At 36.9% G+C, this 71,398-nt stretch overlaps 5 protein-coding genes and 2 pseudogenes across 7 annotated transcripts; 5 read left to right on the plus strand and 2 right to left on the minus strand.

Annotated features, from left to right (window-relative positions):
- Positions 1 to 470: 470 nt before the first annotated feature.
- Positions 471 to 2,809, minus strand: LOC114735831 (paladin-like). Its single transcript, XM_028923588.1, has 7 exons — positions 2,639 to 2,809; positions 2,173 to 2,244; positions 2,000 to 2,070; positions 1,790 to 1,889; positions 1,605 to 1,703; positions 1,161 to 1,286; positions 471 to 577 (listed from the first exon to the last, which is right to left on the minus strand). Exons 1-6 carry the CDS (start codon positions 2,807 to 2,809, stop codon positions 1,188 to 1,190), a joined length of 612 nt encoding a protein of 203 aa, XP_028779421.1. The 3' UTR covers positions 471 to 577; positions 1,161 to 1,187.
- Positions 2,810 to 5,598: 2,789 nt separating this feature from the next.
- Positions 5,599 to 10,381, minus strand: LOC114735815 (cathepsin B-like protease 3; annotated as a pseudogene).
- A 5,591-nt stretch (positions 10,382 to 15,972) lies between these two features.
- On the plus strand, positions 15,973 to 28,070 carry LOC114735823 (uncharacterized). The gene is made up of 21 exons (XM_028923581.1): positions 15,973 to 16,491; positions 16,589 to 16,673; positions 17,026 to 17,065; positions 17,146 to 17,394; positions 17,959 to 18,058; positions 18,152 to 18,226; positions 18,992 to 19,090; positions 19,740 to 19,856; positions 19,972 to 20,087; positions 20,269 to 20,368; positions 20,796 to 21,154; positions 21,378 to 21,705; positions 23,211 to 23,425; positions 24,363 to 24,581; positions 24,986 to 25,172; positions 25,558 to 25,799; positions 26,020 to 26,112; positions 26,195 to 26,296; positions 26,468 to 26,825; positions 26,957 to 27,094; positions 27,173 to 28,070. The coding sequence occupies exons 1-21, from the start codon at positions 16,360 to 16,362 to the stop codon at positions 27,824 to 27,826; spliced, it is 4,008 nt and encodes a 1,335-aa protein (XP_028779414.1). The 5' UTR covers positions 15,973 to 16,359; the 3' UTR covers positions 27,827 to 28,070.
- Positions 28,071 to 33,006: 4,936 nt separating this feature from the next.
- On the plus strand, positions 33,007 to 57,901 carry LOC114735826 (uncharacterized). 2 transcript variants are annotated; one of them, XM_028923585.1, is made up of 3 exons: positions 33,007 to 33,019; positions 33,911 to 33,915; positions 57,157 to 57,901. In XM_028923585.1, exon 3 carries the CDS (start codon positions 57,320 to 57,322, stop codon positions 57,680 to 57,682), a length of 363 nt encoding a protein of 120 aa, XP_028779418.1. In that variant the 5' UTR covers positions 33,007 to 33,019; positions 33,911 to 33,915; positions 57,157 to 57,319; the 3' UTR covers positions 57,683 to 57,901. The 2 variants fall into 2 exon arrangements, with proteins under 2 accessions (XP_028779418.1, XP_028779417.1); XM_028923584.1 differs by lacking the exon at positions 33,911 to 33,915 and adding an exon at positions 49,338 to 49,346.
- Positions 39,096 to 41,643, plus strand: LOC114735816 (uncharacterized). Its single transcript, XM_028923569.1, has 4 exons — positions 39,096 to 40,860; positions 40,945 to 41,149; positions 41,231 to 41,415; positions 41,507 to 41,643. Exons 1-4 carry the CDS (start codon positions 39,096 to 39,098, stop codon positions 41,641 to 41,643), a joined length of 2,292 nt encoding a protein of 763 aa, XP_028779402.1.
- On the plus strand, positions 51,063 to 54,879 carry LOC114735827 (transmembrane protein 184A-like; annotated as a pseudogene).
- Positions 57,902 to 65,399: 7,498 nt separating the features above from the next.
- Positions 65,400 to 70,467, plus strand: LOC114735832 (translation initiation factor IF-2). 2 transcript variants are annotated; one of them, XM_028923589.1, is made up of 8 exons: positions 65,400 to 65,665; positions 66,020 to 66,063; positions 66,267 to 66,387; positions 66,472 to 66,544; positions 67,239 to 67,566; positions 67,725 to 68,762; positions 69,483 to 69,632; positions 69,732 to 70,467. In XM_028923589.1, the coding sequence occupies exons 2-8, from the start codon at positions 66,037 to 66,039 to the stop codon at positions 70,164 to 70,166; spliced, it is 2,172 nt and encodes a 723-aa protein (XP_028779422.1). In that variant the 5' UTR covers positions 65,400 to 65,665; positions 66,020 to 66,036; the 3' UTR covers positions 70,167 to 70,467. The 2 variants fall into 2 exon arrangements, with proteins under 2 accessions (XP_028779422.1, XP_028779423.1); XM_028923590.1 differs by having other exon boundaries at positions 67,242 to 67,566.
- The last annotated feature ends 931 nt before the right edge of the window (positions 70,468 to 71,398 follow it).

The following is a 71,398-nucleotide window of genomic DNA, read 5'->3' on the forward strand; positions in this document are numbered from 1 at the left end:
TGCAGCCCTTTCTGAATGAATGCTATAAAGCAAACCCTATTCAGAAGTAGTATCTCTCCATTTTACTCCACGAAAAAAAGAAAGCGATGACTCCTCTTCTTTTCATCTGGTTGTCGCAGAATGCTGTTGCGATAGGTGGCAATTGCTTCACGCAAATTCTGAAGTAGAATTAGGTCAAATATAAAGTGAGGCATTTTATGCTGAAATGTGAAATCAACACTACAAAATCATAGAAAAGGAAATCGTAGCATCAAAGTACACATAACCAGCTTAGTAACACAGGATTAGAGTCATTGAATATTAGGTACCTGCATTGAGGCACACTTATCGATAACTTTGTCCACTTGTCTTTCCCTCAACACCACCCTAAAAAGCACATGCTCTCATTAGGCCTAATAAAACTTATGCTACATCTTCTTAAAGAAACACAAAGTTGATACCATACCTCTAATACACGAATCACGTCTTATGACTGCATATTCTCCCCCGCGAACTGTGTCCTCTGAGTCAGGTAAATGATCAGCCACATTAGTGGCATACTGAGAAATCTGACCGACAGAATCGCTCCTCGGAATACCTAAAAATCATGTATTATGATAATATTAAAAAGGAATTTCAATAGTTACCCCCAGGATCAAACTAAACAAAATGTAACAAGACTACATTAAAATTAGTAAGTCAAACTTTAGTCGCAAACAATGCCCTTCCAAACGCTTATAGCAAGGACTTTCAGTACAGTAATCCCAAATTTATATACAAAGAAAGTGTCCTACAAGCGCATGCATGTCTTGTATTATAAGAGAGGTGAATTATTATAAGAACAGAAAGAAGCTAGTAATAGTACATGGATCAAGTATAAATAGAAAACATGACGACAAATGAATGCAAATAAATAATTTAGGTCAGCATCTTCGACATGATGGCATTGAGCTTCTCTCCATCACAGAATAGGTCAATACTCTTAGGTTATTTGTTAGACTCATTCTTCCATCCATATCCATACTATTATACACTCAAACAACTTCATGGTCATGGGCTAGATTTTGGTCCCGAAGCCTAGCAATGATATGAACAAAAATGAAACCTTTAGGGACCTAGAATGGTGTATTTCCCCCAAAAAAAAAATCATAAAAATTGACAGGGGCAAGGAAAAAGATTACCTGAGGCTCCAATTCGGTTGAGGTAAATTAGAGTAGCAATGACCATTCCTGTTGTAGTTCGTCCCGGCCCATTTGACAATTAAAAATGATTTCTGTATTTACATCAGCTTGAGAGATTTTATGGACCTAAATCACAATGAAGAATGGCTGAGTGATAACATAGGTTTCAGGAAATTATGAGTGAAATTTTTTTGGCTAATAACTGTTATTCCAAATTAAAGATTCTAGGCATCTAAGCAATTTTCAACAGAAGCTCTTAGCTCTTAGACAAGACAATAAAGAAGAAAATTTGACCACTCAACACTTTTGTACATAAAAATATATTTCCAGAAGGCATTACACTTCGTATACAATGACAGATAAAGTCAAAGCAGGATCACTGATAACTGCCTTGTTCACAAACTTATGCAAAGGTTTTCGCTGAAACAAATAGTTAAAGCTCACCAAAAAGTCAAAATCCAGCTCTTTTGGTGATTTTTCGTCAGTTATAGGAACACGTTCATAATCAACATGGTATCCCTCTGCTTGCAATTCCTCATACACCTACAGCAAATAAACAACTCTGATGCATGTTTTTCAGAAAATTTATGGACTAGCCTCACCCTATCGTCAACAATGTTTTGCTTTACCTCTAGGGGCGGTTTCACTGAATTACACGATACTTGTTCCCACTGGTCCACCATCTGGCCATCTGGCAGTTCATCAGTCACAAGGATCTTATTTCCATATCTGTTATGTCAATGCGCAAATAAGATTGGTTATCATGCACGATAGGACTATAAAAAAAATAAAGAGAACTATTAGCTGCATTTGATAGATTAGATGGAACAAAAAAGTACCTTCTTGCTTCGACTAGGATATCTTCTTTCAAACGAGCTTCCATTTGTTCAACCCTTTCCCTGTTTATTCCCTGATTAAGTACAAGATCACACAACAGTAAAAAGATAAGATGCATTAGCTATAAATTAGAGTTCTTAGTTCAACTCGAAAGTTAATTACACAATAAGCATACCGTATACTCAAGGTTAGAAAATGGCCTTTCCACATCACGCAAAACAAAGGGTCGCCCATTAATGTACACAACCTGATTTCAACAAGAATGAAGAGGAAGTTTTAAAAAAGATAGTTTGGAAAATATCACAAGAACAATAGTCATCAGGAGTTAAAATAAAATTTTAGAGTGTAAAGTGTCAGCCAGAAAGTGGATTCCAGAGCGTCATGTATAGTGGTTATCACTTAGAAAATTTCACAACGTTTCCATTATTCCATAGGTTGACACAGAAATCAAGGAATGTAGCCTGTATATTTTTGAGACACGAATTTAGCTGAAATTCTCCGAATGACAGGGAAGAGAACAAAAGGTTTCCATAGCTTCATTGGTAGAAAAAATTGGATATTCACAGGACCAACTGGAGCATGAGTCCTAAGGCATATTTGGAAGCTAAGGAACCGATATATCTACAAGAAAACAAGCATACCGGTTCTTCACGAAGGTTAATCCAAAGAACTTGCACCCTCTTCCCTTCTTTTTGAGCACCAATATGGTTCAGAACATTTCGGATTCCATCAAATGTTGGGATTGCAACCCCGTGAACATGTAATGAGTCAGCCTGACAACAGTAATCAACAAAAACGAAAACATTAAACATGAAAAAAGGCAAGGAATCGCGAGCCAGTAAAAAAAATATGGCATGAACCAGAAAGTTATAGGTTGAGCAGCGTTAATATCTAATGCAAGAGTATGGGGCTTTTTTCAGTTCGGAAGCCAAGAGGATGCTGTAAACCCCAGTTATAGCGCCGTTCAAAATCGGACACAAGATATGCTCAAAAGGTCGAAGAAAAGTAGAAGACTAAGTTTCGAAAAAGCCAAAAGCAGGGGAGATAGAGTGGCTAATTAATTTTCAAATACATAACCACATGTAGAATTACAGACCCGAGTATTTAAAATATTAACCCAATGGTGCGTTAGACATCATTGAGCGATGACTCCAGTTGAAACCAGTCCATAAAGCTAACAAGCACCAAGGAAATAAGAAGAAAGAAAGAAAGAGAACAAATATTAAGACCTGACGATAATTGGAGCGCCTTCAATCTGAGGAGACAAGCGTTTGTTCTGGCAACCAGGGAAATGGTCGCTTTTCAGAATGGTCTTCTTTCCCAGCACCGATCCTCCCCTCAACTTCATCACTTGTTCCGGCACCTTCGCTATCGACATCTTTTACCTTTATAGAATTCCTGCTACTCCTGACTGTGCCAGTATCACTCACGTAAACACAACACCATATCGCAAACAGGAGGTCCTATATTTACTGAATTTCGAGTTCTCTCTATTCTCAGCAATTCACCTTCGTCTGTGACCCATGATATTCACAAGTTCGAAAGAGCCAAAATGCAGCATGCGAGGAGAAATAATCAATTGCAGGACAGAAGAACGAAGGATTATACGAGTTATGGTTGTGATGTTCGCTGAAGAAACGTGAGGAGGTAGATAGAAAGTCCAACAAACAGGCAAAGACGACTTCTTGTCACTTCATTCTGACGCTAGAGGGTCATCAGCTGTCCAGTTCCCACAATTTTAGAATAATTTCAGGATAACTCCCTTCTTCTGCCTGAAAGGAGTTTCTGCAAAAACTCAGACTCCTGACGCTTATTTCCCAGACGACAGGAACAAGGAAAAACAACTTTCCTTCCTCTATATATTCTCCTCCCTCAAAAAATGAACGGGAATGCGAATCTTTAATACGAGTATCATTATAAAAATGAGTTAAGACAAGTTTTTTTAATTAGATAGCCCTAAATTCGGAGGGGGCATGCTGTGAATATTCTTCTAGCCAGTAGGGGACCTCTGTGGGAAAGATGCCCAAGCCCCCATCAACAGTCGCCACCTACCCTTGGGTGAGAGGGGGATTATCCTCTTTATACGGTTCTGTCCCAAACATAATGCTGACCACAGAAAGGAGATGGCAATAATCTCCGAGTAACAGGATTTCCTCCGTTCCTCGTAGAGGAGTAGACTGCGTGGACTGAAGAACGCGGAAACAAACAAAACAAAAAAAGGAGAGGAAAAACAAACGTGCAAGATATGACAATCGGATTAGCGAATCTGGGAACTGAGAAGGTTGACGGGGCACTTTCTGGGGCCCACCTCAAGGTCAATGTGGCGTTGTGAGATAGCAGTAAAAAATTTAGGGGAAAAAAATTTATAAATCTTCAAATTGACGGTTAATTTCACAAACTAGCACTACTTATGACCAAAAGTCAGGCCAAAAAATAGTTGACCAAAAGAAAAAAAAATCATAAAAATCTACTCCTCCGGTCCTAATTATAAGACCCAATTGACTTATTTGAGGAGATTAAGGAAGTAAGTTAAATTGGTTTATTATAATAAATAAGTGTTGTTATTCTTAAAATATCCTTGCTAATTAGTAATATTGGCTAAAACTATCATTATTAGAAGGATTATCTTGAAAAAAATGCATAAATATAAGAGAGAAAATGGATTGGGTCTTATAATTAGGACCAAATAAAATTAAATGGGTCCTATAATAAGGACCGAGGAGTATTATGCTAATTACTAACAGTAATCAACACCTAACATTGCATTATTATAAACCCAGTGATTGACGAACTTAAGAAAACGAGAAAGATTTATAAAATAACATGTGAGAGGCATGGTGATGGCTGATGGGGCCAAGTACTTGTAGCTTCTTTTTCCCCCTAAAATATTATTTTTTTTACATCTTTTATTCGATTGAAAAACAAGATAAAGCATGTTTTGGCGACGCCCTTTTTTGCCTGAAAATGTTGAATTACATAGTGAAAAAAGTGCAGTCGTTTGTTCGCTTCTCATTAGCTAGGCGATAACAAAATTTTTTTATCAAAATATTTTGATAGCCATATCTATTTATATTTTGCGTGATCATCTGATTTTATGGAGAGTTTTTATTCATCACCAATCATTATTGTTTCGTGTTCGCTTTTCTTTCTTGGTTAGTTTGTTTCAAACCCTTGTCCCATTACGGATTCACATTTTGATTTAGACTAGCGAAACCGTTACTTCCTTTTTATTTCTGGGAGGGGCAGAGGCGGCGGCCCCCGGGGTTTCAAGAATTTTACAACTACTTTCCTAATCATTATGAGCGCATCCCTAGACACATCTCGTGCTGTATACATTTGATTAAAATATCACATATTAATTTTATTAAATTCGAGAAATATTAAATGATTACTAGTCCTTTTCATTGCATTAAAAAAAAGTCCTTTCATCTCGTTTTATTAGAAAAAATTAATACTAGTAGAAATGTAATAAAACGACACTTCGTCTTTTTTTATCCATGTTGTCAAAAAATCACAAGCAAGAATCCAGCCTTCACTTCACTTTCTTTCCTTCCTGACGCTCCACGCCACGCCATTAAACATTCATAACCGGACAGACTTCTAAAAATATCAAGCATCGCATTTTCAATTTCTATCACATCATCATAATGATCACAAGTAAACTAAAAACGGAACAAGAATGATGCAGTGAAAGTAATCCTACGCTAATCAGAGTTCGCTCATTCTTGTAGTATTGCAACGTCACTGTGTCATGTTTAATTGGCACACAACATTTATGTGATAAAATAATAACGATAAGTAGTGAACATCTACATTCAGAATGAAACGACCGCATCGTCGTCGTCCACATCAACCACCTCCAACACAAGATTTTTAGTGGAAGGCAAACCGGCGACAACTTCTTCTTCAATACCACACTCGTTTGTGCCTCGCCTGATCTGAAGTAACCATCCTAACGGTTCAAAATAAATTAGGCCATTAGTGAAGGATTGTATTTGACTACGTGAAATTCAAATCGAAGGGTGACCAAAATACTTCACTTACATCGCCCCAACTTCTATTCCACTGGTTCGCGAGAAGCTGAAAGAGAGGAAAGTGAACCGTGAATACGGAAGTTACAGACAATATATGATGAAGCAGGAGTTAAAGGCCAACAATAATGGACAAGTACCGTACGTACCCAATAATCCTCTCCATCATCAGTGGTTCCCCACCCAATTAGCTTTACAGCATGACCTCCCATCACGTAACCTGTGACGTGTTTATACTCCTGACTTGTAGTGAGCAAAATCCTGAGATAACATATGGCCGAACAAGGGAAGATGATCATTAATTCATAAATTAAAAATAAAAAGGCCAACATTTTTGTTTCTAACTGAAAGTTCAATGGAAAGCAGGAATGAGAGGCTCTCCCAAGGAACTTAACCAGGCATAATGCATACATTAGTCAGTCTATATAATGCATATATGATGGGGACGGAAACTCATCCAGAAAGGATAACGCATGACATAAAGAGACCAAGTGATAAAATCACAAACTGACGCCAGCTTTCATGCCTTCTCCACTAATCCAACGACTTATAGATTCAGCTGCAGTTGCTTAAGTGTTGAGTTGTGAACCTCGGAGCACATAGCAAGACCAGTTTGCATTGTAAAACCGTTTTTAATCTAGAAGTGTTGGATTCTTGGCCAAAATACCAGCAGATCATTTCGATGCATATTGTATAACTACATGTATTTTATTATTGTCGCCTGCGCTCCGACATATAATGACTCCTCTGCAGTAGAGAACTAAATTTAGTAGCAAGAAAATCTGCAGCAGCAGCAAGCCTCTATCTGCACAATTTTTTTTTCTTTTTTGGGTAAACATCTATCTGCATAATGCTAGCGTCAAAGACAACAAGGGCCGCACCATCCACGTATTTGCAGGTTTAAAGAGCCAGCCCAAGTAACAACCAAAAAAAAGAAGCACTGGGGAAAAACTCCGTGACAAGGGGGAAAAACACACAAGGAAAAAAACCCAGCCCAAATGGAAGGAATCGATCAAAAGCACAAAGGAGCATAATATAGACCAAAAATGTGTGAAGAAGAGAACAGAAGGGAAGAACAATTCTTTTCAGGACAGCAGACTCAAGATTAAAAGCCACCGCCCCAAACACTCTGAATAGCATTATGAAGTGACCTAAGGGGGAAGTGAGCAATACCCACTTGAGCTTATAAAGCAAGAAGAAGCACAGTTGAATTTGCCCAAAAACACACCAATTGAATTATCCCTTCATTTGCTTTAACTAATCCCTAATTAAGCTTTTCACCCTTAAACAATCCGCAGTCATCACATCTTCAACATTCACACTGCTACCCTAAAATGAACATCCTCATTTCATAACCCATGGTTTCTAGTATACAATAAAAGTGCCTGCACAATATGATTCTTGCTCTTATCATCCCAGCCTCTCATATATGACAAGGCAAGGCACTTCAACATAACCAATGTAATAAAACCCCTCCTTCAATTCAACAATATATTAAGTTGACATATTTGAAATCGTTAGCCTGTGCCTGAATAATGCTTCCTCTAAAGCCAGAAAGTTTTTTTTTTTTCCAGTTTTCCTCTACAGCTGTACCAAACAGTTCTTCATTTGCATCTCTTAATGATACATCATATACAGGGATTGAGGTGAATACATTTTTCATGTAAGACTCAATACAATTTGATATTCTTATCGTGTGCTTTCTCCAAATCTCCACTCTTTCTCCCTTTGATTCCATTGAAGCTATACATAGCTGCTCTCTAGGCCAAATTTCTTTCTTATAGTGTAAAAAGCATCCTCACTATGCTTATTGTATAAGCATGTTTAATATCTTAAAATGCAATTTACTCAATCTCATAATGATCATAAAAATATAAAATGACCAACAGGCTTTGAAAAAACGAACCAGTATTTCAAAAAGCCAATGATTCTGAGCATTTTGGTTCATGCAAGTTGCAGCACAATCAAATGATTTATGGCTCATTAAGCTTTCACTTACCTCATAAACAGTGAAAGAGACCTCAACCGGCCCATTCTTATAAACTTCTGCCATGATATCATAGGGATCAGAGTTGACCCTATATGCATTATCACTATAGTGCTTTGACTGGCTCCAAAGCTGGTTACCATTGACGCACTTTCTCACACACGCAGGTGTTGGATATGCAGGCTCACAACCAGGGTGAGAACAACCAATCTGATCAAAGTATGGGTCACACTGCCAAATTTAAAACATTTCAGATTGTAGAGAGTGCAAAAGGAGGAGTGCAAGGCCAAGTTGAAAAGAAAAGTTTCTACAGAACATTAACATCCATAAGAGAACAGATCCCAATGAGAAGGATCCTTGGATTTCCATTCATAACATTTCCATATAAACCAGAGAACCACTTTGAGGGGACAACCTCCATGAGGAACTACCTTGGTTAAATGAAAACTAGTTACCTCTTCAGTGACAACGCCCTGGCGGACGAGGTATTGCCATGCATTGAGGGGATAACCTCCATCACAGCCAGATCCACACAAAAATCCACAGCACGAGAGAAGGTCATTGACAGAGAGTGACACGTTCTGCCAAATAAAAATATAGATTTATGGAGAATCGTACACATAATAAGCAAATAAGCGCAATGTTATTTCTGTAATAAGCTTAGGTTACCAGGCCAAAATGGATGCAGAAACGATCTGATAATGATTCAACAGCGCCAAATGCCCAGCAAGAACCACAGTGACCCTGAATGACCATCATCTAGATCAGCTCAGAATTTTTTGAACTTCTGATATATGAAAATGTTGCATTGAGAAAAGTAGATACTCACCTGATCTTTAATTAGTAGATTGTTTCAACATCCCATGTGTTCATCAAAGAAGAAGAGTCAGCAACTTCTTGTATGTGAATTAATTAGTTAGAGAAAACCAAGAAGAAGCAAGTAGGTAACCTAGAATTCTTCCAATTGTGCTACACTGCTTCCAAGCTGTTCTTGCATCAAACTTGTTTGGCAATTTTAATGCTTTTGGATGAGTTTTGACAGGAGCACTTCTTAATTCCTTTCTAGGTGTTTGCTTGACCCCTAGAAGGTGCTTAAACTGTCCAACCTGTGTAACAAAACCGAGATCTTAGAATCTCAATCATTGTACATAATCTAAGCATGTGCAGTAAAGGTGTTGATGATAAAAAATAGAAACAAAGCTGTGCAGATTGATAGCTAACTGTGTAATTAGAGAAACGAGGACTCATGGCAGCCTTCCACCCTGCTTTTGGATTTCCATTAATCCGTTCAACAATAGACTCCTGCAAAGTGATGTTTAACAATTCATCACATGGCTTGAACCAAAAATAATACATAATATCCATATTAAAATTTCAAGTTGGCACTTAAATTGGTGATAAAATATTCCAAACTGCCATCCTGTAGGCTCTTTCTTTTAATTATTTTCGTCACAGTATCACTCTCAAGCCCAAAAGATAAAAAATAAAAAACAGTACTAGTACAAACACAGAACAAAATGGATCTGGAAATGCAAAAATTTAAATCACCTGGAGGATGTGAGAACGGAGCTGACTACCAAGTTCTTCTGCTTCTGTTTCTGCTTCAATGATCTGTTGCCGAAGTAAACATCGTCAATCAAATTCAGAGAATAATCTTACTATAAGAGTTCACAGGAGAGCATGTCTGATGTGAAATAAATGGCTATGAAGGAAGTTTATAGTATCTGCCCTTTTATCTACTGAAAATGAAGCATGACTGCACCATAAGTTCAGTTAAACACGCATAATCCCACGACCACGACAAAGCAGATCGAGGTAAATTTCCAGTAGGTCGAATCCAGCAACTCTTTGTATCTCATTTTTTCAAATATCACAATAAAAATGTTCAGCTGAGAAAATATATAGCGCAGTTATGCTAGTTCCATCATATCATGGCGACCATAGACTGAATTTTCAGAGCACGGATTTCCATGGAAAAACCCAAAAGAATAAATCATCATATTTGCAAGAATTGAAAACAATGAACACCACCCCAAGCGAACAAACAGCAACAGAGAATTCAATGTCTTCGACGAACAACTAATAGAAATATACAAACGGATGGTCAGAGCCCCAAAAATATCTTCTAAAACAGCAAACAATAAAAAATTTTATATGTCATCCCTTAGAAACGAGGAGGGGAACAATATACCTGCAGCGAGAGGGCGGAGAAAGCCAGAAACAAAGTAATCAGAGTGAAAAGAGTGGAAGCCATTTCCCAGTCTCTCCTTTACGTTGAGAAGCAATGAAGTGAAGGCGTGCAGAGAACGATCACTGGAGCAGATTCTTATAGGAACAGGGAGAAGATGAGATGATCATACTATTTTTGCTTGATTGCGTGAAAGGGACAAGCGATGAAAAAAATATCTCGTAAATATAATAAAGTAATGGTGACAGGGAAGGCGCAAATTTCAAAGTTTTGACGTATGACGTTTATTCTCGATAGTATTTTTAAAATTATAGTTTAATTTTTATTCAAATACCTCCTACTAGTGGTACTTCTCTCTGAAGTGCTTTCTGATTTCTAAGCAAATTTTTCAATTTTTAATAATTAAATGTTCAACGTTCAATGTTTTTCAATATTCAGTTCATTGGTTTTTTTGGGTTGAGGAAAAAAAAAGAAGAACCATGGGTCCCCGGCGTTATCCCCAGTTTTACACCCTTCCCAAGGTCGGGGCGGCGATGAGGTCACGTTATCGTTTGTGTACAGTTTATTTATTTTTATATTTTATAAAATATAAGATGGGGATAAATGATAACTCTCACGTCGCTTGAAATTCTGACACTAAGGGTCTGTTTGGTTTGAGGGGAGGGAGGGGTAGGAGAGGGAGGGGTTTTATCCTCACCTTGTTTGGTTTGATTAAAAAAGAAGGGAGGGGAGGGTATTTAATGATCCCTTGTTTGGTTCAAGGAGGGGAGGGGAGGGATAGTAATAATCAATTTACCATTTTACCCTTACATATTAGTTTATGTTTTTTATTGATATGTTATATAAATTAATTTACATCTTAATTTAAATTATATAATTTAATAAAAATTCAGTTTTATCACGTTAATATGTGTATTAAAAAATTGTATAGTAATTTTTTATTCTAATTAATATAATAATATATTTAAATAATCAAATTAACAAATTTTATATGCTCTAAGAAAAATGAAATTTTATTTTCTTTAGGCTATCTTTTTTTCCAGCTTTAAAATATATTTAATAAATAATATATTTATAAAAAACAATTAATTTTATATATTATAATTTTTTATTTAATAATTTTTGTGTTTTTAATAATTTTTATAATATATTTTTAATTATAATAATGTATTTATTTTTATTTTTTTACTTAGGATAATATATTTTTTATTTGAAATAAATATTATAATAATATTTTTATGGGTAGGAGTGGAATATTAAAAAAACCATAAGGGCATAATGGTCTAAAATTTTGGCTCCCCTCCAAAAACCCCCAATTTGGAGGGGAGCCAAAATGGGGGGAGGGGAGGGGAGGGGAGGGGACATTTTAGCTCCCCTCCCCTCCAAAATTTTAACCAAATGAGGGGAGGGGCTCATTTTCCCTCCCCTCCCCTCCCCTCCAACCAAACACACCCTAATAGAATTTGAATGTCTTTTAGATCCCTCCTATTCACCAACTAGTTATTGGGTTGAGCTTTTAAAAAAATTTTACGAAATTCATGCGTGTGAGAAAATGTTAGTTTCTTTTTTTTTTTAGCTGAAGAGAAAATGTTAGTTAAAGTTGGTTATTTTAATCCAACAGTTATTTCAGCTTTTTAAATTACCGTTGTGTCAAAATTGCCGCTTTCATTAATTTATATTTTCATATCGGGGTGTTTAGATATCATCAGAGAGTTTTTTATTTTTTTATAAATTGAAACAAATAATTCTACATGTTTATTTTGTATGCCATAAAATTATTTTTGAAATTATAATTTTATTTCTATTTAAACATCCCTATTAATTGTCTCTCTTAACTTTACATTGATTTATCATTCCACTTTCATTATTCTTTCCATCTCTTGTTATAACACCCAGTTTATTGAAAAGCGATAATTTTTTTGCCAGCATTATTGAAACACCAATATTAGGTGAGCACTTGGATTTTTTGCCAGCATCATTGAAACACCAATATTAAGTGAGCACTTGGATTTAATTGGTGTTGAAAAAACTGTTTGATATTTCTAATTTTATCCTATAACCGAGGCCATTGTTTTTTCAACGTCAATTAAATGGCATTATTGGTGAGACATATTACCTCTAATCCTCAATATGAAAACTAATTAATTAATTTGAATACATTAAAAAAATTAATTAATTTAGTTATTTGTGACAAATAAGTGTTATTTTTTCTAAAATGTTCTTACTAATTAGGTATATTAGTTATAACTATTATTATTATAATAACTATTTTAAAAAAATAATAAATATAATAGACAGAGTGGATCGATGTATTTTATTTATGATTAAATAAAAAATCAAACAACTCTTATATTAAGAACTATATATAACAATATTTTAGAAAAATACTTAAAAAGTTAAATTACTCTTTAAACTTTGAAACGGAGTTTATAATCAGGGAATTACAACTCTAAATACTAGGCCTTGTAATTAGGGGCCATTGTAATTAGGGGCTGAGGGAGCATATTGAAGGTGAGTTTTGAAGAAAATATGTAAAATGACATGTATAAAACACAAAAACCTGTTTTGTGAATGGGATTTAGAGGCAATAAAATAAAAATGTTCAGGGAATTTCTTATTAACGTCGCAAAATTAATTGTGTAGAATAAATATAGACAGGTACATGCAGAAAAGTCTTTAAACTGTAATTTGCTTCAAATCACATGGAGTTGCATTGCTGTACACATACCCCCCCCCCCCCAAGGAAAAAAACATTATATGTCTAATGGAAGGAATTCACACACCCATTGTGCTTACGAGGGGTTATACTTATAGCATTTTACTTAAACAAAAACTCAAAGAAATATTTGGTATCAGTTGAGTTGAATGGTACATACATCATATTAATGATATCACACCCCCGTCCATCATATAGCAGATAGGCAGTTAATTTTAAAAAATTAATTAGGTTAGTTTTTAGTAATAAATATATACTCTTCCGGTCCTTATTATAAGACCCAATTTGATTTTTTATTTGGTCCTAATTATAAGACCCAATCCATTTTCTCTCTTATATTTATGCATTTTTTCCAAGATAATCCTTCTAATAATAATAGTTTTAGCCAATATACTTAATTAGCAAGGATATTTTAGGAATAACAACACTTATTTATTATAAATAACCAACTTAACTTACTTCCTTAATCTCCTCAAATAAGTCAATTGGGTCTTATAATTAGGACCGGAGGAGTATTAATTTTTCAAAACTACTATCTGTAATCACGTGTGTTGGAATTGCAACTACATTTTGATGAGAATCTCTCACAGCCAATACTGCCCAATAGAGATATATTGAAAAGGTTGCAAGAAAAAGTGAATCAATATTTTACTCCTCCGGTCCTAATTATAAGACCCAATTGACTTATTTGAAGAAATTAAGGAAGTAAGTTAAGTTGGTTATTTATAATAAATAAGTGCTGTTATTCCTAAAATATCCTTGCTAATTAAGTATATTGGCTAAAACTATCATTATTAGAAGGATTATCTTGAAAAAAAATGCATAAATATAAGAGACAAAATGGATTGGGTCTTATAATTAGGACCAAATAAAAAGTCAAATTGGGTCTTATAATAAGGACCGGAGGAGTATATACATAATCAAATCAAGTTTTCATATAACTGTTATATTGAGGAGTAGAAGCAATATTGTCAAGTCCTTTGAAAGTGAACCAATGAATCGTACGCCACCCACCATGCCACGTTTATTACGCTTCAACTATGTCCTAAACCTTATCAGACGCTGAACGGGGGGTTTCCCTTTTAATAAAAAATTAACTATTGATTCATTACGCTATGAAGCTGCGAGGAGGATATCACTTTTCCCATATCCAACCTCGTTGGTTAAATATTGATATATAGATTAACGGTGTAACTCTTATTAAAAAATGAACCAAAAAAAAAACTACTATAATCCAACTGGGTTAATGGAGAGGCCCACAGGCCGAATTAAAAGAATCGTTTCCACGAGGCCCACGCAGTTCCCATCTTACAGTTTTCTATTTCCCGAAATCCTGTAGCTCTCTTTGACCCAAAAAAAATTGTCTAGCTTTCGTCCTAAACCCAAACTTTATTCCAACATGGCCGATAACTTTTTTTCCCCCTTCAAAAAACAGTACAGCTACTCTTTATCCACAGTCTACATACACGCAGAGTTTTCTCTAACAATTTTTTTTCATCATGGGATATACTATTTCCTGTGCTTAATATAATAACTTATTTAATTTTTATTTTAATCATAAATATAAAATATCAATCCAGCTGCTCTTTTGTATTTATCTTTTTTTTAAAAAGATAGTCCTTGTAATCATGTTAGTTCCAGTCATACACTTGATTAGCAAGAATATTTTAAGAAAAACAATATCTATTTATTACAAATAGTTTATTTAACTAATTTTTTTAATCTATTTAAATTAGTTAATTAGATTTTGATGTTAAGAACTGAAGGAAGTATATTTTTATCATCATGTGTGAAGAATTAACTTGCCTTTGTCTTATAGTCACCTGACTCCTTTTCATAAGGCATATGGAGGAGAACTTTTGGCGTTTTTTATAGGGAAAATCATATTAGAGGTACTTATACTTTTTTTCAATTTTCAATTTGGTACCTATATGTTTTTTGTTCTTAACTAAATCTTTATTTTTGCTCTATTAACATCATTAATCCTTATGTAAAGATTAAAAATATCAATAGAACAAAGTTATAAGAGCTAATGTTGCTAAAAAAATAAAATTAAATGTTTAATTAAAGGGAAAAAAACATATAAGCACCAAATTAAAAATTGAGAGAAAGTATAGGTACCTTCAATATGGTTTTCCCTTTTTTATAAATATCACAAGAGATGTTTATTGCACATTTCTCACATTGCCATTATCCAATGCTGGCCCTTTTTCACTGGGGCTCTGCTATATGAGTTTAGATGAGGGTAAAATCGAAATCTTATTTGGTTCACAGAGTTAATAGATTTTAAGCACTAGCTTCGCCAAAACAGTTTTAATGTAATATACTCCCTCCAGTTTTATATATAAACTTTAAATTTGAAGAGAGATATAGTTCATTTTATAAGTTTTAATTTGAGTTTGTCCTGACATTTAATGTATTTTTTCTAACTTTATTCTTAAATATTTATTCTCTCATTTGTCATATTTTCTTTTGTTTTATTTTCTCACATATTTTCTTTTATATACTTTCTTATTATTATAAAAACATATTTAAAAATAAAAACATATTTTAACATACTTGTTGTTTTTACTTAATTTTAACTAACTGCAAATTGTTTTTTGTAATTTATAATAAAGACCGGAAGCAGGATACAAGTAGGTCGTAAACAAAACAACAAAAGGTATTCGCAATGCTCAACTGCTGTGTATAAGATTTTTTGAACTGGAAACTAGATTCTATATTAAAAAATCAAAGGTGATGAGGGCAAAAAAAATTTTAAAATTTTCAAACCACATCCATCAACCAAATAGTTAGGATGAGAAGAGATATTAATGTTGAAGCTGACCGGTTGAAAAAAAATTAACCATCCCGCAAAGAAAATTATGGTTAGTAATAACGATATTGATATCCCCTTTGAACTTTGAGAATATTAATCTGTTTTTGATTTTGCCGGCAAAAAAAATTGTCCCCGCAAGAAATTATGACGCGGCAAGGAAAAGGTTTTTTTTTAATAATTAATTTTAATTTTAAAAGAAGACCGGAGAGGCGTTGCGGGGCAATACAAACTGTAACGCGATCTGGAGGTTGGAACAGAAGCTCACGGAAACTACTCTGAATTCGGGTCTTGCGTTTCTGAAATCTAGCACTGGTCTCATCATCCCATAGCCTGAATTCCTTTCATACAGAGCGAGGTCTAACCTAGTCTTCCCTTCTGTTTAGTTGCGCGAAAAATGGGAGTGAAGAGAGGAAAGGGAACATGAGTGGCATCGTGGGAAGAATTCGTTAACTTGATGGCGTTGATGTGCGTTCATCATCAGTGAACGCACATTTTTTTCGAATTTTCATGATTTGAACGAAAACTGCCTGGTCGAGTCCGATCTAAACAACTCTGCAAGTAATTTTATTCTTTATCTCTTCTTTATAGTTTTAACTATATTAAGCTAACAAAAGAGAAAAAGATGCTGCGATTGAAAGCATTCCGACCGACCAGTGATAAAATTGTTAAGATCCAATTGCATCCGACGCACCCATGGATGGTCACGGCAGATGCATCAGATCGGGTCTCTGTTTGGAACTGGGAACACCGCCAGGTACAATGTTGTATTGCATATTGTTCAGTCTTGCCTCTTATGAGTGCAACTTTCCTTTTATTTGCTTGTTTGTATTTCACCAAATCCTCCTCTTTAGGTGATATACGAGCTGAAAGCTGGCGGAGTTGATGAGCGGCGTTTGGTCGGTGCCAAGTTGGAGAAGCTTGCTGAGGGAGAAACAGGTACAACATTTCGCTTTAAGTTAAACAGTACCAGTGAATGTGTTGACGCCCTCACATATTTGTGGTAATTTAGAAGTTCTGCTTTTGATGCACATGGTAAGATGCATTTGATTATAGTCATTAATAATTTCCTGGCACTTATGTTTTTTGCCTCATTTGGTTTTGCAACATTTTCGGTAATTTTTATGCACTGAGAGCTAGAATTGCTTGAATTTCTTAAGTGTCACTATTCACAACTTTTCTTTGCGATAACGAGTGAATATCACTTGATGCCATTACAATGGTTTCTTGATAATGATGACCATAAATAATTTTGTACTGTTTAAGCAACATGATGTATTTTGTTTTGTAGACTCCAAAGGGAAGCCCACAGAAGCTATTCGGGGAGGGAGGTAATATTCCTTTACTTTATATTTCGTATCGTCCTCATTCTGGCTATTTGTTTATCATGATTCTACTCTTGCTTTTAAAGTGTTATGCAGGTGAAATTTTTTGATGATGATGTACGCTTCTGGCAACTTTGGCACAATCGCTTTGCAGCTGCAGAGGCTCCATCAGCTGTGCATCATCTTACATCAGCTTTTAGCTCTCCAGCCCCATCGACAAAGGGAAGGCATTTTCTCGTTATATGTTGTTTGAACAAAGCTATATTTTTGGACTTGGTGACAATGCGCGGCCGTGATGTACCAAAGCAGGAGCTTGATAATAAATCCCTCCTATGGTAAATCAATACTACGTGTGATTATATTCAATCCTCTTTGTCACTGATTTCCTTTTTTTTTTTTACAGAGTCTATTAAGACTGTATGTTAACTACTTGTAGTCACTTGAACTTTTGTGGTGAGGCCCATTCAGATATTTCCCTAGTTTCTTACACAGGCCCTCGTTGGTGGACAAACACACACCTAGTAACAATAGATTGGCATTGGCTTATATAAATTGCTGAATCATCAATCTAGATTTTGCCTCTGGCAATCATTTGACTGTCTCTTACATTGCTCCTATTCTAATTATTTTAGCAAATCCAATCCTTCATGGAGTGTGGAAGTCATCCCTAGTTTTCATCTTCAACGAGTCGAACTTCAGCTTAATCATTCTTCATGATGAATTTCAGCATCTCTCATGACTATTCCCATACACCATATGTCATGTAATTTTAGATTTTAACTACATGATAACTACTAACCACAAATAAGGTTATATGTTGTTTTCTAGTTTTATTTTTAATCAGGATGTGTACTATATCAGCTCAGTTTTATACCATTCACTATTGTTTGCTGTTGCAGCATGGAGTTCCTCTATCGATCTGGTGGGGGTGATGGCCCTCTTGTTGCTTTTGGAGGATCTGATGGTGTCATTAGGGTTCTCTCAATGATAACTTGGAAGGTTTATTTTTTGAACCGCCCCCTTTTTACTGGATTTTTAGGGTTCTATGAAGTAGAATTTGTTGGCTACATGTTATGTTTTTCTTCCTTGCAGCTTGTGCGAAGATACACTGGAGGTCACAAAGGATCAATCTCTTGCTTGATGTCCTTCATGGCTGCTTCTGGTGAGGTAAATTTTGATTTCCTGTTGAGTAGCGTGTGTTAATTTATGTTAACTATATTTTATTGGCAATATTGTTAGAAATTTATTGCAATTATTGTCTATGCTTTGACAAAATCAGGTTTTATGAATGGACGTGTCATTTGTTAATTTGTCAAAGCTTGATATCAAAGACTTTAATAAAACTACAAGTGGGTGTTCGCTTAGTAGTTTAAATTTTTCGTAGAGCTGGTGAATTTGCTAGGACATGTAGGGGAAAATCTAGGAAGACCAAGAGGGTAGAAGAGAAAAATACTGCTGGTTTAGATACTTGTCCTATGGATCCTTACTTGTAAGGGAAAGTAAATGCTGGCCTAATGATGTTTTGGGGGGTGCCAAGAGGTACATTCTGTGTTGGGAGTGGTGATAGTTACCTTTTGGGCTTTAGAAGCCTTTCTGCTTGGTATAGCCTGTGCTGGGAGGGGTGAGAGTTACTTTTTGGGGTTTATAAGCCTTTCTGCTTAGGGGATTTATTTCAAGTATATATGCTTAATTGTACGTTGGTAATAGTCTCACTCTCACGATCATATGAAGGACTTGTATGTTTGCAGTAGCACTATGTTCAATATGAGAGTCTACAGGCAAATTATTATTGATGGTAGAACCTGTTGATTAGATTTGCGGGTCTTGCCTGCCTGTGTATGTCTATGTATTGTTTCTACGCTCTGGAATTGTGGGGTTTCTGTTTGATTTACTGTTAAACTTTCATTTTATTTTCCTTCTGTTTACTATTAGGGTCTTCTGGTCTCGGGTGCCAATGATGGATTGCTTGTACTATGGAGTGCAGACCATATACAAGATTCACGAGAACTTGTTCCAAAACTAAGCTTAAAGGTACCATTCACCTCTGGCAAAGGTCAACTTTGAATTATTGCTTAGTATGGCGGCCCAACCAGAATATTGTTATAATTACTGGCCTGGTTGATTTTTTTTCTAAAAAAGAATTAGTGCAAGAATTCAGTCTTAACAGTATTCTCTTATAACTTTAACAGCCTCTACAAGTCAAGCAACTTACTCTTCATGGCTTAGAGGAATCCCGACTATTTATTCTCAAGGCTACAATTTAGGCCACTAGGAATTTATTACAATCCCTCTCTGTATTGCAATTATTACATAACAAGACTATTTTATGAAGAGAAAGAAGATAAATGCATCAAAGAACAACCAGAAATCCTCCTGAAAGTTGATGTGATTTTCCTCCCTGGCTATGTGATTGTGTATATATTTGGTTGAATCTAGTGTTGGTATCAAATGCATTACATGATGCCTTACTTCAGTTTCAAAAACGAAAATAAAAAAGCTTAAAGCCCTGCTACAAATTTCGTTGCTGCCAAAGTGACATTAAAACTGATTCAGAGTTTTTCCATTATCTGCTTCCACTTTATTTATCAGTTCTTTTCTACCCTATCAAACTTTTGTGCACCTTTTTGCTGAGTTGATATCTACCAATTTATTGCCTTGCAAAACAACCTGATACATGTAGGCCCATGATGGTGGGGTTGTGGGAGTTGAGATTTCTAGGGTGATTGGAGGTGCTCCTCAGCTTATTACAATTGGTGCAGACAAGACATTAGCTATATGGGACACAGTCTCCTTTAAGGTGTGGTCTTGGTCTTAACATTGGAAAGTTTTGTTCTATGAAAATACCAGAGGCTAGAATGTTCTGGCATAGTGTTACTTATCTGTATTCATTCTGATGTTTTTCCAATTCTCAGGAACTGCGACGTATAAAACCAGTTCCAAAATTGGCTTGCCATAGTGTGGCATCTTGGTGCCATCCTCGAGCCCCAAACCTTGATATTCTTACTTGTGTAAAAGACTCTCATATATGGTATGTGCCATTCTCACGTGGCTGGATTTAACTTTCGTAATTGTTACTTAATTGTGTCGTCACAAAATAACTCCTGTAGTTAGCTAGGTTGTTACTTGTTAGACTATTGGGGGATTGATTGGCTGTAGCTCAATAATTTCAATTTTGTATTTGAAGACATTATTTTTTGGACTATTGTCAGGGCAATTGAACATCCTACTTATTCTGCTCTCACAAGACCGCTCTGTGAATTAACCTCAGTTATTCCTCCCCAAGCTCTTGCATCTAATAAGAAGCTCAGGGTACGTGACTATAGTTTATAATTTCTTGTTAACCTCTGTCTTTTCTATCATGTCTTTGTGCAGACATATAAATTTTTGCTAAAGCTTTGTTACCATGAGTCATGAGAATATTGTTCAAAAATACTTGTCATGATTTGAAGAGAGGTGAGGGTAATCCAAAATTAAGAGTAACAAAGTTTGTTGAGACGTTTTCTCAATCCTGCTATAGAAAATATTTTGTCATTGAATGTGTCATTATTGAACTAAAATGTAGATACTTAAAACATTACACACACTTCTAATCCTGTCTTTGGTATTGCATCCTGTCTATATTTTCTTTGGGGGCTTGCTATGGAAGTGAAGGTAATTTTTCCTGGCAGCATATGGAGTTAGCTGAGATTTGTTACATGTGTTCAGTGGCACATGAAATGTGTCTTTTCTTATGCAGGTCTATTGTATGGTTGCACACGCTTTGCAGCCACATCTTGTTGCTACTGGAACCAACATTGGTGTTATAATATGTGAGTTTGATCCTAGGTCTCTTCCAGCTGTGGCACCCCTGCCAACACCAGTAGACAGCCGAGAGCATGCTGTTGTATATGTAGTTGAAAGGGAGCTCAAACTGCTAAATTTTCAGCTAAACAATTCGGCAAATCCATCTCTTGGAAATAATAGCTCCCTGTCAGAAACAGGAAGATCTAGGGGTGATTTTGTGGAACCTTTACCTATCAAGCAGGGGAGGAAACAGATTAATACACCTGTTCCACACGATTCATATTCTGTTCTTTCTATGAGCAGTTCAGGGAAGTAAGTTGCCTGTCATTTGCTTCAGCATTGTCGATTTTGAGTGGCAACTGTGTCTCCCAGGAGCAACTAATTTTTTTAAATAATTTTTAATAATAAATTTTCTTTTACTAAAGGGTGTTCAAATGATGAAATTAAAATTTCTGACTTCCGCATTTAACAACCATAGCAGCTTCACGACATCCACTAGCCTGCCCCCCCTGACGTTCTAATTGAATCATTGCAGGTATCTAGCCATTGTTTGGCCAGATATTCCTTACTTCTCGGTGTACAAGGTTAGTGACTGGTCAATCGTTGATTCTGGCAGTGCAAGGCTTCTTGCTTGGGATACATGTCGTGACAGATTTGCCATATTGGAATCATCATTACCTCCTAGAATTCCTATTATTCCTAAGGGAGGTTCTAGAAGAGCAAAAGAGGCTGCTGCAGCTGCAGCACAAGCCGCTGCTGCTGCGGCTTCTGCTGCTTCCATGGCGTCTGTTCAAGTGCGTATCTTGCTAGATGATGGAACATCTAACATACTAATGAGATCTGTTGGTGCACGCAGTGACCCAGTACGACCTTTTCTTATTTTATGCCTTTATATTATTTATGGCATTTTTGGTGGCAAAGCTTTCAATGTACTAATGAAAAAAACCTTTTGGAAAAACTTTGAAGTTAAATCATAATAATTAGAAGTTTTTATCTCCTTCTTTGTTGCGTTGGTATGGGTGCAAGTACATGTATCAGTACAAAAAAGAAAACTTAAAAGGAATATAAGGCACAGGCATGGCAACATAGGCACACGCGCATGGGATGCACACAGGCAAATTTAGGATTGATTTTGGCTTGGCCTGATGCCCGGGTTGACTTGTTACACACTCATGGGATGCATACAGGCAAATCTAGGATTGACTTTGGCCTAGCCTGATGCCCTGCTTGACTGGTGTCATAAGATTGGGTCAAGCTAGGCCAGGCTTTACCTTAGGGGAAAACAAAATCAAAATGGACCCCTTTTTGATAGTTTTCATAGCAAGACTTGGCCAAGTAAACTGGCTAGCATTGCTGGCTTGATCAAGTGACCCATCCCAGACCATTGATATATTTTTTAATTGGCCCAGTGTGACTGAGCAGGACCTCATTGGTCAGACCACAATCTCCACGGGCAGCCATAGTGCTCCAAAAAATAATAATAATAATAATAAAAGAAGAAAAGAGAAACAGGCGGCTTAGTGCATAAGGCTCCCACCATGGACTTTGGAAGGGACAGATATGTACCTTCTTATCCCGGCAAGTAGAGTGGTTGTTTCCAAGATTTAAACCATGACCTCTAGGGTCACATGGTAAAAACCTTACTATTGCTCCAAGGCTTACCCTCTAATACTCCCAGGCAATTAACCATAAAAAACTATGCATGAAAGATAATAAAGGCATGTTGTTGCTACAAAAGGGTCATGCGCTCTCCCCACTAATCTAATAAAAACTCACCAGTCCCCATCCAATATATCATCCTTAAAAAAGTCCCAAACTGAAGTCACTTTCACATTTAGGCATGCCAATGCTTTAGAGCTTGCCTTGCATTTGTTCTTGCTGATGGCTTTTGTGAAAACGGCTTTGTGATTTGTTTCCTGAAAATTTGTATGGATTAATGTGATTTACTCCCTTGGATATGCACATTGCAAACTAATTAATTAGCAAGTTGGAAAAGACCAATCTGGGCTGGACTTTATTGCAATCTCTGTGCAATTGTAAATGTAATATTTTCTAAAATTGCTTGTTATGCGGGAGAATTCTGTATTCACTCTTTGAAGCAAAAGGCTTTCCATGATATCTTCAGAAATGTTGAAATGTAAAGACCAGATCTAAGATTTTATGTTTCGTAATAAGTCCATGTGCTGTATAAAAAAGGAAAAAAAAAATCCATGTTTGTTATCAACAGTAAGAGGGGCATGCACTCTTCTATGTAGATGTTATATCTTACCGTGCATGTTATCCTTCAATGGGCATTGAGTACTCCGTCAATACAGGAACCAATGGCTTGAATGTCAAGTTACCTGTCTCATTCATGCATCTCTTGTAGGTCATTGGGTTGCATGGGGGGGCTTTGCTTGGTGTTGCCTATCGGACATCCAGGAGAGTCAGTCCAGTTGCTGCTACAGCTATTTCAACAATTCAGTCCATGCCCTTGTCAGGCTATGGAAGCAGTGGTCTTTCATCTTTTACTACTTTTGATGATGGATTTTCCTCAAATAGATCTCCATCTGAGGCAGCTCCTCAGAACTTCCAGCTATACAGGTAATAGTTATAGTACTTGTTTGGAACGTACTCTAAAGCTTCCTTTTAGGTTTGCTTCTTTCATTTCAAGTCATTGATTTTCATCTGACATAAATAAGTAGGCCAGGCACTGTTTTGGATTAGGCTTTTAGGATTTTTTTTCATGAGCAGTGGATTTGTCCATTCTCTTGAAATAAATTTTGTTTTCCTAGCTCCCGCGTTCCCCTGGGTTAATTTGTGCTTCTCTTCTCTGACTTGATAAATTCTATTCTAATTTTATCCCAACAGTAAAATAAAATAATGCCGACATTTGATGCTTGTATTGCCTGTGATTTATAAATCTTATAATTTATTCATTTCATGCATGAACTGCATAATACTACCTACCTCGATGTATCTATAGTTAGCAAATGGTAAGCATGCCGTTTGGAACTAAAATGAATATGATCTGTGGACAATGTTTAATCATGAGCAAATTGGATTTGCTGATGAGTATCAACGTGGGTATCTAGGAAACTTTAGTCCTCAAGTTTTCCAATAGAGTGATAAATGTTGAACCCTCTTCTTGTACCAAAATGAGCATTATGTATAATTTCACAAGTCAGTCTCATACTTAAATTCTCATGTAAATCTGATAGCCTTTTGGGCAATGCATCATGAAATCAGATCAATTTTGTTGATTGATATAGCCTTTTGGATCAAGAGCCTTTTTCCTTGGTTGGCTTAGGGATTTTGATGCATCATCTTCGTATACTAATAATCAATGATTTTACATGTATCATTTTATGTTTGTTGGAATCCTATTTGACCTTTAAACTCCTCTTTCACATCAAGTTTACATCGATTTGAGAATGATGTGTATCATGACTTGTGTATTTCTTCACTCTATATTGGTTTTTCTGATGAGGCATTTTCCAGCTTTAGATTCATTGGTGCATTTGTTTTGTTTCTGATTCAGTTGGGAGACTTTCCAGCCCGTGGGTGACCTACTTCCTCAGCCAGAATGGACTGCTTGGGACCAAGCTGTTGAGTACTGTGCATTTGCATATCAACATTACATAGTCATATCATGTTTGCGTCCACAATATAGATACCTGGGAGATGTTGCAATTCCATATGCTACTAGTGCTGTTTGGCACCGAAGGCAACTATTTGTAGCCACACCAACTACTATAGAGTGAGTTGTGTGATCGTTCTTCAGTTTATATCATGACCATATGCTTTATTCGTTTCTGTCAGCTGATCAGAAATGGAAGCCGCAACTACATTCTGAATCTTTAATTCCCTGTCAATCTGCTGTAGGGCCAAACTTTATTTGTTAGTCATTTACATGTTTTTCTTCTATCTGTTAATCTCTATTTGTCATTTTATGCGGTCTTAATGTGGAGCAATTGCATCACCTGCTAAGAGATTTTTTTTTTGGGCCTTGATAAGAATGGAGTTGGAAACCCTGTGCTTCTGTGTGTTTTTCTAAGTGATAGCAATGTTATGCATAGAGCATGAATATGTCCATCTTCATTTAGCCAAAATGATAACAATTGATAGTTTTTTAATCTTCTTATTATAACCTTTTTCTTTCAGAGTTGTTTTTGTGGATGCCGGGGTTGCACAAATTGACATAGAAACTAAGAAGATGAAGGAAGAGCAAAGAATGAAAGAAGCACAAGCAAGAGCAGTGGCTGAGCATGGAGAATTGGCACTAATTACTGTGGATGGTCCCCAAAATACTACTGAAGAAAGAATGTCATTGAGGCCGCCAATGTTACAGGTTAGAATAGCTCTTAGGGTTTATGATCTATAGAGCATGCATTTAGGGCATGTTTGGTAGAAATGGAAGGAGTTTTAAGGAAAGGAGGAGAAAGAAAATTCCTCTTGGTGTGTTTGGTAAGACAGACCAGTTATTCTATTGGAAAGCTCACTTCCCTCAGACATGGCTTGTTACAGTCCATGACAAACTGCATATTACTTGAATGGCTTTGCTAATCTTTTTAAGAGTTTTCCCCCTCCTTTTATCAAAAATTTCTTTTTTGAGTGGTTTTAAAAAGTCCAATGTCTTGCGCTCCCTTTTTGAGCCTTATGTATCTGAGCAGTATGATTAGTTACATTGTCATCTGATCAATAAGCTTGTAGCTCATATCCTATTGCCACATCAGGTGGTACGATTGGCTTCATTTCAGCATGCTCCTTCAGTGCCGCCTTTCATATCGTTGCCAAAACAATCTCGAGTTGATAGTGATGACTCTGGGATGGCAGAAGAAAGAAAGGCTAGTGAAATAGCTGTTGGTGGTGGGGGAGTGTCTGTTGCTGTTACTCGGTTCCCACTGGAGCAGAAACGTCCTGTTGGGCCTCTGGTTGTGGTGGGTGTCAGAGATGGAGTTCTTTGGGTAATTGACAGGTAAATGGAGGACCTAGTTCCGAGGATTTGCATAATCTATCAAATTTTGTCCGTATTTGCAGCTAATTCCGTTGAATTTCACATCCAAATAACCGAACCTCATGTTGGGTGCTCCTTTCTATGCTTGCACGCATAACTTGGATGCCCAAAAATCCACTCTACTTGCTGCATCTATATTGAATTAGTTTATCACACGATTCTGATGCCTGAATTATGGTAGGTACATGTGTGCACATGCTTTGTCCCTGAGTCATCCAGGTATTCGTTGCCGATGTCTTGCTGCTTATGGTGATGCTGTTAGTGCCATAAAATGGTATTGATATTTTGTTCTCGTCTCTCACCCCCTTACGGATTCAGCAGTACATCTGCATATCTAATATCATGCATTCAAACAGGGCAAGTAGGCTTGGGAGAGAACACCATGACGATTTAGCTCAATTTTTGCTGGGAATGGGTTATGCTACTGAAGCACTTCATTTGCCTGGAATATCTAAAAGGTATGATGCATGCTCAGAATTCAGACCTTATTTTTCTGAATCACCATTTGTCAAAGTGTAATTTTTTTGTTAAAATGTTTTTAAAAAAAAATATTTTTCAATTGAATAAGCATTAAAATCCTTATGTGAACGCATGGTTATATATATATCGCTCTCATATATGTTCTGCAGGTTGGAGTTTGATCTGGCAATGAAGAGTAATGATTTGAAGAGAGCTCTCCAGTGCCTTCTTACCATGAGTAATAGCAGAGGCATAGGGCAGGATAACACTGGGCTCGGTTTGACAGATATACTTAATTTGACAGATAAAAAGGAAGATATAGTTGAAGCTGTGCAGGGCATAGTGAAGTTTGCAAAGGAGTTCTTGGATCTCATCGATGCTGCAGATGCTACCGCGCAAAGTGAAATTGCTCGTGAAGCTCTCAAAAGGTTAGCTGCGGCAGTTTCAGTCAAAGGTGCTTTACAAGGCCACGAGTTGAGGGGTTTAGCCTTGCGCCTTGCAAATCATGGGGAGTTAACACGGCTAAGTGTAGGCAGTCTGCCTCTATTCTTTTCCGACCCACATTCTGTTTGACGCATGATGAAAATAGCAACCAAAGCTGCATTTTATTCATTTGGTCCATCTCTGTTGTTAAAAGATTTAACTGCCATGCATTGCAGGGCTTGGTAAATAATTTGATAACTCTTGGCTTGGGACGGGAAGCTGCATTTGCTGCTGCAGTTTTGGGAGACAACGCTCTAATGGAAAAGGCATGGCAGGATACTGGGATGCTGGCAGAGGCCGTGCTTCATGCTCATGTATGAACCGTTTCGGACACACCAAATTTATCCCCTCATTTTAATGCTTTTTGTATGACCCAGTCGCTTTAATTTCAGGCACATGGACGGCCGACATTGAAGAACTTGGTTCAGGCCTGGAACCAAATGCTACAGAGAGAGATCGAGCCTGCTTCATCGCAGAAGACAGATGCTGCAGCTGCATTCTTTGCCTCTCTAGAGGACCCCAAACTTACGAGTCTGGCAGAAGCAGGGAAGAAACCTCCAATTGAAATCCTACCTCCAGGGATGATGTCTCTTTCTGCACCTATTCCTGTTCAAAAGAAACCAGCTTCTGCTGCTCAGAATTCACAGCAGCCACCTGGCAAGCCTTTGGCATTGGAAGCTCCTCCGACAGCCACCACAGCGGAGCCACCAAGTGCACCACCTCCACAGCAATCTGAATCCACACCTGCACCGGTCCCTGATTCAGCTGCATCACAGTCCGCCCCAGACTCCCAACCGGATTCAGTGGCGGCTCCATCCCAGCCGGAATCAGGGGAAACCAATGTTGATAACAAAGAAGCTCCTGCCTCTGCGTCAGCAAGTGATGCTGATCAAAATGCTAGCGGGGAAACTGTCCAAACATTGTCGACGATCAGTCCAGCACCAACACCGACAGTGATTGCACCAACAGAGGCCCCACCGAAAGTAGCTGAGGCTCAGGAGACAAATGTTCCAACTGCAGTATCCGTTGCTGAATTCCTTGCATGATTGATATTCGTCAAAATTGGTTACGCCAACGTTTGGAAAATATATTCGTTGAAAGACGGACAATATTATCAAGGTTTTCTTGCTTTGTTTCATTCTGTAAAGTAATTGAGTTTGTTACTTGTAACAATCTTACGAGCATGTAGAGTTTGCTTTTTTGTATCGTCGTAATGTCGTGATCTAAGTTTTGTTGGCTTTTAAAGAAGTTATATAGTTCCGGCAAGCAATCCTGTTTGCAATTTTCAAATTTTAAGTATGGGCTCATAATGTTACATTTTATATTGCGATACAAGAAATTAAATTTAAGGAAAAAATTGAGATATAAAAATTTTTTTGGTGGGGGGGGGGGGGAGAGAGGAGACGGTTCGGGAATTCACCACGTCATTGCATTATAGCAGTGAATAAAACGTACAATATCTGCCAATCCACGTTATCAAGCGCATGGTAATCTTTGGCAATATGTTTGTTTCCAAAAGGTATAATATTTTTTTTGTGAATCAAAAACTAGAATGAATAAAACGTCGTTTCAAATCAAATCAATGTTTTGAAAACAATTTTTGCTTGCAATTTGAAATTATTGAATTTTTATTATTTAAAAGAACATTTATGCAGAAGTTAAAAAGAATATTTTAGGCGTTAAAAATTTGCTCATAAGTGAACAAAATTAATGAAATTTGATGAATAATTTAATTCTGTGAAGGTGGCGTAGGAAAAAAAAATCAAATTAAACAAATAAAAATTAATACTTTGGAAATAAATAGATTATACTACCTTCTGTAATTTTTTTCCATTCATGTATTATCAGCCCGTCAAAATTCATAAATAATCTAATATTTTTTTTTCGAATTCATGTCATATCAAACATAATGGTAATAAAAAATTTCATAAGATAATGAAATTTTATTTTGATCACAAAAAAGTATTTCGCTAGGCAGCCCGATCGAAGTTACCAACCTTCCTTATAACGGGTTTTTTTTTTTTTGTCAACCTTATAACGGGTTTAATACAGGCGCGGCAAGAAGTTGTGGGGAGGGAAACAAGCCGAAGGCATGAGATAAAAATTTAAGAGTACAATTGCAAAAGTCCTGTCTATAAAAGTAATAATTTAAAACTACTTTTCAAAATAAACCTTTTTTATCGGTTTTTATTTTCTAAATGAACTGTTAAAAATATCCTGACATGTCCAACAACATATCCAAATAATGGTTTGTTGAAAGTATTTTTAAAAAGGACTCTTGGCTTTTTTAAAAAATCACAACCAAAAGTGTGAGATGGCTAGAATTACTGTTAATTACTTTTCATCACAGCAGGTACCAGCAGCACCGACCTGGAAATACCAACGCCGCCGGTGTGCATCAGATGGGTCTCCAAACCATCACCAGCGTCTAGCTACATCATAAAATAATAAAGCTGGGCCAATGAAAAAACCAACAACATCATATTGAACTTGAATAGAATAAGACATTATACAAGATCATGCCAAAACACTACAAAAAAATTGACTTTGTCGCCGCTGAAAGTACAAAAGTCGTTGTCGTAGCAGCTGTGGCTGAAAACTTTCAGCCACAACTACAAAGGTCACAGCTAAAAGATACTTTCAGCGGCGACTTTTAGAAGTTTCGACGGCGACACTTTTATCGCCGCTGAAAGTCTTGGTTTCAATGGTGAACTTTCAGCGACGACTAAAACATTTTCGTCGCCGCTGAAAGTCTTAGTTTCAACGGCGACTTTTTTTGTCGCCGCCGAAGTCGTCATCTAAAGTTTGTTTTTTTTATAGTAAAAGCATCCACGTCAACCTGCTCTTTTTTTTGGACTCACACATCAACCTGCTCTGATCCGAAGAAAATTGGGAACAATTCTTCAACGGAGTTACGTTGATGCATGCCAAAATGAAAAAGGTAATAAATATTCTCATTAAAGCTACGTACCTTTCATTTGGAGTTGGCATCTGTTTGCAGAAAGCGCTCCTCATCATCGATCAACGTAACAGTGTCGATGAGATCCCCCAAGTTTGCTTCTGCCATGCATACGTCACCTTGGAACCTTCCCTGGAGCCGAGCTTTTAGCGGCACACCCCACCATTAATATATTAAAAAAGCAGTAAACTCTCTCGTTAAACGGTTAAAGTAAGTATAATGTGAGTTTGAATAACTTCCACGTTCCAGAACATCATCATTAATATATTGACTGATCACCACTGTATATATCTATATCTATATATATAAATAATAGGAAATGGAAATGCATGCTATATATGCCACGCGTCACTTATTAGATAGATACTTGTTCGAGAGATTTACCCTCGTCAATCCATAAACTCGTGTGTGAGAGTATTAAAGAAACAATCTCCGCGTTACAGAAAGGGCGGTTGAATAAAAACACGAGCACGCCAATGGCTTTACGTAACCCTAATAGAAAAGGGAACTGCAGTGGAAAGACTAGACAGACGGAAGCAAATTAAAGAAAAGCTCACTGTGGATCCACACTTCAGATTAGTCTGGATCACGCTGACGTGAGGGAACAGTACCGAAGGTCTCAATGACAACCAATTCTCATCTTCCACAGCTGCCTTTTATGTAACTCGCTCAGTGGCATGCATGAATATTCGCCGGTGACTATAAATGAGTTGGATTTCATTTATAATCTCAAGCTTTTAACGCATATCCTTCTGATCAGGTAGAGAAAATAAAACACCAACAGGAAAGACAAAACTTGAGCGCGATTTAATTGCAGGCGCACCGAACCTTTAATTATCCACATGCGAAATTGGCCTGCATTTTATTTACACGATAAACGTCACCAAAATTGGATTTGTTTTCTGGGGAAAAAACGCATGAATTATGAAGTCGTATATATTAAGTTTAATAATTAATATATAATATAAAATTTATAGCGAAATATATCATTCATAAAACTATGAATAATCTATTTTACTTTTTTTTTCCTGACCAAGATATATGATCTTGTTAAAAAGAATAAAGAGTGAATACAAACAGCCAAAAAGCAAAGCGAGAAACTAAAATCCTGTCCACAGAGTAACTAATAGAAGGAAATTACAAAAGAGACATTAAAGAACAAAACAAGAAACAAACCTATCTTACTTTAAACTCTTTATAATCCATAACAAATGGGTCTAATAATATAAATAATCCAACTTATTTAATACAATAAGGAGCAGAGGAATATTTGCCTAGTATGATATATATGATACATAGACAATAAATAGCTGGAACCTGGCGATATGATCAATTCATCTCTCACTCATCATCATTCTAATTAATCTCAAATAAAATCCCATAATCCGATCCATTCCCCCTAATCATCACGAATCACACCTCCTCCGCAACCGAACCATCAACATCAACTCGAGCTACTCCTCTGGGTGGCGGTGGCCCTGTCACTTCTATGCCTAATTAAATTCGTTGTTAACGATGATGCTTTCCACAAGATGATATTGGCACCTACGTGTGAGCTCTTTTGCAGGGTCCTTTCTTCCTTCGAACGTGAACTTGCACCACGACTCCTCTTTTCTTTTTCAGACTCCGGAGAAGAACCACCCCCCGTGGGTGTGGGCCCACGCCGTCATTGATTTCAAACTGGCGCCAAACCGCCATTTCTCCTTGCTTTATCGGCGATCGTCGTCAACCACAACCCCTTCTTCCGTCCTTGCCCTTTTCCTATGTTCCTCCATTCATCCCTCCACCGCAACCGCCGGACAGAGAAAGCTGATTGTGGCGCCGGCAAATCCCGCCTCCCCATTGATGAGCGCCACGGCTTCCCTCACCGTCTCCTGGCCTCCGTCGGGAGAGGGGTGTCAGCTACCCCTTCCCTGAGGCCCTTAGTCTGAGCCCCCCACTTCATTTCTGAGATGGAAAAATTCACTGATCAAAATAACGTCGTTTTCATTGAGTGATCCGGACGCTTCGTTACGCATTCAATCACTACCTCCTCCTTCTTCCTTCAATTAACACATTTACAAAGTCGGCCACTCCAACCATCAAATCTCTTCCCGCCACCCACAAAGTTCTGTGCAAACACGTCCCTCTGTAGGCTCCCTTGCTCCAAGAACCTTCAACACTTTCCACGGAGTTCGAGCAAAACCAACCACCAACCCCTGGCCCCTTCAATCAAAACGGAACCACCGTCGCGGCAGAGCTGGAGTAGATCCTCAGGCCCCCTTCCCCTGGAGCAGATTGTCTGGAACTCAAAGGCCAGTGGCAAGGTTGGTGGTGAGCCATCCTACCTTTTAGCATTTTGTTGTTGTGTTCATTGTGCTGTACCTTAGAGGTGAGAACCGAAGTTAGAGTCGGTGCGGTATGCCAAAAATAAAAGGAGGAAGGAGGATTTAATTAGTCAATTATCTCCTCAAGGCGTCAGGGAATGAAGGGGCAGCTAACGGCACCCATTTGCCCTCCTCCGCCACCTCCACCCAGAAAACGTAGAGTTCGTTTGGCGCAAGGTGCCGATTCAACCCCGACATAAATGCGTTCGACAGGTCGTCATGTCGTTGATGCTCCTCCTCCTCCTTCACAACACCTGGTATATTCAAAGCCATTCTCCTTGTCCTTCTTCTTCACAACCAACACAGATGACCTGACATATTCAAGCAAGTTGCGTGCAAATATGGTACTCGTGAAGGGAGGGGGACAAACAAGGAAAATAACAGGTTCAAAATACACACAGAAAAAAATTTAATCAAAATCACGGATCCTCATAATTTTATTCACATTCCATTGGTAATGTTGCAGCAACCCCCCCCGGGGGAAAGAAAAGGAAGGAAGGAAGAAAAATAAAAGAAACCTGTCCTCTTCAAATCACAAAAGCTAACATACATAGGTATAAATATCTAAAAGTCCGACGATAGCTTCGCCAGAAAACACAGAAGAAGAGGAATCCGTGCGGGGTACTGATTTGCGAATCATTTTCTGGCAAATATGGTTTGAATATCTGGCAACGACGTCCCAGTTCTGGAGCTGGCGGAGGTGGAAGACGATGCTGACGCTGAGGAGTGGCGTGGTTGCGGCATCGTTGTGGGGCAAAGCACTGTTTGGATGTCAATCTTCTTCTCTGAGCTCTTAGGAGTTGTTGAAGTACTTGCACCTGCCGGAGGATAACTGCTATTTGATCCAGACTCAGAATCATTAGGACGGGCGGCCATGATGATCACTACGACGATGAAGAAGGAATTTGCGAGCTGTATGGAGTTTGGTAATTTTTCGCTGAGTCTCCTCACTGGCCTTGTTAGGGCGTTTTATAGGCAAATGATATTACTGTGTTGTATGTGTATGTCCGAAACCATTTGTCGTGTGCAATTCACTTTATTAATTATCAGGAATAATTTCTTTAGGCCATGGATAATGTCCATGCATCACCGTGAAGATGAGGGTCATAGCGATAATGGGCAACGGATGGTGTGCAAGGGGTGGTTGGTGACAGTATAATAAAGGTTGGCGTGCCCTTCATTTCGTGTTTTCTATGAGTTTTGACCGACCGATTAACATCATGTACATTTTCTCTGCTCGAGAATATTTACGAGCGACCTCTCTATAGACTCATCCATTGTGTGCATTTTGAGTGTCGGATGTCAATAAGTTAAATGAGTTTCAACTTTCAAAGGAAATCTTCGTCACGCATATTATTTTGGCACGTAAATCGATTCGTATTAACGTCAGCGACCTTTCTATGGACTCGTCCTCACACCATTGTGTGCATTTTGAGTGCCGACCTTTCGTCAGCCGGCCCCACTTTTGTCTGAGTCCGCTGGGTTCACTACTGACAGAATGTTTCCCAGCCATATTGTTTCTGCAGAACCCAACCAATCTCTTAGCCCCAGCAAAATGAGAGCAGCCATGTGCGTGCCACATTTTATCAGGTGTCCCCAAAGAGTAAAAGAACGAGATTGACGACACGCGTTTTTCAAATTTGGACTTGGGATTTCCCACTCATATCAAACTTAAGGTCCTGATCAGAAAGAGAGAGGACAAACGTGAAGCCGACTTGTGACGTTTGTGACTTGTGGCCCGTGCGATGGCTTCTCCCCTTTTCCTTTTGTCCTTCTCTCTCTCTCTCTCCCCCAATCTTTGAAAGTTGCTGTCCCTTTACCCCCTCCCTCCTTCTTCCTTTCTATCTACTAATAAATAATTTTACACTGATAATAAATAGTGTAAAGCTATAAGTGTAAACCTAAGTCTATAAAAAAAACAAACAAAACCATCATTCTCTTGTTCCCCCAACCCCAAAAAAGAGCGAGAAAAAGTTCACTCTCTGTCTTCACATCAAAAACTCCCAAACTATTCGCCTCAATCTTCACCGTTTTCTGTTGCTTCCTTCTGTCACATCAGGACCCACTCTGCTTCCCTCTCCAGGCTGTTTCTGTAAAACCCAGCAAACTCTTTCGCAACGCGTCTGCATTCAGTGCTCATCACCTGATAAGTAATCTAGACCGTCCAGATCTAATCTATACGATCCAAATTAAATTATTTAAAAATATAAAAAATTATATTTTTAAAAAATGATAGTTAAAAAATTATCTTTATTTTTTATCCCATACCTATTAAAATAATTATTTAAAAAAAATTAAAATTAAAATTAAATCTGGACCATCCAGATCAGATCTGGACGGTCCAAATTTGATGAGCATTGGATGCTCATCAACACTGATGAGCAGCCAATGCAAATCCCCTCCGCAACAGTCTTCCTTCCCTGGGGCTTCATTCTCTTTCTTCTTTGACGATCCACGGTTCAACGGTTCGATCATTGTGCTGAGCCATCATCGTATCATGAGACTGGACCTTTTGTTTTCAATCTGTACTGCACCTTTTAAAGACAAACGAGGAATTATTATTTCTTTCACTAAAATTTATCATTTTATACTCTTTTATTTTTATTGAAGTTTTAAGTAATTATATTTATTCCTTAAACTTTATAGCAATTTTTCCTTATAATTTCTTCAATTGTTTTTAATTAAGGCTTGCATTACGACAGAATCTGTGTTGAAGTCAATTTTCAGCTACAACCCATGCATCGCAAAGGTCATCACGTCTTCAATTAAGTTCTATGTTTTTTTTTTTTAACATGCTCCCTCCAGTTTCTTTTATTAAAAAAGTTTAACAACTTCCCCACAGATTGACAGAATTAGTTGAAATTAGCTACTCTCATTATGTCTACATTTTCAATATTTTTTAAGTTATTCTTCCTCTATGAAATTTATTAAATCAGTGCAGCATTGCCCCGCTTCCAATTGTCAAAGGTAATCTGGAGAAAATAAATAATTAATGCCTCTAGCTAGAAATGAGTAAAACCTTTTATAAAGATAAGGCAAAAAAAGAAAAAAAGACTGAGTGTTTTTATAAAAATGACTATAGGGTGAATGCAATTATTGTGAAGCTGACATGATTCAGATTCCAGAGTCAATATCTGCCCGAGCAATGATATCCTTTCCCCTATCTTTTCTCCACCCCCCCCCCCGGCCTTTTTTTTCCGTTCTTTCATCTCTTTCCTCTTTCTATTTAGTCAAAATTTCAATTGTCGACATCCGACATTTTATAAAAGTTAAAATATTATTATAAGTTTAGGTAAAAAAACAAATAACTTTAAAATGTTAAAATCAGTTTACAACTATAAATTATTATTATAATAAATATAAAGCATATTTTTTCTATTCTTTTCACGTTGTGAATTGCTTAAATCAAATTCTAATATGTTAAGTTTATTTATATATTTTTTTAAGTAAAGTTGCACTATTACTTATTTTTTTTAAATGTGAAATCCGAACTTTTTCAGTAAAGAAAAAGGAAAGGAAGGATAGAGGAGAGAATGCCAGTCTTATCCATCAAATTATTCACTTGTCATGGCTAATGCCGCGGATTACTCTGACTGTGAAAAAAATATGTTTAGTGAAAGGTTAATACAATTTTTTGTTCCTTGAATTTGGTTTTATGTGGGTTTGGTTTTTTCAAATTTTAAATTACAGATCTTGGTCTCTTGAATTTATTTTATTCAAAACATTGGTACATGGATGACTCTAGTTCCTAGGATTTGCATAATCTATCAAACTTTGTGCGCATTTGCAGCCAATTCCGTTGAGTTTCACATCCAAAAAACTGAATCTATGTTGGGTGCTCCTTCCTATGCTTGCACGCATAACTTGTGTGCACATGCTTTGTCCCTGAGTCATCCAGGTATTCGTTGCCGATGTCTTGCTGCTTATGGTGATGCTGTTAGTGCCATAAAATGGTATTGATATTTTGTTATCGTGTCTCACCCCCTTACGGATTCAGCAGTACATCTGTATATCTAATATCACGCATTCAAACAGGGCAAGTAGGCTTGTGAGAGAACACCATGACGATTTAGCCCAATTTTTGCTGGGAACGGGTTATGCTACTGAAGCACTTCACTTGCCTGGAATATCTAAAAGGTATCATGCATGCTCAGAATTCGGACCTTATTTTACTGAATCACTTATTTGTCAAGTGTAATTTTTGTGTTAAAATGTTTAAAAAAATATTTTTCAGTTGAATAAGCATTGAAATCCTTATGTGAACGCATGGTTATATATATATATATATATATATGCACATATATCGCTCATGTGTGTGTGTGTATAAGTTCAATAAATTAAATGAGGTTCAAATGAAGTCTTCATCACACATATATATATTGGCATGTAAATCGATTCACATTAACATGAGCATCATTAACGAACTATAAAATTGATATATTCAGTTATAATTTATGAATAATATAGTTTGTTTTCTAAATTTCATGCAACAAGCACAGATCTACTCAGGTTTCAATAGTATTAATGTAACGTCTATATGTCCTCATGCACTGCATGCAATTTTTTCTATCGAGAGTTTGTGAGGTCACTTGTGACGTTAGTGACCTGCGGCCTGTTAATCGGAGCAGCAAGCAGCTAGTTAATTATGAACAATTAATAAACATAAATATATATACATATTTAAATCTTCAATAAAAGAAATCATACTGTTCTCGGACATATGCTGACGTGTTTCTTATTGTTTGTTGGTAGAACGCGTTGTCCTTAGTGTCCTTTTTAATAAAGGGGATGGCTGTACAATTTAGAAATCTTTCAGGAGAGCAATTTATCAATTTGTATACGTGCGGGTACACCCACGTACTCATGCCATGTAGTAAAAGATCAAGATTTATCAAATTTTGCAAATCCTGCAAAATCTAGTTGAAATTAAACAAGTGATTTTTACCGACATGATGGCAAGCACCAAACAAAAAATACCCCAATTTTAAAACCGGTTTTACATCGGGGCGTCAGATGAATCCGTGATGCAATTTATAATTTTTTTCAGCGTCGAATAGGTGCGTTTACTAGAAAGAACAACCTATCCGGGGTCGTCCCAATTTCCTGAGTCTCCTCACTGGCCTTGTTAGGGCGTTTTATAGGCAAATAATATTACTGTGTTGTATGTATAAGTCCAAAACCATTTGTCGTGTTCAATTCACTTTATTAATTATCAGGAATAATTTCTTTAGGCCATGGATAATGTCCATGCATGCATAGCGATAGCGGGTAACCGATGGTGTGTAAGGGGTGGTTGGTGACTCTATAAAGGTTGGCGTGTCCTTCAATTCATTTCATATTTTCTGTGAGTTTTGACCGACTGATTAACATCATGTACATTTTCTCTGGTCGAGAATATTTACGAGCGACCTTTCTATGGACTCATCCATTATGTACATTTTGAGTGTTGGATGTCAATAAATTAAATGAGTTTCCGAGGAAATCTTCATCACATATATTATTTTGGCATGTAAATCGATTCGTATTAACGTCAGCATGAACTATAAAATTGATAAAATCAGCTATACTTATAATTTATGAATAATATAGTTTATTTTATAAATTTCATGCAACATGCACGGAGTTTTTTATTTTTCCTTTTGATCGAGAATATTCACGAGCGACCTTTCTGTGGACTCGTCCTCCTACCATTGTGTACGTTTTGAGTGCCGACCTTTTGTCAGTCAGCCGCACTTTTGTCTGAGTCAGCTGGGTTTGCTACTGACCAAGGTAAAAAAAACCGGACCGGACCGGCCGGTTCGACCGAAAAAACCGGTGAACCGGTGGCTGGTCCGGTCCGGGAGGCCAAAAAAACCGGCCTGTAGTTGAACCGGTGCTAACCGGATCAAACCGGGCAACCCGCCGGTTTGATGGGTTGTCCGGTTTTGAATATATATATATTTTTTAATCCCCAATCCATGGAAACGACGTCGTTTGGATTGGAAATTTACAACAAAAAAAAATTGAAGACGGTCCGGTCCAAATCGAACGAGTGAAACGATCTCCCTCGCCCCTGCTTCAATTTCTCTCGCCGTCGCCTCCCTCCCCCAAATCGAAATCCCTAGCTGAATCAACGTCATTGTGCCGGAGTTTTCTCGCCATCGGAGGTCTCGGATCGTCGTGTCACGTCGTCGAGGTTGAACGTTGAAGCAGCCGGTGATCGTGGTTCAAGCTCAAATCTGCATCGCAGCCGCAGGTGGTCGCCTCCCATAGTCCCATCGTCGTTGCTTCTTCCCGGTGGCAGAATCATCGTCGGAGCTGCAGGTGCGTTCTTCGGTTTTTTTTTAGATATTAAATCATCACTCATCAGCGTGCTCTGTTCTTCGGTCAAGTGTTTTGTCATTTGTGCGTTCTTCGGTTTTTTTTTTCCGTCTGAATTAGTGAATTCTCAAGTAGCTAGGCTTAGATAAAATGAGATTTGTTTCCTTTTTCTAATGTAGAACAATATCGTGTATGATATAGATATAAGATCCGGGAGAGATTATTTGATTCGTTTGAATGATGATGTGCGTTCTTCGGTCGGTCATACAGCATACTGAATTACTGATTGATTCAATGATATTTGATTTACGGAAATAGCTTCTTTAAGTGCAAATTTGATCATACTGAATTTTGGCATGATGATATCTGGTAGCACATCTGAATATTGGCGTGATGCTTGTATGAAATATTGGCGTGATGCTTGATTATTTGAATTTGAATGATGATATCCGGTCAGCACATCTGAATATTGGCGTGATATCTGGTCAGCACATCTGAATTTTGGCATGAGGATTCGTTAATCCAAGTACTTAAAGTGCACATCTAAATATTATTTCATTTGAAATCTGAATTTATCAATTTGATCTTTGATTTTTAATCAGTGATGTTATATTATCCGAGCTAATCCCATAGCAATGAACCCCCAGAGCCAGATGTTTGATTTTTTTGATTTGTTATTTAGTAACAGTGATGGATATTTCAAGTAATCCAAGTTCAAGAAGTGACAATGTGACTCCTAATGCGGGATCTTCCACTCCTAATACTGAAACTTCCACTCCTACACCCACTTCTTCATTACGTACCAAAACTGATCCTGCATGGGCACATATTGCATACAAAAAAGAGGGGACACAGAATATATATACTTGTTTTTTCTGTGCTAATAGTTATAGAGGAGGTGGGATAAATAGGATGAATCAACATCTTGCTGGTATCACTGGTCAAATAGCTTCTTGTAAGAAAGTTCCACATGATGTACGGCATAGAATGTCAGAATCTTTGAAAGAATCTTCAAAAAAAAAAACTGTTGAAAACTTAGAAGAGGATGTTGAAGAAACCCATGTTGATCCACAAATTATCATGAGTACTTCGAAGAAGAGGAAAGCTAGTGGGAGTATGGACAATTATTTTGCTCCTAGGACAACCCCTGATTCCCAACCGGGTATTAAAAGTGCATTAGCAACTAAAGAAGCAAAACATAATGTGAAAATGTTGATTGCTGAATGGGCTATTGTGAACTGTATTCCGTTTAAAGCATTTGATTGCCCTTTATTTCAAAAAGATGTGGATGGAATTGCTTCAATTGGGCCTGGGTTTAAAGCCCCTAGTGCTTATGATTTCAAAACCAATTTATTGGGTGATTGGAAAAAAGAATGTCAGTTGCTGATTGATTGTCATCGAGCTAAATGGAAAAACAATGGCTGCACACTCATGGCTGATGGATGGACCGATGTTAGACAACGCACTTTGATAAATTTCTTAGTGTATTCTACACACGGTATGGTATTTGTGAAATCTGTTGATGCATCAGATCTAGTCAAAGATGCTAAAACTTTATTTACACTATTCTGTGAAGTCATTGAGTGGATTGGTCCTAAGAATATCGTTCATGTAGTGACTAACAATGCAGCCAACTATGTAGCATGTGGCAAATTGATTAAGGAAAAGTATAAAAGCATTTATTGGTCTCCTTGTGCTGCTCATTGTTTGAATCTTGTATTGAAAGACTTTTCCAGCATGCCTCATGTGTCGGACCTTGCGTCAAAGGCATCAAGAATAACCATCTTTGCATACAATCATATGGTTTTCTTATCCTGGCTGAGAAAAAGACCGAGCTGGAAAGAAATTGTGCGTCCTGGTGCCACAAGATTTGCTACTACATTTATTACATTGCATAGCATATATATGCACAAAAATGACTTGCAAGCTTTGGTTGTTGATAAGCATTTTGTGGACCACAAATTATCCAAGACCGAAGCAGGAAAATTTTTTAGTGCAATCATATTAGATAACCGGTTTTGGAATGACTGTTATGAAGTTGTAAAGATTGTATCTCCTTTGATAAAATTATTGCGAATTGTGGATTCAGATGAAAAACCTTCATTGCCTTATGTTTATGAGGGCATGCGAAGAGCAAAAATGACAATTAAGGAGATGTTTAAGAATAACAAGGAGATGTATAAGCCTTATACAAGAATTATCCAAGCTCGATGGGACAAGCATTTGAAAACCAATCTTCATGCAGCATCATACTTGTTAAACCCTGCAATCACATATGGTCCAGACTGTCCTAGCAAGTCAAAATTAATGATGGCTTTGATTGATGTGGTGGAGTCTTATTCAGATGAAGATGTTGATGGCTTTATGGTGATGAAACAAGCAACCACTTATCGTGAAGGCAAAGAATCTTTCAGTAGACCCTCATGTCAAAAAGCTGCACAAAAATTAGACCCTTGTAAGTGTTAATACTTTATAGTATTTTCATAGTTATTCACTAGTTCTTTATAATATTGTATGCTAAATGTATTTTATTATGCAGATGAGTGGTGGACATATTATGGTTGTTCAGTTCCAGAATTACAGCGCGTTGCAATGCGTATTCTTAGTCAAACTTCTGCTTCTTCTGGTTGTGAGAGGAATTGGAGCTTATTTGAGAGAATTCATACAAAAAGAAGAAACAGATTGGAACATAGCAGGCTGAATGATTTGGTTTTCACAAACTATAATTTGCGATTGAAGCATAGGTACTCTTAGAAATACTAAATGCTTTTAATCTTCTATTTTAATTGATTTATATTTAATTGAATTTTTATTTGTCATTGAAGGAATACATTGAAAAAAGAAAAAAATTATGATCCAATTGACTTTGAAAATATTGACATGGTGGACTTTTGGGTGACTGAAGAAGATCCCACCCCTGAGTTTGATGATAGAGATGTGGCTACAATTGAAAGTGTTCTTAACAATGAAGGCACTGCAAATTCAACAACTTTTGAGAGGGATAATGAAGGTATATATATATAATTAAGATTCTATTAGTATTCTTAGATGAATATATAACTATTTGCATAATGATTAATGTTGATTATTGTTTTATATAGGCGATGAAGATATGGACATTGCTGATCCTCCACCTTTGCACGATGATACTGTTACTCCTACTTTTCCTTGCCCAACTGATGATATCTTAGTCCATGCTCCTACCAATGATCTTAATGATGATTTTGATTTTGTATAGTGATGAAGATGTGAATTTTATTAATATTTGCTTGGTACAATTAAACCTTTAAACTACTTTTGTAACTTTCTATGTTTTTTTTTAGTGATTATTATTTATGAATTCAGTTCTATTTTAATATTGTGAATTAAATTATATTATTTTAATATGACCGGTCCGACCCCGGTCCGACCAGTGACTCTTGACCCACTGCCTTGACCGGTTTAGCTCCCGGTCCGGTTTTTTGTTCCTTGCTACTGACAAAATGTTTCCTATCCCATATTGTTTGTTCAGAACCCACCAATCTCTTCGCCCACGCAAAAGGAGAGCAGCCATGTCCATCCCATATTTTGGGCCTGTTTGGGTATCCCCAAACCGTGGTTTCAGAAGCACTTTTCCGCAAAACGAGATAATCTTCTCCACATATTTACTTCGTAATCCGTAAAAGCACTTCTGAAACTATGGTTTGGTTTCTATCCAAACACACCCTTTATCATATGTCCCCAAGGAGTGAAAGAAAGAGCGTGACGACGCGCGTTTTTTAGATTGGGACTCGAGATTTCCCTCTCATATCGAGAGTTTGTGAGGTCACTTGTGACGTTAGTGACCTGTGGCCTGTGGGATGTCTTCTCTCCTTTTCCTTTTGTCCTTTTCTCTTCGCTGCCTCTCTCCCTCTCTCTCTCACTCTCTTTTTCCCCAACCTTCGTAAGTTGCCGCCCCTTACCCCCTCCCTCCTTTTTCCATCTACCACTGATAATAAGCAGTTTATGAGAAGACAGAGGGACGGAGGGGAACGCGGCAGCAAAGCAGTGGCTATTGGAAGTTGAAAGTGGGGGGAAAAAAAGGGAACCACACAGCACCAGAATGACGCCCACAAACTGAGAAATGATACCAGAATAAAAATAATGTAAAGCTGTAAACTGTAAACCAAAGTCAATAAAAAAACAAAAAAACATCATTCTCTCCCCCCCCCCCAAAAAGAGAAAAAGAAAAAGTTCACTCTCTTCCTTCAAATCAAAACCTCCCAAACTATTCGCCTCAATCTTCACCGTTTTCTGGGGCTTCATTCCTGTCATATCAGGACCTACTGTTCCTCTCTCCCGGCTCTTTCTGCAAAACCCGCCACAAGCTCTGGTGCTTCGTTTTCTCTTTATCAGTACCCTGCAAACTCTCGTTCTCCTTCTTCAAATCAAAACCCCGCCACAGTGTCATTCACTTTCTTCAAAACCCACCAAACACTTCCGCGACAATCTTCCTTCTCGGGGGCTTTATTCTCTTTCTTCTTTGACGATCCACTGTTCAACAGTTCGATCAATGTGCCGAGCCATTATCGGATCATGAGTCTGCGCCTTTTGTTTTCAATTTGTACGGCACCTTTTAAAAGACAAACGAGGAATTATTATTTCTTCCCCTAAAATTTGTCATTATATATATACTCTTTTATTTTTATTGAAATTTTTAAGTAATTATATTTATTCCTTAACCTTTATAGCAATTTTCTCTTATAATTTCTTCAATTATTTTTAATTAAGGCTCGCATTGCGACATAATCTGTGTTGAATTCAATTTTCAACCCATGCATCGCAAAGGTCATCCTGTCTTCAGTTAAGTTCTGTCTTTATTTTTTTTAAACATATTCCCTCCAGCTGCTTTTATAAAAGAAGTTTAACATCTTCCACACAGATTAAACGAATTAGTTGAAATTAGCTACTCTCATTATGTCTATATTTTCAACATTTTGTAAGTTATTCTTCCTCTATGAAATTTATTAGATCAGTGCAGTATTGCCCCTCTTCCAATAGTCAAAGGTAATCTAAAGAAAATAAATAATTAATGCTTCCAGCGAGAAAATGAGTGAAACCTTTTATAAAGATAAGGACCAAAAAAAAAAACTCTGTAGAAGGTGTTTATAAAAAGGACCATAGGGGCAATGTAATTAAGTTGATTGCACTGAGTAAGATTCGCACGTACCTTTAATTTCTTTGTCGGGACATGTTTCAACTTGTCCAGAATGGCAGAGGATCTGCGGCAATGATGAGCATCACAATTATTGTGAAGCTGACATGATTCAGACTTCAGAGCCAATATCAGCTCCAAAAATAGTATCCTTTCCACTAGTTGAAAATTTTGTAAGTTATGAGAAATTGGATGAGTGATGGAATAGGGGGGGAGAGAGAGAGGCACGACCATGACAGAAGATGAGAGATGGGGAACAAATGTGTGATGCTATTGCCCACCTAACTAGAGTAACGAAAAAGACGAGTGAAAAAAAAACTAAAAAGAAGTCTGAACGGGCCAGATTGAATGGAAAAAAAGAATGGCTCAGATTCTGTTTTATTAAAGAAACGGTGAGCATGGGCTCAATGGGGAAGAAATGCAGAGAGGCAGTAAATGGAGACATTCCGTGCCGCCCTCCCCCCCCCCTCTCATCTCTTTCCTCTTTCTGTTCAGTCAAAATTTCAATAGTCGACATCTAACATTTTATAAAAGTTAAAATATTATAATAAGTTTAGATTAAAAAAAAACTTTAAAATGTTAAAATCAGTTTACAACTATAAATTGTTATTATTATTATAAATATGAAGCAGATTTTTTCTATTCTTTTCACGTTTTGAATTGTTTAAATCAAATTCTAATATGTTAAATTTATTTATATGTTTTTTAAGTAAAGTTGCAATATTATATATTTATTTTTTTTAAAATGTTAAATCCCAACTTTTTCAGTAAAGAAAAAGGAGAGGAAGGATAGAGGAGAGAATGCTGGTCTTGTCCATCAAATTATTCACTTGTCGTGGCTAATGCCACAAATCACTCTGATTGTGAAAAAAATATGTTTAACGAAAGGTTAATATAATTTTTTTGTTCCTTGAGTTTGGTTTTATCTGGGTTTTGATTCTTTCAAATTTTAAATTATAGGTTTTAGTCTCTCGATTTTATTTTATTTAAAACATTGGTAAATGGATGACCTAGTTCCAAGGATTTGCATAATCTATCAAATTTTGTTTGTATTTGCAGCTAATTCCGTTGAGTTTCACATCCAAATAACTGAATTTATGTGGGGTGCTCCTTTCTATGCTTGCACGCATCACTTGTATGCACAAAAATCCACTCTATTTTCTGCATCTATATTGATTTAGCTCGATTTTTGCTGGGTATGGGTTATGCTACGTACTGAAGCACTTCATTTGCCTGGAACATCTAAGAGGTATGATGCATGCATGCTCAGAATTCAGACCTTATTTTTCTGAATCACGCATTTGTCAAGTGTAATTTTTGTGTTAAAATATTTTAAAAAATATTTTTCAGTTGAATGAGCATTGCAATCCTTATGCGAACGCATGGTTATATATATCGCTCTTATATATATATATATATATATATAGGTTCAATAAATTAAATGAGGTTCAAATGAAATCTTCATCACACACACACACACACACACATATATATTGGCACGTAAATCGATTCGCATTAACATGAGCATGAACGTACTATAAAATTTTTGGCCAGCAACGAACTATAAAATTGATATATTCAGTTATAATTTATGAATAATATTGTTTATTAAATTTCATGCAACAAGCAACACATCTACTTACATTTCAATAGTATTAATGTAACGCGCGTCTATATGTCCTCATGCACTGCATACAATTTTTTCTATGTATTCTGCTAAAATATTTGTTTAAATTGTTTTATTTCCCATCATTTGGTGAAAGCATGATATAGTGTTTGTGAAGTTTAAATACTCCTTTCTCTATGCTCGTGCTCATGTGTCACTAGTCATCACAACCAGAGCACAAGAGAGAAGGAGTTAAATTTTTTCCGATGAGAAACACCAAAGCTAAAAAATAAAATGAAGCAACAGGATCATGGTTTGATTAATATAATGAAATCGGAGCAGATATTAAAGAATAGAACCATGGCGTTGGATTTGGCCTCTCCATGCAGAGGATCCTTCGACTTTATCACTAATTTGTAAGAGGAATCGACCTTGTCAGCCGGCCCCACTCCTTTTGTCCGAGATCCCCCAGGATCCCTATATTGTTTCTTCAAACTTCAAAGCCCACCAAACTCTTCGCCACAATCTTCAACTTTCTCCGGGGCTTCATTCCTGACTTATCAGAACCCCACTCTGTTTCTCTTCCCTGGAAACCCAAAACTCTCGCCTCTTTCTGCAAAACCGCCCCACACAAACTCTGGTGCTTCATGTTCTCTGTTATCAGCGAGAAATTCGGGAATTACCACTTAATCCATGTTCTGACCAATACAATTGCGCGCCAGCTGTTCGAAATATAATCCTAAGTGAAATCATTTTAATTAAAATATTGCCATAAATCTTTTCTGGAAAAACAGGCATCTTTAACCCCACAATCTTCTCTCTCTTCTATCATCCTTCAATCCCGTCTCCCCCTGCTTCGCCGCCGAAGTCGTCCCTCGCTTCAAGTTGCTTCTTCTTCTTCTTCTTCTTCTTTGCACCCCGTTGCGTTGTGCGTCACTCCCATATCATTCCCTGCTCTCAAAATCTGCATACTCGTTCTCAAAACACTTGGAATAGTATTTCTCGTGATGACCATTCTCATCAGCTTTGTCTGCAAGAGCTAAATGAAAAGAAGACAAGATTCAGACGACGAGCGACGGGATGCTAAGGTGAGCTCTACGAGTCCAGATCCATCACAAGCAATGCAAAAAGATGATGATGGCATCTTGCGCCAAAATCAGAAATTAAAAAGTTAAAATATATTAAATATAAAACGATTTTATGCTTTTCTTCATATAAGGTTCTTAATTTTTATTTATTTCTGTTCTGTTTTTTTAGGTCATGTATGTCTTTTCTTAGTTCTTGAAAACGGAGAAGAAAGGAGTGTGAAATTAAAATAGGGGGAGAGAGGGGTTCGGTGGTTAAAAAATCAGATTAGTGATTGAAGAGGGAGATGGCTGGGGAGCGAACTTTATGCCGTCGGTGAAGCAGGAGGAGACAGGACTGAACAATGATGAAGAGAGAGAATGCGTTGTTAAAAATGCCTACTTTTCAGCAAAGATTTATGACGATATTTTTCTTGAAATAATTAAATTTCGAACACCTGACGCAATTGCATTGGTCAGAGCAAAAGCGGTACTTTTGGAGTACCTAAGAATCCCTCCTTATCAGTGCCCAACAGACGTCCATATGTCAGGAATTTTATTTAGGGGGTTTTGTTTTTTGAACAAACTCATATATATATATATAGACACACGCGCGTGCACACAGGGGATTTTTGGGAATCTTGAAAAATATTTTAAAAAATATTTTTTTAAAAATGAAACAGACTGTATATTTATTTTATATATTATAAAAATACTTTTAAAATCATAATTTGATTTTCATCTAAACACCTTCATAAGAAAGTTGAACAACTTCCACACAGATTAAAGAATAATTAAGACTTTTCCTCAATAAAATTTATCAAATCAGTGCTGTGTTGCTCCTCTTTACATGGTCAAAGGTACTTAGAGAAAATAAATAATTAATGTTGGAAAATCACTATTTTTTTTATAAAAAAGAACTACATAAGAAATGATGTTTGGGTGAAAACAAAACTTTTTATTTAAAATATTTTTATGATGTAAGAAATAAATATGTAAAAAATTTATTTTAATTTATATAAAAGTATTTTTTTAAAAAACGTTTTTTTCAGTGATGCAAATATGCTCGGGCTATAAGCCTATTGCATCCATCCAAGACCTGCACACCTTTCTTTGTTTCAGGATACGTGTCAAATGTCAAAAGTTCCGAAGGTTGTCCGGCGTCACCAGAGAGGGGAAGAATTAGTGAAGCGCCAATGATGAGCAATGGAATCATTGTGAAGCTGTCATGATTCCCACTTCAAACCAGTATCTGCTCCAAAAAGACTATACTACTCTTTCTACTCTGTTTTTTTCACTGCTATTGAATCAAAATTTCACACAACTATAAATTACTACTACTACCTCCGACCTCCTCCGGTCCTAATTATAGACCCAGTTGACTTATTTGAGGAGATTAAGAAGTAAGTTAAGTTAGTTATTTGTAATAAATATGTGTTGTTATTCCTAAAACATCCTTGCTAATTAAGTATATTGGCTAGAACTATCATTATTAGAAGGATTATCTTGAAAAAAATGCATAAATATGAGAGACAAAATAGATTGGGGTCTTATAATTAGGATCAACAAAAAGTCAAACGGGGTCTTATAATAAGAACCGAATGTAGTATTATTATAAAGTAGATTTTTTCAATAAAATTATAATTTTTCAATTTATTTATGTATTTTTTGAAGTAAAATTTATAATAATATTTATTTTTATAGAATGTTAAAAGTTAAATATCCAATAGTTGTCAAAAGGGAAAGGGAGGGTAGAGAGAAGTGGAGGAGGGGAAAGATAGAGGGGAGAACACTGCTCTTGTCCGTCATATTATTCACCAGTCATGGCTAATGCGACGGATTACTGGAACTGAACTGCGAAAAATGTGTTTATAACTACAAAAGAATAGAATAGGGATTTTTTCAACAATAAATAGAATCGAGATTTATCATCACAAAAATATAATAGAGATTTGGGCCCTGGCCCAGCTCTGTACGGAAAAAGCAACGTACCAGACAGCGGATTACTAGCATGCACTGTACGAATTCACCCCCGGGCGGGGGCGACGTGTGTTTAGCCTGCCTGGGCCCAAAACACACATCCTAGCCGCACAAAAAACTCTTCTTTTGATCCCCCCCCCAAAAAAAAACAAAAACACACCCAAGCACTTTCAGGTGGTGAAGCATTCGCCGTCTGGGCTTCGAGTAAATCGTGATATTTCAAGTCGATTTGCCTCTGGGCTCAGGGGACTTTGTGATATTTCTCTCGTTAAATTCAACGATCGCTATATTAATATAAAATTTATAATCAAACGTGTTTTTTCCTTGTGATATAAAACGTGTTACTCCTCCGGTCCTAATTATAAGACCCAATTGACTTATTTGAGGAGATTAAGGAAGTAAGTTAAGTTGGTTATTTATAATAAATAAGTGTTGTCATTCCTAAAATATCCTTACTAATTAAGTATATTGGTTAAAACTATTATTATTAGAAGGATTATCTTGGAAAAAAATGCATAAATATAAGAGACAAAATGGATTGGGTCTTATAATTAGGACCAAATAAAAAGTCAAATTGGGTCTTATAATAAGGACCGGAGGAATATTTACAAATCACGAATAGTGTTAGTAGTCTCACACACTGTATACTTTATTAAAAAATGTCTAGTATTAATATAATCAATCTAATGAATATAGTATAACCATAATATCTCAGAATTAGCTGAAATTCCAGTTAATTGTAACGCAGCCATCCCCAAAAATTGGAATTGGAAATTCACCTGAAAAACAGTACAACCCATGTGACAGTTTAGGATCAAGCAGAAAAGACTCTCTTTTTTTTTTTTGGGGGGTAAGCGACTTAATTATTTTTTTAAATTAAATAGAGAGTTTCTATTTTATAAATTAAAAAAAATTAGGTGGGGAAGTTATTCCTCGGCATCAGGTACTTGTATTAACCTGGGGGGGGACTATAGTGTTAAATCAGAAACCAGGCGCCTGCAGCCAAATACATCTAATAGACCAGACAAGTATGAGACAAACTCTATACTACCGCTAGCACTATTTATAAGATACTCCTCCGGTCCTTAATATAAGACCCAATTGTTGAGTTGCATTTGGTCCTAAATATAAGACCAATTTATCATATTTATCAATTTTTTCTAAACTACCCTTATAGATACTCCCTGAACCATAATCAAATAGAAGAGGGAGATGAGATATTAAGAAAGATGATTATGGTGTCTTAGGAAAAATGTGTCACTTTTCTTATAATTAACTAATTTACCTAACTTCTTTAATCTAATCAAATTAGTTAAATGGGTCTTATATTAAGGACCAGAGGAGTATCATTCATAGATTACAACAATTTTTATAATTAGGACTGAAGATAATATATCATACATGCAATTGTGAAAAGCCTTGCATTGCAAGTCAAATCGAGGAAACAACTGAAATAATGCGAGTTTTTGAATGAACTCTGTTAATCGGAGCAGCAAGCAGCTAGTTAATTATGAACAATTAATAAACATAAATATATACATATTTAAATCTTCAATAAAAGAAATCATACTGTTCTCGGACATATGCTGACGTGTTTTCTTATTGTTTGTTGGTAGAACGCATTGTCCTTAGTTTTAGGAGTGTTCAAGGCCGGCCGTTCCAGTTCCGGTCTTATTGGAACGGGACGGATTCGTCCAAATTTTTCGGGACGGGATAAACCGGGACGGGACAAAAAAAGGACCGGGACGGGATGGGACACGGGACGGCGAATGGGGTCGTCCCGTCCCCGGTTCTTTTTTTTTTTTTTTTTATTTTTTTAATTTTTAATATATATCATTTTTTTCATATTTTTTTAAGATTTGATATTATTGTATGGAACTATAGATATATTTATTTAGAGTTTTATATTTGTTAATAATTTGAGATTATTGATTATTAAATTTTTAGCATTTTTATTGTGTTAAAAGCTTTTGTTTAGAGTTTTTAATGATTATTATATGTAATATTTTGAACTTTTGTTTAAGAGTGCCCAAACAAATAAAAAAAATAAAAAGATGGTTTTTTAATAAGGTTTAAACCCAAAAAATATAATTAAAAATTCAGATTTTATTAAAAAATTTAAAAAATTTTTAAAAAAAATTAAAAAATTTAAAAAAAATTACAAAATTTAAAAAAATTTAAAAAATTTAAAAAAAATGTTCGGGACGTCCCGGATCCGTCCTGTCCCGACTGGGACCGAGACAACCCCGGGACAGAAAATCTATCCCGTTACTATTCATCGGGACGGAACCGGGACGGGCCTGTCCCGGTCCCGATCCGTCCCGTGAACATCCCTAGTTAGTTTCCTTTTTAATAAAGGGGATGGCTGTACAATTTAGAAATCTTTCAGAGAGCAATTTATCAATTTGTATACTTGCGGGTACACCCACGTACTCATACCATGCATGTAGTAAAAGATCAAGATTTATCAAATTTTGCAAATCCTGCAAAATCTAGTTGAAATTAAACAAGTGATTTTTACCGACATGATGGCAAGCACCAAACAAAAAATACCCCAATTTTAAAACCGGTTTTACATCGGGGCGTCAGATGAATCCGTGATGCAATTTATAATTTTTTTCAGCGTCGATAGGTGCGTTTACTAGAAAGAACAACCGCCGGGGTCGTTATTTCCTCAGAAAGCAACAACCAGCCGCATTATTGTTCCATTAATGAGCAGTATTTCCTTATCCTCGCTGCAATATTTGCTTCCGCAGTTTCGAACATGACATTTCGATCCACAGAGTCTTCGGTTTTTTTTTTTTCCTGTTTCTGGTTTTGGCAGTCGATCTCGATCTCCCTCGGTTTTATGGGTTTTAGCTCGTCTTTTTTCGCTCTCCCCAGGCGTTTGCCGTCATCCTCCTCTGAATTCTTGTTTGAGTCTGTAAATGCCGTGTTAACAACTTCCTAATTGCTGATAGAGGATGGGGGAACCGGTTCCAATATACTACAGCATCGTCGCCTTTTTATGCACAAGCGGAGCCATTGCTCTGGCCATTCTGCACATTTACAAGCACCTCCTGAATTACACAGAACCTATTTATCAGCGATTCATTGTTCGTATAATTTTTGGTCCCGGTGAGTGGTTCAATGACAATGATTTCTCTGCCTTTGATCATTAACATCATCAATATTCATAATCTTATTTCTGCGGAGGGCAAACTGGCGTCATTGGAACTTCTAGAGCCCAGAACATGGTTTTATCCTGTTCGTGATCCATTATATAGGGCTCTGAAGTGGGAGCTTCTGAAGTTCCCTGACCGAAAGCTATGTTTACCTGAGCATTAAATTTGGTCATACCTCAAGGTGGTAGTTTTCAGATTTGTTTTTTTCCGTCAGCACAACTACCTTCTTTTTATGGTAAAATCAACACAATTACTTTACTATTGCATGCATTGTGCTAGTGCTTCCCAATGGTACTTTTCTTTAGTTCATTGATCCTTCCCATTCGTCTCCTTCTTTCATATCTTTATGCTCCGTAAAAAAATTTACCTTCCGGCTACATTGCTTGGCATTTTCTGACATTTCTTTCTCATTTAACTTTGACGTGCGTACTTTTTTTTTCCTTGTCAGGTTTATGCGTTAATGTCTTTCTTGTGCCTTGTTCTGCCTGACAGCTCAATCTATTTCAATTCTGTTCGGGAAGTGTAAGTTTATCTATATAGCTTTATACTTCGTATCTGTATTCTGTAATTATATCTGAGTACTTTGTTGCATGATTATGGTTATACGGATGGCACGTGTGCTTCTCTGTTGTTGGTTGTTTGACCTGCAGCTGGAAGTGACTTGTCTAAATCGGCATGCAACTTCTATACTATTATTCTACCTAAATATTGGAGCAACTATAATTCTGAAGCCATTGTCTGCGTCATATTATCCAGATATCCTTTTTTAGTTGCTACATTAATTTTATTGGTTTGATATTATACTCCTCGTAGTGTCCTAAAATCTTTGGACAAAAGTTCAGCCATAATCTTGTTAATCCGTTGGTTTTTCTTAGGTAATCTGAAGGCCCTTTTTTCTTTGGGGGGGGGGGGATGTTGGTTGTGTAGTTCTTTTTTGGCTCACATATTTGCAAGAGCGGATAAGCACTGCAGTGCATTCTATTCCTAGTCAGTGTCATTTCACTTTATCTAGCGGGACATCAACCTGTCTCTAATCTAAGATCACCCTGCCAAATGTTAATTTTCATTTCTAGTGGTTTTTGTTTTGACATTGTAACTGTAAATGGGTTAAGAAACAATTCTAGGTGTAGTTTCCATTTACTTACTAAGTTTTTCTTCTTTTTTCAGCTATGAAGCTTGGGTAATTTATAATTTCTTGACTTTGTGCCTGGAATGGGTTGGTGGTCCTGGAGCAGTGGTCCTAAGTTTGAGTGGCCGGATTCTGAAGCCATCATGGTATCTTATGACTTGTTGCTTACCTCCTATGCCACTGGATGGGTAGGTTTCCATTATCCTGATTTTTCTTTTGAAAAGCTTGTATGTTCAAATGATTTTTGTTAATTTCTTGAAAACTGCTCTCGCAAGTTCTGCTTGGAGATCTTGATTGACCAGTTTTCTGTAATTTGTTAAGATGATTTGTCGCGGGCGCACGCTCACATATATAAAATTTTTTTAGAAAAATGTAAACCTATACATTCCCGAGAAGCGAGATAATCCAATACAGATATGTGACTGGTGACAAGGCGGGCATGATTATGATATCTTATTTATTGATCATCTCTCATTTCTCTAACTGTCATTGCAGCCGTTTTATACGCAAATGCAAGCAAGGATGTTTGCAGTTTGTGATTTTGAAGCCACTCTTAGTTGCCATTACACTCATACTTTATGCAAAGGGGAAGTACAAAGATGGAAATTTCAGCCCAAGGCAATCATACCTGTACCTCACAATTATATATACCATCTCATACACAATGGCTCTCTATGCTCTTGTTTTGTTTTATGTGGCCTGCAAGGATCTGCTTCAGCCATTCAATCCAGTTCCCAAGTTTATCATAATAAAATCCGTTGTGTTTCTGACTTATTGGCAGGTAATTTTTACAGACCCTTTGATTTGGCGTTTCCTTTGTCAGAAAATCGTCAACTCTATCTCTGTGCTGATGTTGGGTAATCGTAGTGAAAAAGGATGGCTAATTGTTCATGAGGGAATAAAAAACAGGATGACTTATTTGATGTTGAGTGTCAAAATTTTTATGTTCTACCATTTACTGCCCAGAAGACTGGATGAGAGAATTTATAATGATAATGAGACTAGAAAATAAAACGCATAAGGACACCCCCAATTGTGCATGTCAACTTGCTAGGTTGTTGTTACATTTGTTGGAAATTTATTTATATCTTTATCTGGATATGTTTTGGTAACTGCCCAGGGGTTGCTATCTTGTTCATTCTATTTGAGAACTTGATGGCACTCTGTCAATGCTTGTAAATTATGCTTTCTTTAACTTGAGGTCTGAAGCAGGCTGACCCTTTTTTGTTCACATCTTAGGGTGTTTTGTTTTTCCTTGCTGCCAAGTCGGGATTCATTGAGAATGCAGATGAAGCTGCTCAACTACAAAATTTTATCATCTGTGTTGAAATGCTTGTTGCTGCTGTGGGGCATTTTTATGCATTTCCATACAAAGAATATGCCGGTGCTAATATTGGTGAATCCCGTGGGCTAACAGCTAGCATTGCTCATGCTCTAATGATAAATGACTTTTACCATGACACAGTACACCAGGTGAGTCCTTTTTTATTATGCTCTTGGGTATTGACATAGCTAACTACGACTGTGCATCAATCTAAATGCCTAGCTTGGCAGTAGCTTAGTTGGAAGAAATTTTGCCCTTAATTGTTTGCCTTGCTGTGCTGATACCACTTCTACTTTTGGCAGTTTGCACCGACGTATCATGATTATGTTCTCTATAACCATGGTGAGGGTGAAGAGGGAACAAGGAAGTATAGGTCACGGACTTTTGTCCCAATTGGCCCAGAGATGGACACTGTGAGAAGAAATAAGCATATGTTTGGAAACAAGGGGGAGGACGTGCAGCTCTCAAATCTCTCTTCTTCCAATACTAGCGTTTCCTCATATTCCGGACGTGCGTCTGATACAATGAAATCTTCCTTGCTTGTGGATATTTCAAACCCTGCATCTACGCCCTATGACATGACACTCATTGATTTGGATGAATCCAGTTACCCTGCAAAGGTTCCTGCAGCCGATAAAGCTGGTACTAGGTGACTCTGAGGTAGATTTAGAGCTCGCTTGGTGGGAAAAAATGTTGTAAGTAGATACTGCAGAAGATTGGGAGGTTTTCTAATCATTGCTTTTGTATAGGGAGAAAAGAAATATGAGCTGAGTTGTATTCTTATTTTTCATTTTGCATTCTGGTAATACATTTGAGCAAATCCCATGTCAACATTTACCTCAGTGTACCTTGAGTTGACAGCCATTAGTCGGCCTCAGCCAATCAAAACGGTTCCTGATTTTGAGCCTCATAATGTAACTAGTTATTTTGTCCTGTGTGCAAATTGTAGATACAGACCTTAGTCTTGCTTCAAATATGGTAACAGGAACAGAGCAAGTCAATCAGAATTATGTGATTGAATGTTTTTGCATTCACATTGAAGACTCCCGTTCCTGTTGAATTTCAAACAAGACATGCTATGATAAGGGGAGTAAGGGACAGTGGCAGGTAGAGATTGTTGAATAGTTGGTTATGCCATGTTTGGCAAGGGGGAACATGTAAAAGTTATGGAAGGAAAGATAATCACAAAATATAAGACATAAACAGTATTCATTATACTACATCTGATTCTTAATATAAGAACTAGTTGGCTAATTTGATTATATTAAAGGAATTAATTAAGTTATTTATAATAAATGTGTTTTTTTTAAAATATCTTTTGCTAGTCAAATATGTTAGCTAAAATTATCATTACTACAAAGACTATCTTGAGAAAGAATGGACAAATATGAGAAACAAAGTGGATTAAAGTTTTATATTTAAGGTTAAAATAAAAATTAAATTAACTTCTATATTAAAAATGGTATTTTTAATTTATACTATTAGACAATGTTTTTATTACTTCTAACTGTAAAAGCGTGAGCGGTTCCAAGAAAGCATGGTAAGAAAGGCTACTTCTTTAAAACTTCTTTAAATAATGTACTTCTACAAAAAAAAAAAAAAAAAGTACATGAAATTTGTTATGCAGGGTACCTTAGGCAATGCCATATACGTGTGATGTGTCATTTATTTATTAAATAAAGAATACTGAATCTAGCTAAGGATTTTTTAATCGGTGCATTCGTTTAAAGTACAAGATAATTTTAAATAATTGAATAAATGATGTTAAAACTACCATTGCTCTCTGTCAAGTGTCAACGGAGTAGTTTTGGCGCTTCCTTGCAAGTAGGCAAAAAGGTTAAAATCTGGCCGAATGGTAAGTGGGTTAATTGGGTCTTATGCGTAAGATTTCACCATGCACTAATGCAGCTATGTCATCGGCTAGAATTTCTGTTCTACATTATAATCTATTTCCATATTCAGAGGACTCGTTTTCTGATTTTTCCGTCTTATCCTACATCTGGTGAAGCATGCAGTGTACTAAATTAATTAGCCCGTCAAATGTGCGCTTTCTGAATTCGGAAGAAAGACCAAAATTCAGACCCACGCATGAATTTAATACTTGCACTTAAGAAAGAAAGAAGCAGAGAAACAGCAAGAATTAGTTGCACCAGTCCGAGAAATCCCCTGTCTTGATTGGTAAGAAACTGAAGAATCCAGCAAAAACTAAGTTCAGGCTGCTTTATCTAACTCTCTGAACAAGTTCAACACAGCTTTATCCTCTGCCGCGATTGCTTATGAAGCTTAACTTGTTGGGTACTTGCAGTTCACAAAACCCTTTTAATAATAATTGATTGGTTTTTGCGTTTATCTCATGGGTCACTCTCGTGGTCGTCATCAAACATGTTGTATATTGTTGCCATTACTTGGATTTTTTGGATGACGCTGTCATTGAGTGCCAGTGGAACCAACCATTTATTGGTGCACGTTACGCCATGTTTGACATGCATTTTGTGCCCCACAGTGTTGGGACCTGGGAGATGAGGACGGCCCTGATTTAATATTTGAGCTACCAAACAGTCCCTGAGCAGCGCCAGTGGGCACAACCCGTGCTTCAATTTTGTAAGCCCACGCATTGGGGTCAAAATTGTTTGCATGAAACTCAGAAAGTTTTATCTCAAGTGACCGATGCTTTAGTTTGATCAAATATTATATTACTTCTACAAAGTCGTTGTATCTAACAACATGATTTATTATTAAATTTTAATAGATTTGTTCTTAATTTAGAGAAATCTAATATCAATTAATTTTTTTAATTTTTTGTTGCCGAAAATGCATGGCATGAACTTTAAAAACTAATCAATTCACGTCATATGAATAGCGTTTGGCTATACATTACATATATTGATATCATTATTTGTTAAAAAATAATTATGTTTTTTAAATTTTAAAATACAAATGTTTAAATGTGATTTTCTCATGAAATTTCAAGACAGTTACTGATAAAAAGATAAGATAGCTTCATAGAATACAGCTACAACTATAAAGTCCTGAACACACGCATTTAATTTTCTTATACCTACGGCTAAAAAAATTTACTATTCTGAATTTTGTCGACGAATCCAATCATGATTTTGTGACCAAAGAGATATTTTGCTGGGGAAAAAAAAAGAGAACTTACCCCATCATCATGTGCGCGCGAGTCCTAAAATCAATGCCCAAGTGTAGTTTATAAGAGAAGAAGGCGAAGAAGGGGTAAGTCGTCTTCATCTTCAGTGTGTGCGGCGGCGCACGGCGCAAAGTGCAACCAAAGCAAAGCAACGCAAATTCAGGTGCTCGCAACTTTTCCAGTTGAGAGTTCATCCCCCAATCCCTTCTCTCTCCCAAGTTTATCTCTGCAAGCAACCCTTCCTTCCTCTATTTAATGGCTCCGCCTCCTCCTCTTTTGCTCTAACAACCACCTCCTAATTCCATATTTTCTCCTCATCAGGCACCATGCTTCTGATACAGAACCGTCTCAGTGAGAATCAACAAGTCATGGGTGCGAACCCAATATTCAGAAGCGACTCTTTTGGACATTACTATCCTGAGATGAACCACAACTATTATACCCTCATGGAAAAGAGGCAGCTTTTTCTGAGAAGCTATCAGTTCTCTCGAAAGCAGAGTCTTCCAGAGAGAATCAAGAGGTCTTTTGTGCGTGTCAAGAAAGTTGTGTGGCTAAAGCTTCGATCTGCTCTTAGACTTAGAAGGCTGGTGTGTTCAAGGATCAAATGCAGCTTCTATTACCGCAGGAGAAGATTCTTCCGCCTAGTCAATGCCTACAACAGCAAAAACGATGTTTCCTGCTTCTGGTAGACCTGTTCATTAGAGTTTTACACTTCGTCTTCCTCGTAATTGCTAGTGCTTTTTCTTTGGCGTACATATTGATTTGTGATTCAGATCACAACCTCTGATTATGACTACCCTTCATTGATCGCAAATGGGGTGCTCTGTGTTATTATTTTTGGTTCTTTCATTTTCTTGTTCGCGCACTATTAGCTGTTAGTGGTGAAATGGAAGAGACGTGCTTGCAAATCGCCTTCTCTGCTTTGGTATTTTCTGTGATGGGATCAAGTCATAATCAGTTCAGTAGTTGATAGCATATCAATCTTCCTTTTTTTGTCCTTTTCTTGGTTAAACTGCTTCGTCTGGATTACTGAGAAAAGATGCTCCCGAGGGCAGAAAATATGACAAGAAGAGAGCAGGAAGATTCATCATTTAAAATCTCAAGTTGTCACACGCAGATCAAGGATCCCGGAAAATGTAAAACCGGAGGAGGATGTGAAATAAACATGTGAGGAGTTTTCTTTGCGGGAGTGTTTCCAGACACTGGGTTAGAACTTCAACGTTTCTCACGTTAGTCAAAGGTTAGGATTCTCATGAATGGGGACGAAGCCCGAAAAGTCGAACACAAATTAAAAATCTCTTGGCATTTCAGCGTTTAAGGTTTGAAGACAAATATATTATTTAATTATATTAGATTCATTGAAAGAACAAAAACAAAGACCATCTTTCCCTATGCATTGAATGAATACGATCAGAAACTCCGGCGCCAACACTTTTTTCGCCCTTTCCTACTCGCGTTTATGACTGGTAGCAGTGCTTTTTAGTTTTTAACACAAAAAATAAATAGTCATACTATTACGGGTTTGATTGTAAAATTCTGTTGTTTTAGAAAGTTGACTTCCTTTCTCTTGCACTACCTCCGGTCTTTAATATTATCATAAGAGCTTGTTTAATTTTTATTTTGATACTAAATATAAGATCTCAATATATTTTTTTTTATATTTATTTATTTTTTTAAATAATCCTCGTAATAATAATATTTCTAAACAATAGATTTAATTAGAAAAGATATTTTAAAAAATATAATACTTATTTACTATAAATAACTAACGTAACTAATTTTCTTATATTAAAGACAGGATGTAGTAATTTTTTTTTACAAAATTTCTATCTCTTGAATGCGAGAATTAATTAGAATATTTAATCAGCGGTCTTAAAAGTCATACTTGGAAACGGCGTATATCAAGCGGTTCTGCTTACTTCTGGATGGGGTTAAGCGAGGTGGGGAAGCAATGTAAATTTATCTGGAGTATTTCCTTTTGGTAATGACACGTGGACAAAATTACATCGCTTTTTTTTTTTTTTTTGAAAAAAAGGGTAAATGGATCCTGCTTTTAGCGAACCGAACGGCCGAAGAGCAAACCTTGTAACCGTAAGTTTTATTTAAAAACAAAAAAACAAACAAACAGGATTGCTTAATTAATCCCTATCAATTGCTATCGTTGACTATACGGCTCATCTCCAACTGCTTTATTTTTTACCCAACAGGCAAGCTTAAATTCATTTAATTATCTAAGAATACATGCTTATTTCAGCGACTCCAAGCTCTATCTCGTGGCAAGATGCGAAGTTTTCTTATCCTAATTATAAACTCTCGTTTATTAATTATAAAAGCGGTCTTATTATTAAGACAAGAGATAATAAATTAACTATTTGTCCTTATGAATCGCTGCTCAATTGTTTTATTTTTATTAGATATCATCAATCTCATCTAATGTGAAACGCCTTAAAAAAAGGCATCTCCCATCACACTGCCAGATCCACGCTATAAAAAAATACACACACATTTGATTCTTTAACTCCTGTTAACCACTTGCTTAACACAAAACGATGGTTTGAACTTGAAGTCAGTCTTTGAAATTTTGGCATTAAGTCATGGTTAAGATATGGAATACTTGCAAAAGAAGAGATACTAAAAAACAACACTCCCCGCCGCAGGAATAATCTTTAGTACAGTTTACGACAAAATAACTTGAGTCAGTTTAGAAGGACTTGCTGCTATATAGTAGTATATAGCTATGATTAATCCCCAAATCATCCATGCTTTAATCTTATCTCTTGTACTAATACTGTTTAAAAAAATCCCGTTAAGTTAACGATGACGTTGTGAAAGACAAGACAATCACGCTTTGTTACGTACAGCTCTTGAGTTTATCAGATCAGTGAGTTGACAATGGGAAGCAAGCAGGAGTTTCTAGAGGGAGATGGGTTATCGTGGAGAATTTGGCGACCGCTAATATGAAAGGAATAAACTTAATCGACGTGCGGTTAAAAAAAGAAGAAGAAAGCCTGCCTATGAACTCTTGGACATTAATTGCTCAGATCCTGTGGATGCTCATAAAGTCAACCATGTCGCAGTTATCAAACAGCGATAATGTACAGGCGCCGCAAAACAAAATGCTATTTATTTGATATTGATCCCTCCCAGAGTGCCAGTAATATGTTTTTTTGCTCAAAAACTAGTCATGAACAGCGCAACATCATCAACCAATTCGAATATATTGGAAATCTGAGGACATGGAGTTTATTAGGTCCGTGTCAGGAAAAATTAATTAAAGCTCCCTTTTAGCAACGCTCTAAAAAGGACCACGTGTACTCTCTGAGTCCTCACATAAGATGATTATAATCTGTCTCCCCTTGTGGTGACTAGCTTTCTTGCAAATGGATCAACGCTAAATAAAGTGCGTGTATCTTCGCCGTATAACACTTTTATTAATTAGGGAAAACTATATTCGAGGTACCTGTATTTTTTTTTAATTTTTAATTTGGTTCCTATGTGTTTTTGGTTCTTAACTAAATCTTTAATTTTACTCAATTAACATCATTAATCCTTATGTAGAGACTAAAAATGCTGACAGAATAAAGTTATAATAGCTAATGTTGCTAAAAAATAAAATTAAATATTTAATTAAGAGGAAAAAACACACAGGTACCAAATTAAAAATTAAGAGAAAATAGAGGTACCTGTGATATGGTTTTCTCTTATTAACGATAATCAAATTGGCTAGTGACTGCCTCAAAGACTTGCGGCTTGCTGGCTTGTGTGCGCCGCGCTAAACAGCAAAATGCACATTCGAGTAGGCAGAAAGAAGGGCAAAATTGGCTAGTGACTAATTAACGAGGGATTACCCCTCTTCTTTTAACATGAGGGTACGACAATTTTAACACATATTCTAGGCAAAGACTATTTATTTTTTTATAAATAGAAATAAATATAGACTTTCAGATTTTTGTGGAGGAAAAGCATCATCCATTCTCTTTCTCTTGTATTTTTTTAGGCATATATATCTTTCTATTTGAGATAATTCTGTTTAAGACATTGTTAGCACTCGACATTAAATGTGGGATTACATGGTTTTACCCGTATTTCTTTCTTCTTCTTCTTTTTTGTTTACAAAAGTGAAAAAAAAAAAAAATACAGGTTTTACCTATATTTCATTTATGCTTACTGTCACCCGAGGGTGTTTGGGCTTAGGATTATTATCTTTGTGGTCCAAGGCCTCAGCATGCGGCTATTTTCACGAGAAGGTGTTTAGTAGTTAATGGGGTTTCGGACTATTTATCACGCTTTGCACGAAGCATCGATAATCGGCTCACCGCATCCCGGAAACCTCACAAGTCAGAACCAATTAAGCAAAATTAACTGTAACCAGAAGAAACTCAATCATTGGTAGGTATGAAAATGCTCTGCGAAGCCAGTCAAAGAAAGAAGATATGGACCCAATACTAAACTAGTCGTAGATACTATTTGTGTGTGCTGTGAAAGGACAAACACCTACAAATTAATTGGACTCATTTTTGTGCCGTTCCTCTCAGATCAATAAACAAACAAGCATGCATTTAATTGCAGTTAAAGATCACAACCACGTACATTCCACCGTTAAGCATATGACTGGCTTGGCTTGTCATTTTATCACACATATCAATCATTGCACATGACTGCAATATTCCCTTCTTCACCAACTAGTTTGGACTGTCACATTCAACTCAGTATGTGAACAAAAATAAATTATGATCTCTGAAGTGGCAACGTACTTGATGTCAGTGAGCCCAACGTGAAAAAGAAGTTTATGGGGTAATCATTTTTATGTGGCTGAAGGAACATGAGAACCAAATCCTTCTATATAACGAGAGGTCCCTGACTCCTGCTCTGCAACACTTTACCCCTCAGGGCTTATCTAGCTATAAATTCTCATCTTCTCTTTTACTTAGAACTCAATGCCAGAAATGGGTTTTCATCATTTTGGCGAGAGACGCATGAGAAGTGGCTATGACAGGCTAACGAGTTCTGATCAGAAGATGTCAAGGTCCACAAGAACGAAGCGTTGGATTAAGTCTCTGAAGGGAAGATTAAGAGGTTTTCGGTTGTTGAAGTCTAAGAAGGTTTCTGTGAAGGCCATTTCCGCGGTTTTGATGTCAAGCAGAATTGTGAGAATGTACACAGATATTGTGAATCGATTGAATCTGGAAAGCGTACATCCTGCTATTGTACTCCCAACTCAATGGGGTCTTCCCGTTCTGTCTCATCCCTCTGTAATTTGCAGGGAAGTTACCTGCTATTACTAGCATTGTATTTTTTTTTTTTTTTGCTCTTCCTGTTGCTTATTGTTTTCTGACATATAATCTTCTCTGCTCCCACGTTACCATCCTTGCTCTCTTGGTTCTAGCTTTAAGAAGAGATGTACTTGTCTTTTTCTGTTAGCAGGACGGTGAATTCATTATTTCAGAGTGAGAAAAGGAACCGTAAAAGAAGAGATGTAATAGCTTACATTGATGCCTCAAATTTCAAACTTCCAATAACTGAAACTATTCCCTTTTTTTTTTTTTTGAGTTATCTTCTGGCTCAATTCTTACAGGTTGAGTGTTAATTGAATCCAGGCTGGTGATTTGAATGAATATACGAAGCATACTCAGTATGGAAAAGTCAGTGGGAAGTTGAAATTACATAGTTGGTAACTTAATTACGTCATTTTCTGAATGTAAAATCATCAACTAGTGACGTAGAGCAAAACTTCTAACTCTTATTCTGAGTGAGAAAAAGGAGCCAGTATGAGATAAGATGTCAAATGTTTGCGGAGATTTACATTGCAGGCAAGAAATAACAGACTGCAGGTAAACTAGTTTAGGAGTACAGAACAAGTTACATCACGAACTGTGATTGGCTCACAGGACTGTACATGACCTTCTCTTGGTCTTCCCTGAGAAGAGCCCACAGGTGTTTAAGAAAGGCTAGCTCAGATAGAGTTCAGTACTGAAGAAAACCACCAAAGGTGCCTTTGGAGGCAAACTCAGTGATGAAAAGAACATAAGTATGCTTCAGATCGACATTAGGAACAGCCAAACAGCCTCCCCTCTTCTCTTTTGCTTGAGCATTCTTTTTTCTGAGAATCTTGGCCATCCACTTATACCTCGTTGCTTTTAGGTTCTCTTCACAAGATTCAGGCTCCTCCTTTATAGTTGAAAGCTTAGTCCTCAGTATTTCCTCCATATCTTGGGTTGAATCAGATGGCAGACTTTTCCTCCTCGCACAAGGCACAGAACCCAAAATTTTCCGACACGCCTTCCTCATTTTCCTCGTCCTGTATTCTTATATGCACATTAAAACAACCAGGCCTTGTTGATTGACCTTCTTGTTGTGGCATATGCAAGGTACAATCTCTTTATATGTTGAAAATGGAGGAGGAGGGCGTAGGATCCAGGAAATTGCTTGGTTCAGAGCTTTGGATTAGTTGGAAAGCTATGAGCTTTTTGAAAGGGGCTACAAAAAGTAGTTCGTGTGCGATCCTTTACAGCGATGTTTCAATTGCGAGCCAGTTATAATTAGTGCCAGCTAAGCTAGCATTCATTGCAAGGGATTAAAGCCCTGTTTCTTGCACACTGTCTTGTATTGTGCATAGCAAATGATTATTAGTTACACTTTTTTTATGTTCATATTCGATGTCCCAACCGCAAGTTGGCAGAATATCAATTCATTCAAGAATCGTACTGAATCCTAAACTGTGGATGATGTGAAAATAACTTTAAAATTTTAAATCCAAATTTCATACATAATTATCTTGCGTGGTTGTATTCCATTTCACTCGTTGCTGCATTTTCAGATAAACGCATCTCAAGGTTATTTGACGGGGGGAATTTACAGTGAACCCTGAGAATTCATTGAAGCCTCAGATCACTCCCATGGAAACAAGTCTTCTTTCTCAATTCTCATATCGTTTGGGCGAGGAAGGACTTGGGAAAATCATGCGCTTCTTCTTCTTCTTCTGAATGAGGCTGTGACTTTATCATCAGGCAAGATAGACTGCACCACATCCCAACATCATGTGTTCTTTTTTTTTTTGATGATATAGAGGGCTTAGCGTTTAAACTCAGAAATTACACGGGTGGGGATGGAGATCCCAAACTATCTTCATGAACAAGGATCCGCAGTAAATCTGGGACCTGTGTCCAAAAAAAGAAAGCCATGCATGTTATTGAGGCCTCTCTTTGCAATTCTATCGGCAACTCTGCTTGCCTCTCTGGATATATAGTGGGCCCGTAGATTCCAGTTATTGCTTCTCATGTCGCTTATCAAATTCCAAACTGAAGATATACATGTCAGATCTGAATCATGATTGTTAAATCTATCAATCAACTCCTTTGAATCAGACTCTTATAATAATCCTACGGAAGCTAAGGTCCCAGGCTGTCTTCACTCCCATCAAAATGAAAGTGTCACTACTTGTTCTTTTTGTGATTAAGCCCGGCCCCGAACAGCATCGGCCTATCCTGGTTAAGCCTGAGGTGAATTAGGCCTATTTGGATTCACGCTGAAAAAAGTAGTTTATTTTTAATTTGATTTTTAAAAAAGTAAGGTTAGATAAAAGTTAGATTGAATAAGATGAATTGTGTTAGGATTGGAGTTTAAAAAAAATCAGTTTATAAAAGTAAGATTAGTAAAAGGTTGTTTGGATTATGATTGATTAAAAGTAAATTTGTTTGAGTAAAAGAAATATGATCTATATTTTGTCTTTCTCTCTCCACTTTTCCAACACTATAAGCTGTAATTTTTTACTTTTGGCTTAAGTATATGATTTTGGCACAAGCTCTTAATTTTTTAAACTCTTCCAAACACACTCAAACATGTTAAAAAACATATTAAAACTACTTTTAATCCCAAAAGCTACTTAAAAGCCACTTAAACGTGGCTCCAAACAGGCACTTAGGGTGTGCATGAGCAAGGTTTGGCATTAGCTTGATATTAATAGGAAAAAAATTTGCTGTAATTTGTGAATAAAATCATATTTGTTTGAAAATTTTAATGATAAGAATAATATTTCTTAACTCAAATTAAAAAAATAAGATATAATGAACGAAGGAGATTTTCATACAAATTCGAATACATACATATCATAAAATTTCAAAATTACAAAATACTTCTTTTATCCTAAATATAATATCTTTATATAGTATATATAATGATCTTATATTTACGAGTGGAAGAGTAATAAATTGTATGTGATTTTCTTGACCTGAATGTATGAGTGGAGATATACTTTATGACATAGCATAAAATTTAAAAAATTATAAAAAGATTGCTAAAATTGCCACGTGAACCCGTGAAACATTTTGGCCAAAACAAAAGTTAACTCGCGAACCATCGACGTTTTCTGGGACTTCTTCAGACAAGCCCTAAAGCCGGAGTTCCGGGCAGTTTTAGCCCGGCGTTTGATGACGTAGGCCTATTGCATTCCTCCTCTCTCATTCTGCTGCTGCTCTCTGCCTTTCTTCCAGGTTTTCTGGATCAACCCAGATTTGAAGACCTTTTGAAGTTTTCTCTGGTTTATTTGCTTCAAAGAGAGAGCTCACCTTTCTGATTTTGCTGCCGAAACCCTTTGGCTTGGGTTGGCTTACCTGTACTTCGTGAATTTTGGTCTGTCTTCGATTTGTTGGCATAGTTGCTCCGCCTCCACCCAGGTTCGTGCTTCAGGCGGTTTTCCCTCATTTTATGAATAGGAAATAATAGCTTATTGGTGATGATTGCCGCTCCTTTAAGGCGTTGGATATTCATCCTTTTCCCTTTTATGTTTGTTAATTAACTGGGTATTTTTTTGGCCATTATCACGACTTCTTTTCGTGCTGCTATTTTTGTGGCGACTGGCGAGATGTATCTTCCGTTCTTACTATAAACTGTTGTTCTACCCTCCACAGTAATTGTTGAGTTTTGACGGATGTTTAGGGAAAAAAAACCATTTGTTAGCTGTCTCCAAGTTGCATCATGTTCTTTGTCTATTATTTTGTATATAATTTCCAGTTCTCCAAATTTTGCAGGGCTTATATGCATATGAATGGCGTGGAGAGAGTTTAGAAGAGAGGTGAGCTGTCATTATCGTCGTAATTTTGGCTCCAAGTTGACGCATTGGCATTTTTCTTCCATCTTTTTTTCAAAATTTTTTTGGGTAGGGGTGGGTTCGAGCGGGAGGTTGGTTAACACGAAACGATAGAGGATATACTGTGATATATCAAGTTAACTAACTTTTTCAATCCGTGATAGTGTCCTAATTCTACTTAAATGCAGAGAATATATACGAACTTTGCCAGAGCTTTTGCTACAGTAGCGTCTAGGCATGTTGCCCGGTCATGTTCTTCATTTACCTTCGCAGCAAAGTCTGCTTATGTATCAGCAGGATGCTTGACCGGTAATTGTTATCTTTTATGCTTTGAACATTTCCTTTTCCTCCCTCACTTGCTGTAACTCAAATTATTTAAATGTTATGATGCAGAGTTTATCAGTCACTCATCTGCCGGAGCATCTGGTTTTTGCAGTGGAACAAAAGAACATGGAATACAATACCGGTTAGATACCACTTTTAACTTCAATTCTAGTTTCTCATCCAGTTTCATAAATATCCTCTTGTGCTACTCCTACAGTGGGGTCTGCGTACATAGATGTGTTGGATTGAAGGGAGCAACTTCCTTAGTTGATGCATACTAGATTAGTTGGAGCTATACGTTCAATTACAGGGGCCTCTAAATGCTTTTAACCCTTTGTGTACTCGTGGTTAGTGTCTTCCTTGGGTTGTGGCTCCTATCTGTTCTTATTTCTTCTCTCGAAATAGAAATGGCTTCTGAGGTGCATAATTAAGGGGTCTAACACTTATTAAAACTATTCTTCCGGTTGATAGGTGATATATTATTACATTATGTCGGTGAAGGGTTGGGCTGATGAGTATGTGATACACTGAACTATTTTGTGGGGATATTTATATAAAATTTTGGGGAAGTTTAAGTGAAGGGAATCTTCATTTGTGGCCTCACTTTGTCAGCGCTTGGACAAAACCATAGGTGGTAAAACGTTTTGTTACACAGTTTGATCCTAGTTTTGATTGTACTCAGACTACTTGGAGGAAGGAATGAACATTAATTCGAGCATAACTATTTGAAAAGTTAAAAGGTCCTATATTTGTATTGTTACTTGACTTGTTTGGTATTAATTGCTTAAATGAAACGTAAAAGATTATATACAAACAATGGGGTTCTTTTCTATCAGTAGGTGGTTCCATGCTAATCCAGAACTATGGGCAAGAAGAAATGATGAGTTATTTGGTCTAAAGACTCCAAAGAAGGAAAAGCGTGTGAGAAGGGACAGCAAAAATCAGCCCCCTGTTGAAGCTCCATACGTTCCTCGTAAGGTCAAATCTACTAAATCCACTCCTGATAAAACAATTGAAATATTTGAAGGCATGACTATTGCTGAGCTGGCAAAGCGTACCGGAAAGTCAGTATCTTCTCTGCAAGATATTCTAGTAAATGTTGGGGAAAAGGTTGAATCAGAGTTTGAGCCTCTCAGTGTTGATATTGCAGAACTTGTTGCAATGGTATTTCCCCTTCTTATTCATCGATAATATAGAAATGGTGTTGATATTGCAGAATTTGTTGCTCCTAATGCTTAGCTTTTTTCTTTAAACTTAATATGTGACACATTACATGTTTTGCTTCTCTTGTCCTTCTTTTTCACAGTTTATTGCTCCTGCAGGAAGTTGGTGTCAATATTAAGAGGCTACATTCTACTGAAGGTGCAGAGATTTTACCCCGGCCTGCAGTTGTAACAGTTATGGGTCATGTTGACCATGGTAAAACCTCCCTCCTTGATGCTTTACGTCAAACATCAGTGGCAGCCAAGGAGGCTGGGGGTATAACTCAGCATCTAGGTGCCTTTGTGGTGGTCATGCCATCAGGAGCGTCAATCACATTTCTGGACACACCTGGTCATGCTGCGTTTAGTGCAATGCGGGCAAGAGGTGCTGCAGTTACAGATGTGGTGGTACTTGTTGTTGCTGCAGATGATGGTGTGATGCCTCAAACACTTGAAGCTATATCCCATGCAAAAGCAGCTAATGTACCAATAGTAGTTGCAATAAATAAATGTGATAAACCAGGAGCAAATCCTGAAAGAGTAAAACTTCAGCTTGCATCAGAGGGCGTGTTGCTGGAAGAGATGGGTGGTGATGTTCAAGTGGTTGAAGTTTCTGCAACTATGAAAACCGGACTGGATAACTTGGAGGAAGCTTTGCTCCTTCAGGCGGAAATGATGGACCTGAAAGCTCGAATTGATGGCCCTGCTCAAGCTTATGTGGTGGAAGCAAGGCTTGATAAAGGACGAGGTCCATTAGCTACTGCTATTGTGAAGGCAGGGACTCTAGTTTGTGGTCAGCATGTGGTTATAGGCTCAGAATGGGGCAAAATAAGGGCTATTAGAGAAGTGACTGGTAAGTTGACTGACAGAGCAACACCTGCAATGCCTGTTGAGATTGAAGGGCTTCGGGGGACTCCCATGGCTGGTGATGATGTTATTGTTGTTCATTCAGAGGAGCGAGCACGATTGCTTAGTGCTGGTAGGAAAAGGAAATATGAGGAGGATAGGCTTAAGAAAATGGTTCAGGAAAAGACAGATTCTGTGGAGTCATCTGAGGATGGTCCTCAGAGGGTTGAATTGCCAATAGTAGTGAAAGCTGATGTTCAGGGCACTGTTCAAGCTGTCACAGATGCGTTGAGAACTTTAAATAGTTGTCAGGTATGTCAAAAGATCTCTATGGCAATATTGTGAGCTTTTCTGTGCGCACATTCACATGTGCTGACTATCCCACGCACCATAAAACCACACTTGCAAAACTAGTGTTAAAATGGTTTACTTCAAATCACACTCATAGTTTGCAACTTCCATGTTTGAACCCTTGAATTGAAAGCCTTTTATCATTTACATATTGCTTGTGACTTATGGGGTCTCATATCATTTAGAGACTGGTTTCTGTCCATAGACATCTGATGCAAGACAAAGGGAAGGGAGTGATATCTTTGTGGGGGGAGGTGGGAGTGGGAGAGAGGGGATATGGATAAAAGTAATCTAATAATAATGTCTAGCATATAAGATTCTAGTCTTCTTAATTAAGGTGAACCTGTAGGGTGTATGCCAGCCTTGCATCCTAACTGCTTATGCTTCTGGCAGAATGGTGACCTGACTACTAGAAACCATCAATCTGTGAAAATTGTAATTGACGCTATCATTAAATACCAGTTAAAATCATGGCTTTGGAAATATGTATGCTTGTCTAAAAACCTCAAGCTTGACATTATTGCTGATTGATCGGACCCTTATAACCTGGGAAGTTGGGAATCCTTTAATATTGTTTGTTTTCGCTGTCTGTTGTGCTGACTTCCATGACATTTAATTTGCAGTGTTGCTTTTCTAGTATTCGCTGCTTGTTGCTTAACATTTTTTTATATTCATTATTAGGTTTTCGTGAACGTTGTACATGTTGGTGTAGGGCCTATTTCTCAATCTGATGTGGACCTAGCCCAAGCTTGTGGTGCGTGCGTAGTTGGATTCAATGTGAAGAGTCCACCTAGTCCTGTTAGTCAGGCTGCAGGGCGTGCCAATATCAAGGTAAAAAGCTTGTGCTCATATTTAACTATGCTGTGATTGGTGTTTCAGTTAAAGAACCAGAAAGTTCTGATTTTTGATGGTGTATTGGAAATGGAGTAGATAGTGCTGCACCGTGTGATTTACCATCTCTTGGAGGAGATAGGCAATTTGATAATAGAGAAGGCTCCAGGTACATCTGAAACCCAGGTAGCCGGGGAGGCAGAGGTGCTGGGTATATTTGAGCTTAAAGGAAGGAGCAAGTCCAAGGGGCCTGATGTGAAGATAGCCGGGTGTCGGGTTATTGATGGTTGTGTGACAAAATCAGGAACCATGAGGCTTCTGAGGAGTGGGGAAGTGATGTTTGAAGGAAACTGCGCGTCTCTGAGAAGGGAAACGCAGGACGTGGAGGCAGTGAAGAAAGGAAGTGAGTGTGGACTCGTAATAAGTGATTGGCACGATTTGCAGGTTGGAGATGTGATACAGTGCTTGGAACAAGTGGTGAGGAAGCCCAAGTTCATTAAGTCGCAGAGTGGAGCTGTTCGAATTGAGTGTTGATAATTCTCTCAATCCCCTTTTTGATGATTATAAGTAATATACTTTTGACCCTTCTCTACTTTTTAGACAAGCGAAGGATCCTGGTCAGATCTTTGATCTGTCCAATTTTTTTAATTTCAATTTTGATTAGCATTTGTCATACGTGGAAGGATCTTGTATCTGGTAATTGATAGGGTTTTCTTAATCTTATGTCAGATCAAAGAATTCTCTGGTGACTTTTCACTCCAAAGAGGAGGACATTCAATCTCCAATTGTGTCAAAGATAATAATTATTTATTAATCAATATGCAATTTCTTCCGTCGTCTTTAGCTCTGGGGTTATGGTTACTTTGAATATTAGCCTCTACGAGGGATTTTAATTATTTAAGCTTGAAAATTTGAAAATATGAATGAGGGATTATGAATTTGACATCATTAATATAAAGAAATATTAGGGATAAATCCCTCATTAAAAATTTAATTAGCTAATGAGACTTAAGAATTTTATGCAACTTTATTTTTATTATGTGTAATTTATCTTTCTTTGTATGCAATGATCTTCTTTTGTGTGATGTGCAATATGATTTTTCTTTGTACAAATAAAATTCTTTTATGTGTAAATCATCTTTCCTATATGCAAACGAATTCCTTATATCTAATAATTTTGTGTGCAAACTATCTTTTCTTTGTGTAACTTATCTTTCTTTATGTGCAACTAATCTTTTTTTGTGTAATCAATCATCTTAGATTTCATTTACCAAATAAATTTTTAATGAGAAATTTATCCCCAATTTTCCCTTAATATAATCCCCTAATATATTAATTTACTTTTGGCGTAATTTATTTTATCCTTGAATTTTAGTTTGAGATTTTGATTCTAAATTTTTTTTTGGCCAATGATTCTATCTTAGTTTTCTCATATATTTATAAAATAACATTTATAGCAACATTAATATAATCACCTAATATTTTTAAATGCAACATAAAAATCATTGTCTTATATTAAAAGTGTATTTTTATTCTAATTCTATCCTCAGTTTTAGTATATTTTTGGACTTTCCTGTAACTTTCATTTCAATTTTTAACTTAAAATATGTAGCAAAAAAAGTTTCCTTTTCTGATACCATTAATTTCTTGAAAAAAATGCGTACATGGATTGCATTATTTTACCAATAATAATTTTAACCACCTTGTCATGCTAACAGAATAAATGAACAAATGAATAATGTTTTAATGTATTAACTTGAGGCCAA

Source organism: Neltuma alba, unplaced genomic scaffold, assembly GCF_004799145.2.
Source record: "Neltuma alba isolate B1F8T4 unplaced genomic scaffold, ASM479914v2 tig00013256_pilon, whole genome shotgun sequence".
Lineage (NCBI taxonomy): Eukaryota > Viridiplantae > Streptophyta > Magnoliopsida > Fabales > Fabaceae > Neltuma > Neltuma alba.

Coding starts and splice junctions, on each gene's coding strand:
- LOC114735826 (XM_028923585.1), top strand. CDS start 57,320: ATGCTTCTGATACAGAACCGTCTCAGTGAGAATCAACAAGTCATGGGT.
- LOC114735823 (XM_028923581.1), top strand. CDS start 16,360: ATGCTGCGATTGAAAGCATTCCGACCGACCAGTGATAAAATTGTTAAG. Junction 26,297..26,467: donor TTGCCTGGAATATCTAAAAG/GTATGATGCATG, acceptor TATGTTCTGCAG/GTTGGAGTTTGATCTGGCAA. Junction 26,826..26,956: donor GGGAGTTAACACGGCTAAGT/GTAGGCAGTCTG, acceptor CATGCATTGCAG/GGCTTGGTAAATAATTTGAT.
- LOC114735832 (XM_028923589.1), top strand. CDS start 66,037: ATGGCGTGGAGAGAGTTTAGAAGAGAG. Junction 66,064..66,266: donor GGAGAGAGTTTAGAAGAGAG/GTGAGCTGTCAT, acceptor ACTTAAATGCAG/AGAATATATACGAACTTTGC. Junction 69,633..69,731: donor CAGGGCGTGCCAATATCAAG/GTAAAAAGCTTG, acceptor GAAATGGAGTAG/ATAGTGCTGCACCGTGTGAT.
- LOC114735831 (XM_028923588.1), bottom strand. CDS start 2,809: ATGTTTAATGTTTTCGTTTTTGTTGATTACTGTTGTCAGGCTGACTCA. Junction 1,890..1,999: donor ATCCTAGTCGAAGCAAGAAG/GTACTTTTTTGT, acceptor TTGACATAACAG/ATATGGAAATAAGATCCTTG. Junction 1,704..1,789: donor CAGTGAAACCGCCCCTAGAG/GTAAAGCAAAAC, acceptor TATTTGCTGTAG/GTGTATGAGGAATTGCAAGC.
- LOC114735816 (XM_028923569.1), top strand. CDS start 39,096: ATGGATATTTCAAGTAATCCAAGTTCAAGAAGTGACAATGTGACTCCT. Junction 40,861..40,944: donor TGCACAAAAATTAGACCCTT/GTAAGTGTTAAT, acceptor TTTATTATGCAG/ATGAGTGGTGGACATATTAT. Junction 41,150..41,230: donor AATTTGCGATTGAAGCATAG/GTACTCTTAGAA, acceptor TTGTCATTGAAG/GAATACATTGAAAAAAGAAA.